Consider the following 72,089-nt stretch of genomic DNA (forward strand, 5'->3'; position numbering starts at 1 on the left):
CTCTATATTTAATTTATACTTTATCTTCATTAATTCAGACTTTGTTAGGGTTTGAATCTAATTTGGGGATTCTGTTGATTTTGGTTGGTGCTGGTGGTGGGATAAGGAGCACCATGTGCTAGGGCCAAATGTTACTATGGTTAGACCCAATCAATCACCCTGCTCCACCTCTCACCAGTCACCATTGTTGGCCACTGCAATTAGGCATGTCCCTCAGTTCCTCCATTTATTTCTTCTCTCTGTTTCTCTCGTCTCTCTTGTCCGCTTGAAAAGTGCAATCACCATTCAGCAATTCAGGAATGTCAAACATTTGATTTTGGGGTATCTCCTAGAGAATCTATTTAACGGAATGTAAATCTTAGAACTTTGCAATGTGCATGCCTATATCTTTATTGATTATCAGTAATTTTGCATCTATTAAGTTTTTCTAGTTTGTTTATTGTTTTTCATCTAAATTATGTGCTTAATTTGAATTTATTCTGTTTGGTTAACACAAGTGTTAACAGGATGTAGAAGATGTTCTAATGGCAATCTGCAAGCCTCTATCTTTATTGATTACACTCTTTAGACTTCTACAGAGTCTTTTGACTTCAAAGAACAAAATAAATGAGTGGATTAGGAGCATAAGAGCATTGGATATTGATGTAACCACCATGCAATTTGAAGGGAGTAGAAAGAGGGGCAGAATAGTCTTTTCAGATTATGCTTGGAGTAGTGGAGATCAAGTTGATGTTTAGGTGCAAGATAGGTAACCATTTAACTCAACTCATTATATTTTCATTCGTTAAAACTTATTAATCATCACAAACTCTATTTTTTTACTATTGTTTTTTGTAGATGGCATGAAGCAATTATTATGGACACAAATAAGATTGATTTAACTTCTTTAACTGTCCAGTTTCCTGGTAGGTATTGTTATCTGACTTTTCCCCATTTATTTGGTTCTTAATCTTTTATATAATATATATATATATATATATATATATATATATATATATATTCCTACAGGCTAAGTCCAAACCTCTCCAATCTACTAGAAAACCACCAATTCTAACGATTGTTAGAACTTTAGCTCAAAAGGACAAATAAAAACCCTCTCTTAGTGATAAAAATGTCATGGATTCTTCTGTTAGTGCTGATGAAAACATGCCAGGTCAGCAGCAAAAAGGATATGGGGTGTGGTTCTACTTTTACCCATTTATTTGGTTTCAACTTATGTTCACAAGTTTAATAAATTCTCTAGATTTAAAAAGAAGTATTGCTACTTACTGTGCCATTTAATTGACCTGTTACTGTTGTAGATTGAGGAAGTAAGACATTCAGTGATTCAAAATATGGAAAACATGTCTAAATTGCTTTACTTCTTTTTTTCAAGTTTCTTTTCTTCATATCATGTCATCTTTTCTATTTGTTTCAGTCTTTTACCTCTTTATATTCCTGCCATATTCAGTCTTTCAACATCCAATTATCATCTTTGAGTATTGGGTTTTCTTTCTCTTTTGCTGCTGTGTTACCCATGCGTTAGGCTTTGGACACGGGTTATTTATTTTTCTTGTATCAAGACAGTAGACCACATTTATATATAGAATTTATTTGAATTCTTTAATCTATCCCTAATCTTGTTATGTGTTTTTTTTAATAATTTGTATTGCCCTTCAAGACTTGTGCTTCTTTTAGTATTTGTATTTGTATAGTTCCAACGGAAGCTGGAGTACAGATATTGCAGTTATTGACCAATTTTTAGTCATAACATATGGAATTTTTCATTGTTGATTTGGATAAGATGTTTCTTCTTTGTTTTATTTTATTTTATTTTTCTAACTATTTTTGATACATGCAGCCCCTTACCAAAGTGTTCAAGGAAGTCAGGGAGATAGCTACCCAAACAACACAAATATGGGTATTATTGTCTTTTTTTGTAGCTATTCTATTTGAAGCTCTAAATGTTTAACAATTGACAATGATGAGTGCAGATATTTGTTGGTGGTTTGGATCCAAGTGTTTCTGATGAAACCTTATGGGGAGTGTTTGGTCAATTTGGTGAACAAGTTCATGTTAAGATTCCCGTAGGCAAGCGATGTGGATTTGTTTAGTTTGCCAACAGGTATTAACATAAAGCCCCTTTGGAAGTTTATTTTTTGTTTCCATATCTACCCTTGTTTGGTATGTTTCATAGGCTATGCAGAGCAAACTTTATCGATTAAATTAGGAGGCCAAAATATCTGGCTTTCTTGGGGGTCATAGTCCTTCAAGCAAACAGGGGCAATCGGAGCAGCCACATTGAACACCCTACTTTCTACTGGAACTATCCATAGTAGACATACGAGCTCCTTGTTCACTGCATGCATTCTCCAAAACCACATTGAACATCACCTGATAACATTCCCAAAATTTCAAATTACCATTTTGCCCTTTGCCCATTAATTACAAAAACATATCATAACTAGCCCACAATACATAGGCCACAACATTGTTTAATTTACATTGTGACCTTATAAAAAAATTTAGGGGTGTTTTAGAAAATTACTTTCGTTTCTTTCTGTTACAACATTGCATAAAAAACAAATAAATGTAAGAGTAAGAGGGAAGTTGCGCATGAAAACTGGAACTCTGCAAGATTCTGAAGAACTTCTGACTTTGTTTCACCACCTTCAATTTCATAAGCATCCAAACTACCTATCTTTCCTCCAGCCTCAGATTCTCTTTCAAGTTTCCACAGTCTTCAAACTAATAATACCCAAATAGAAACATTTAATCATACAAATTATCATTATTAATACAAGAATTCCAATAACATTATTTACCTCAGGAGACATGTTTTCCATATTTTGAATGAGATGCTAATAAAAAAAAATGGCTTAATGCAAGGAGTCTTTCGGTGAAGGTTCCAGTTGTTCATGTTTTTACTGCTATAGTTCCAACTATGATGATAGCAGCGTTGTACTTTTTTCATCATAGTTTAGCTGCACAAATAGCTCAACAAAAGGAATTCAATCTTCAAAATCCATCTGCTTAGCATTATGATGTCTTCTTGCTTCGAATCATGGTATATATAAATTGATTTTTTTATTATAAAGTTGTGCTAATTTCAATTTTATAAATTTATACTAATTTTGTATGGTTTATTACTTTAGTATTTTCTTCCCAAAATTTTTCCACCTGAGCATCTTCAAGAACTCGATGCATCTGAATATGAAGAATTCATTGGAAGGCCAGTTCAAAGGATGAGTCTTTTGCGGGTATGCCAATTAATTATTTTTTTTTCCTAATTACAATATTATAAGTATATTTATATCCAAATATCTATATCAACAGAAGGAAGGATCTAATGCGGAAATGATGGAAAATGATTTTTAAATCGATTCAGCTGAAATACTTGATGAAATGACAACCCGAAAAGGGGAACTGAAACTAAGGTAGATTACTGAGGAAAGTTGACTCAAAATGTATAAATGACTACTCACAATTCTTTTCATTGTATTTTGAAAATTTTGGTTTTAGCGATTTTATGTTAATATCACGTTTTAAGAGATTGACTATGTGAAGCCTTGTTTCAAATATAATATGATACATTTACCAAGTTTAATGAAACAAAGTATTCAAAAGAACTTTGCTTGTATTGGATTTTATTATGTACTTGTGCTTTGAGAGATATGTTTGTACAACACTTATGGTGCATAGGTCATGTTGAACTCACGAATATTATAATATGCTTATAAACACTAAAGCTTATAATGGTGTTACTTGTTTTTCCTCACAGCTACTAGAAATCTTCATAAGCTCTTTCGCATCAACCTTGCAGGAGGTAAGTAACACCCCCCCCCCCAAGCATACAAAGTAGTTTATATAGCTGCTAAACAAGATTGTTGAAATTCCATCAAATTGAGAAAATTTTTGTTAGCTATTTTGATTAAAATGGAATCCTTTTATTTATCTTGTTACTATTTTCATACTATGAATTTATTAATGATTTTTTAGGAGCTGCTGCTACTACTGAAACATGGAGATTTAGGAAGTCGGTTCATTCATGCATTGAACAAATTCTTTGCATGGATGGAAGCCGAATGCAAAAAGAGTTGGCAAATATGTGAGTTACTTAATCATTATCCTAAACAAATATGTGTGATAATATATAGAATATTTCTACTTCGTACTAAATCCATTTTATTTTGTTTTTCCTATGTGTAGAATGTTGAGAAGGTATCAAAATCATCCAACAATAACAAAACTTATATCCAAATGTTTCTACCGTGAGCATGTTTTTGATGATTCAACATCGGACATGAACCATAAGATATCATATTTTGGCATTCACATTTGAGGAAGTAATCCGTTCAAAGGCTTATAGTATAGGTGTAGATCGGTTAGGTATATAAAATGCTTACTCTTGATTATATCATTGCAATGCATATAAAAATATATGCTATAATATATGCCTCTCTCACCTTCTTAAACCACTTCTAAGACAAAAAACGAACTCATATAATGATTATTTGTCAACATGGAATGTCTAGGGCTTCAAATTACTTCTTTAGCAATACATAAAGCTCCTGCCATTTTTGTTTAACAACTTCTCTAACACTCTTAGGCGAAAAGACTACCCTTCTATCACCCGATACTGTTGTTGCATCTAGCATTCCATGTTGCAGGTGTGTTATTTCTTTGTTCAAAATCCATGCTTATATGAATTGTACTTCACATTATTGTGGTTGGATTTGGGACATGTTGTTGAGATTTGTTACATTCTACTGAAAATTTCTTCTGTTTCATGATTGCAGGTTAGTATAGAACCCTGGTGAATTTGTAATGACCTTTCCAAGGGCTTACCACATAGGATTCAACCATGGTGATGTTTTGCATATATATATATATATATATATATATATATATATATATATATATATATATATATATATTGTGGTTGGATATATTTATACTTTTATAGACTCTAATATCAAACCATTGTCTTTAAAGGTTTCAATTGTGGGGAAGCTGCTAATTTTGGAACCCCAAAGTCGCTTTCAGTAGCTAAAGAGGCTGCAGTGCTCAGAGCTGCCATGAATTTTCTTCCTATGCTTTTTCATCAATAGCTGCTTTACCTACTGACCATGTCATTTATTCCAAGGTCAGCTAGAAATCTTTCTAAGTCTTTTGACATATGAAGCTAGAAAGAGTTATTCCAAATATATCAGGAGGGGTAAATTGGTAATATTGTTTAAATGTATTTTAATGGCAGGGTGCCTAGGTCCTTGTTACCAGGGATAAGAAGCTCTCGTTTAAAAGATCGTCAGAAAGAAGAACATGAGCTTTTGGTGAAGAAGGAATTCAGTTCTTCACCATTCCGTTAAAGAGGTACTTCATACAAGTTTACATGATACTCTTCAATAAATATAGTTACTTTCTACTACTTTGTGACTTTTTTCCCCTGACACTTGAAATAACAGGACAAGGAGAGCATTCTAAACTTTTTGGAAACTTTAAAAGAAGAGGGATATGGGTACACATAACATTTTGGAAGTTTTAGTCATGTTTCTTGTAGATGACTTGGTCGTTCACTTTGCAACAAAGCCTCCATCACTTGGTATGTGTTGTTATCTTCTCTCTGGTCTTTACTTACACTGAGTTTACTCAAAGTGGCATATTTCTATCTGTGCTTGTGCTTGACATAGCAAGTGTTATTGGCTACTTGTTGTGCTTTTGAAGGGGTATGATTCTCATCACATAACTGAAGAACATCTAGGTGCCAAAATAATATCTTGTTCTGTTCTTCTTTGTGCCTTTGAAATTGCAAGAGATGTTGGAGCCCTTAGAGAACCTAAGGACAAAATGGAGAAGTGAGTTGAAGAGCTGACATGGAGATTAGACTTTAAAAAGCATTTGAGGGTATATTTTTTTATATTTCTTGTATCTAATTAGTTTGTAAATTTTTGTTACAACTATTGATTTGTTTTATCTTTCCATGGAACGATTATTTTGTATGACATTAAGTTTTATGCAATGGATTGTATTTTTTGTATATAATATTTTATTTTATATTATGTGACATTAAATACAAATTTAATTTGAAAATTAGTAAATCTATAAATAATATTTTTTTAAACATTTAAAATTATGATACACAAAAATGTGTGTCATCTTCATTTATGACATGACCTTTCTTGATAGGGGCTTTCTTGATACGCATTGCGTGTCATTAACACGCGCGTCGTAAGGTTACAACACGCGAATGCGTGTCGTCTTCCTTTATGACAGGGCCTTTCTTGATACGCATTGCATGTCGTAAATGTGTGTCGTAATTGCGCGTCTTAAATGAGCGTCGTAAATGCGCGTTGTCTCTCTTTATGACAAGGCCTTCCTTGACGCGCATTTGCGCGTCGTCTGAGCCTTTTACGACGCGCAATGAGCGTCGTAAAAGGTTGTTTTTCTAGTAGTGTAATGTAGATAAACTATACTTAACATAGTTTATCCAAATGTTTGTATGTAATGGATGTACTTTGATTATAACAATTTGTTATCTTCTATGTTCTACATATCAAAATCCATTTGTTAACTGATGCATGTCTATATACTAAGACAAAATGTCATATATTGCAATAACATATAGTCACATAAAGATATACACCTTGCTCAACATGTTACAAGGTGAAATGAAATTGATAACATTTTTCTGTTGTTAACATTTTCTATTACTGCTATTAGAAAATTTGTAGAAAAATCATCAAAGGTCCAAATCAAAATCCGTAAATGCTGAGAGTTTTGAAATTTAGTCTAGTTTGTTTGTAAATTTTCTCATGATTTTTAGTGATCTCCAACATGTGTGAAAAAGTCCATAATCACAGACCGATCCGGATTAGTTCTTAAAATGATAGAAAGTTTTGTAAAAATCACCATAAATCGTAGAGAAATCGTATGGAGATGTGCAAGTAGTCATTTTAAAGCTAAGAACTAGAACTACTTGCACGTAGTACAGTTTTGAAAACTAAAATGTTTAAGTTGACCAAAACAGTCCGTGAATGGAGTCCAACTTTTCTGATGAAAGCTGTTAGAAGAATTTAGTTGTGTTCTTGGTGTTTTAACTTGTATCCCCCCCTAAAACTTAAGAAAGCATGAAAATATAGGGGTATGAACTCACTTTGTGAGATTTCAACGGACGGATGTTGAGGAAACGGAGTGTTCAACTCAAGAACACTTAGAAGATTGTCTTGAAGATTCGAGAATCTAACACCAATGTGATGGAATTTGTGTAAGCAATCTATGATTGGAGTAGAATGAGGTGTAATAATCATAATAAATATGATGATACTTACCAAATGAAGGAGGAAAGCCTTGGAGTATGCCTTGAAGTTCTCGAAATTGAGAGAGAAAGATGAGAGAATTTGGAGTGTGATTCTTGGTGGAAAATGAGAGAATGAATGAAGTATGAGGAGAGAGGATGGATGTTCCAGCTCTAAGAACGTGGAAAATTGTTGGAAATGATGATAAAGGACATTGAAATGACTAGGGATGGTGGGGAGGGGTGTGGGTTGGTCATGGAGTGGGTATGGGTGGTTGCTTGTGTCATAAACTAAAGAAAAGTCAACACTCCACCTCTTGTACTTCACCCCCTCTTCTTGGATAAGATTTATCCCCACAAACGTGATTAATTAATAAATATGGGCCCTTATATGTTAAAATAAAGTTTTGTGTGAAAATCCCGTGTTAAAATGATGAAAAACGGGCTTAAAATGAAGTCGTAGTCGAAATCCAGGAAGTTGAGGCGAAGCTTCTCGCATGAAGGATCGAAGGTGCGAGAGTCTGAGGAGCGAAGGCTTCGAATTCTGGTCCTAAGGCTTCGGGTTTGGTTCCTGAGGCTTCGGATTCGGTCATGAGGCTTCGGGTTCGGGTCCTAAGGCTTTGGGTTCGGTTCATGAGGCTTCGGGTTCGGTCATGAGGCTTCGGGTTCGGTTCCTGAGGCTTCGGGTTCGGGCCTAGGGCTTCGGTTCTCAGCAGTCTTGGTCCTCAAAGAGGACCTTTGTCCCTAAGAAGGTTTGCCCCTTTAGAGGGTTTTTGGGTCCTTAAGCCTATTCTACTCGTTTTTAGCCCGTTTCGAGCCATTTTTGACCCGTTTAAGGGTCGGGATGACCTGAATGATTACCAAAAGTTAAGGAATCTTTTGAGAGAGATTTGAGAGAGATTTGGGATAGATTTGGGAGAGATTTCAAATAGAGAGAGATAGAGTGAAAGAGATTAAGAAAGGTTCCGTTTGTGACCCTTTTGAGTATCCGGCTTCGCAACGCAAGGTCCGTAAATCCCGTTAAGCCATGTTTTAGTGTCCTACACACTCCCGATGAGTGTGAAATAGTGTTTTATCGCTTTGTTTCATTGTTTAGCACTATCAAGGCTAAGGAAAATTAAACAAACGAATTTTACAAATGATGTTTTCTCATTAAAATAGTGAGTTGTACAATAATTACCTAATATAAACCCTAATATACAAGGGTTAATTGAGTTGACCAGTTTGACTTTGACTTGACCTGAAATTGGCGATTGTCACATCATCCCCCCGTTAGAGGGAAATCGTCCCGAAATTTTCATTCTGACTGGGACTTCAAGAGTTCGGGAAAAGATGCGAGTATTTTTGTTTCATTTGATCTTCGCGTTCCCAGGTGAACTTCGGTCCTCGTTTAGCACTCCAACGGACCTTCACGATGGGAATACAACTTTGTTTTGTTCTTTTGTTCTCTCGATCCATGATTTCGACTGGTTCCTCCACGAAGTGGAGGTTTTTGTTATCTTTGATTTCGTCGAGTGGTATTACGAGTGTCTCATCAGACAGACACTTCCTTAAGTTTGATACGTGAAATATGGGATGTACTTTATCGAGTCTCAAGGTAATCGAAGTTTGTATGCTACTGGCCCAATCATGCCAAGGATTTCGAATGGCCCAATGTACTTAGGATTCAGTTTCCCTTGCTTGCCGAATCGTATCATTCCTTTCAAAGGGGAAACTTTCAGTAGTACACGATCACCCACTTGGAATTCCAAGGGTTTGCGTCATTTGTCTGCATAACTTTTTTGTCTGTCTCGAGACGCTTTTAGTCTTTCTCGAATTTGGACTATCTTTTCCGTGGTCTCCCTTATGATTTCAGGACCAGTGAGGGTGCTATTAGAGACTTGCCCTCTAGCTAGCTGTGTATCCCCCACTTCAGCCCAACACAAGGGTGATCTGCACTTGCGACCGTAGAGAGCTTCAAATGGAGCGACTTTAATGCTAGTGTGATAGTTGTTATTGTAGGAGAACTCGATAAGCGGTAAATGGGTATCCCATGCTTTACCAAAGTCTATCACACAGGCTCTCATCATGTCCTCCAATGTTTTTATGGTTCGCTCGCTCTGCCCATCGGTTTGTGGATGGTAAGCTGTACTCATGTCAAGTCTAGTTCCCAGAGACTTCTGTAAGGACTGCCAAAATCGTGAGGTAAATCTACTATCTCGGTCAAAGATAATGGATATTGGCACACCATGGAGTTGTACAATCTCTTTGATGTACGTTCTAGTCAACTTCTCCATTTTGTTGGTTTCCTTTATCGGTAGGAAGTGCGCCGATTTGGTTAATCTGTCTACAATTACCCAAATGGTATCAAGCCCGCCCGATGTCTTAGGCAGCTTGGTTATGAAGTCCATGGTTATCTGTTCCCACTTCCACTTGGGTATATTTGGCTGCTGTAGTAGCCCTGATGGTTTTTGGTATTCTACCTTGACCTTGGCGCAAGTCAGGCACTTGCCCATATAGGTAGCAATTTCAGCTTTCATGTCCGGCCACCAGTATATCTTTTTGAGGTTTAGATACATCTTATCTGACCCGGGATGGATGGAGTATTGAGTCTTGTGTGCTTCATTCATGATGATGTCTCGGAAACCACCGAACTTCAGTGTCCAGATTCGGTTCATGAGATAACGAGCTCCATCATCCTTGACTTCTAAGTTCTTATCCATTCCCCTTAATGCCTCACCTACCACATTTTCTGGTTTCAAGGCTTCTAGTTGAGCTTCCTTGATCTGTGCGGTCAGATGTGAATGGATTGTCATGGTTAAGGATTTTACTCGGCGACCCGAATATTCTTTTCTGCTTAGAGCATCGTCTACGACGTTGGCCTTGCCCGGGTGATAGTGGATTTCGCACTCGTAGTCGTTCAGCAGCTCTACCCATCTTCTGTGTTGCATGTTGAGCTCTTTTTGATTGAGGATATGCTGAAGACTTTTGTGATCGGTGAAGATAGTGCATTTTGTGCCGTAGAGGTAATGTCTCCAGATCTTTAAAGCGAACACTACTGCTCCCAGTTCAAAGTCGTGGGTAGTATAATTAACCTCGTGCGTCTTAAGCTGTCTTGACGCATAAGCGATGACCTTCCCCCTCTGCATGAGCACACATATGAGACCTTGATTTGAAGCATCGCAATATACCATGAATTCATCGGTGCCTTCTGGAATAGACATGACCGGCGCGCTGCATAGGGCTTGTTTTAACGTCTGGAATGCAGCTTCTTGTTTATCTTCCCACTTGAATATCACACCCTTTTGATTCAAGGTGGTGAGTGGTTTAGCGATATTGGAGAAGTTTTGGATGAATCTTCGGTAGTATCCAGCGAGCCCTAAAAATTGTTGGATTTCTGTCGGCGTTGTAGGTGCTGACCATTTTTCGATTGCTTTAATTTTCGAGGGATCCACGTGTATCCCTTTCTCGCTAACTACGTGGCCAAGGAATCCCACTTCTTGGAGCCAAAATTCGCACTTCAAAAATTTAGCATAAAGCTTCTCAGTTCTTAGAGTCTCCGATACTAGTCGCAGATGTTGGCTGTGCTCTTCTTTGCTTCGCGAATAGACCAGGATATCGTCGATGAATACGATCACAAATTTTTCTAAAAAGGGTCAACACACTCAGTTCATCAAATCCATGAACACCGCAGGTGCGTTTGTTAGACCAAAGGGCATCACCATAAATTCGTAATGGCCCTAGCACGTTCTGAAAGTTATCTTGGGAATAGCATCCTCTTGAACTCGCAGTTGATGGTAACCTGACCTCAAATCGATTTTTGAAAAGTAACTAGCTCCTTGTAGTTAGTCGAAGAGGTCTTCGATTCGGGGTAGAGGATATCGATTCTTGATGGTGATTTTGTTTAATTCCTGATAGTCGATGCACATGCGAAAGGATCCATCCTTCTTCTTCACAAACAAGACTGGTGCTCCCCAAGGTGAAAAGCTCGGTCTGGTGAATCCTTTGCTCAGTAGCTCGTTCAGTTGACTCGACAGTTCTTGCATTTCTGCAGGTGCTAGGCGATATGGAGCCTTGGCTACGGGGGTAGCTCCGGGAACCAAGTCGATTCGAAATTCGACTTGTCGAGCCAGAGGTACGCCAGGAAGGTCTTTTGGGAACACGTCGGGAAAGTTATAGACCTCCGGAATGTCCTTGATGTCCTTCGCTTCTTGCTTGTTATCGATTACGTGGGCTAAGAAGGCGTGGTATTCCCTTCGGAGATACTTTTGGGCTTTGACACAAGAGATGATTTGTAAATTTGCACTGGGTTTATCACCATAGATGAGAAGGGTTTCGCCATTTGGCAGATTAAGGCGAACGACCCTTTCGTAACATAGAATTTCGGCACGATGAGAACTTGACCAATCCATACCGATGACTATGTCGAAACTTTTTATTGTGACCGGCATCAGGTCTATTTTAAATGAATGGTTGTCTAGAGTGAGGGTACACCCTGAGTATATATCATTAGTGCGCTCTACTTTTCCATTTGCCATTTCTACTATGTATGTATCTTCTAGTGGTTGTGGGTTTTGTTCAAGTAATTGTTTGTATTGATGGCTCACAAAACTCCTCTCCGCTCCACTATCAAATAGTATGTATGCATATGAGTTATTGAGGAGAAACATACAGGTAACCATTGTAGGATCCTTGACTGCTTCCCCATGTCCTATCGCCAGGACTCTCCCTACACCACCAACATTAGGGGCTTGTGCTTTGGGGCAGTTTCTCCTAAAGTGTCCTGCTTCACCACATCAATAGTAGGTTTGGCTTGCCCCTGAATTGGCAACTTGGTTAATCGGTCGTGCTGGAGCTTTACAAAAATGAGCGGTATGCCCCTTCCTGTCGCAGTTTTTGCAGTGCATTTCCCGACAAGCACCAGTGTGGTGGAAGTTGCACTTGTTGCACTTATGGAGATTTCTAGCATAATGTTTTGGTGGTGCTGGAGTGGTAGCATGAATGGCAACAGTCTGTTGCTTCTTGGTGGGGTTCTGTGCTGGTTGGCTCCTCTTGTTGTTCCAAAACTTCCTTTTGTTGTTTCCCCCTCTTGTCTGATCATGGGTGGTGGTTATAGAGTTATGATTGGCTCGGTGGTCGATGAGTTGTTGTGCCAGTTCCTTGGCACTGTCAAAAGTAGTTGGCCTTGAAGCCAGAACACTACTTTGGACTTGGGGAGACAGTCCCCAAAGGTATCGCTCCACCTTTTTCTCCTCCGGAGTGACCATTGCCGGGCAAAGGAGCGCGGGGTCATTAAATCGGGTGGTATAGGTTTCAAGGTCAGAGCCTGTCATCTTGAGATTCTAGAGTTCTTGTTCCAGCTTTTGAACCTCGCCCCTCGGGCAATACTCCTTCATCATCAAAGCTTTCAGGTCTTCCCAGCTTAAGTGTCTTAACTCGGCCGTTCCACTAAGTGAGGGCCCTACCAGTGAAAGTGAAAGCTCCATACTTGACTTTGATTGCTTCAGGACAAGCACACACTTCGAAGACCGCTTCGGTCCTTTCGAACCATTGCATCAGTGTGATGACGCCCCCGCTCCCATTAAAGTTATCGGGTTTGCCATTGGTGAAATCCTTGTAAGTGCATTCCTTTGTACGCCTCGATCTGTCGCCCTGGTTAGAGGGTGTAGCACCATATCCAGACCCCCAGCACCGTTTGTACCTATCTGCGGCAATGTGACTGCCACAGCTGCTGTTACTGCAGCCTGGAACATCGCGGAATCAAACTACGAAGGTGGTGGTGCTGCGCTGCCGGATGGTCTTGGTCTTTTCCTTGGCGGCATGGCTCTGTCATAATTTTTTAAAGATGACAAGTCGGTAAGACTTCAATAGTGATAACGAGTCGATTGCTACTTTATCTAACTCATTTGTATTATGTCCTGACTTTATTGTAATTCCAAGTAATTCATAATAAAGGTTTATACAAGCAAACTTATGAATTGGATAGTGGTGACTAAATCGGAGTCCTGTGTTCTGTTTCATGTCTGATCCACTCCTAAGATTCACTCGACATGCCCCGTTTATGTGTAATTAATTTTTTTAATAAACTGTTGAACCTAATGAGTCCATCCTAAGTCCACAACCAAACAAGGAACAGGTCCTAAGGTGGACTCACCATTTCTAGGTCGATTACTTCTTTAATTACACATAACAACGAGGTACACTTAAAAATATTAGAGTTATCAGTTGTAAATTGTTTGTAATATCAAGTAGTGAGTTCCCATGCCACACATCCAATGAAATAAAATGCATGCCAATTTCATTGATAACGTTCAATACATATTGTTTTGAGAAAATTTGACCTCACAAGGGTCTACATTACATCAATGTAAAAGATACTTTTGACAACACAAAAGCCCCTTGAATAGTTTAATTACTTAATCGCAGGGTCAACCTACATACAAAAGAGTAGCACCAACGCATGTTCATAAACCTATACTACGAAGATGTGTGAGTAGTAATGAGTCCTACTCACGACGGTCCTTCCCTGATGGAGCTTGGGATGATGTCGATGTGCCTTGCAGTTCTGTTAACCTCCGTTCAGTTATGATCATCCTTTCTTCGAGAGCCAAATACCTTTCCTGATACTCCCTTGCTTCTGCTCGAGCAGCGAGAAGGTCCTGAATGAGTTGATCTCTGTAGTGGGAGTCCCGCTCTAGGTCTCTGGTGCGAGCAGTGGTAGACTCTATGACGACACTCAGCTCCTGGACTTGATCGGTCGTCATCCTACTGCGATCATCCGTGATCGCTATTTGTTGAGTCATTAATGGGAGAGCTCTATCGGCTGGTCCTCCGTGGCTGAGGTCATAGAAACCTCATTGACCTCCGTATGGTGATCGTTGTTGTTGACGACTCCATCCTTCAATCGTGGTCGCCCATGGAGGTACGGGTCCAAAGTATTCGTATCGGTTGGCAAGAACTCTGGCTAGATAGGGAGGATTGATGACCTCTGGTTCCTCTTCACTTTCGTATTCATCCATGTCTACCTCAATGTCTTCCTCTTCTTCTTCTTCTTCCTCTTCTTCTTCTTCCTCTGGGTCTTCCTCAGGGTCCTCTTCTGGTTCTTCTTCGGGATCCTCTTTCGGAATCTTCTTTGATCAGTGCCTCGGGCTCTTCTTCAATCCTGCCGACATTTCCCTGATTGGGAAAGTATGAGTCTCCTGGTAAGTGGAATCCTGCCATGTCGTCTGTGCGAGAATATGGGTGTAAGAAGCATGTAACAGTTAATAATAATAATATTACGCTATAGCAACATACAAATACTCATATACTATTTTAAGTGTTTAGACTTGGTTCTTAGAGCATTCTTTGTAGAGTGAAGTTAGGTTATTAGATTTGTTGCCCATTACGACTATCCCCCAGTATGTGTAAGTCACTTCTTGGACGGATATAGTTGATCAGGCTATATCCTTCCCAAAACTGATTACACATACCAAGGCATACTCGTAGTGTTCAACTCCTCTTCCTTTACTTTATGTTCTCCCTAGTTATGACACTATGTGAGCATGTATGTATACCTTAAACAAGAAAACTATTTATTTTCTAAAAGTATATCCAATTGAAAAATGCTTCAAATTAGAGACTTTTGGTCCCAAATGTGTTTATAGTTTGTATATCTTATGTGGTTTGATATACTTAATTCACTATAAACGGTGCTCTGATACCAAGCTGTCACACCCCCAAACCAAGGATGGCGGAAACGTCCAGGGGTGGAGGACTTCTTGTATAGTATCATAACAACAATTGCAATAGTGATTAAAGTAAACACAACCAACATATATATAATTGAAAGAGTTACATCATTGTATGAATTACATGTTTCCAAATCAATTACAATATGTTGACAAAATGTGAAATGTTTGACGCCTTAACATCCCATCCTCAAAAGCACTTGGTTACCTATTTAGTGATTTCCTGAGAATACAAGTTGTTTGAAAAAGTGTCAACACAAAGGTTGGTGAGTTCATAAGCTTTTATTTTGAACTGATAAAAGCCTTTTTCTTTGTAAAAGTATTGTTTGTTCCAGAAAATCCAATATTTTCCTTAAAATTTGAAATGTAGTCTTATATCCAAAGACCAAAATGTATAAGTAACTTTCCTTACTTATAGTAAATAATGCAAGCTTAAATCGACATAAACTCGGTTGATTTCAATGAAATCCCCGTAAATCCCATGTTTGTTAATACTTAATGTGAGTTAGTATAACCATGCTATGACCTAGTTGGCCTGAAACGACGTTCTTCAGGCGTCGGAAATGTTATGACATTTATCACCTCAGACCTGTCAGTCTAGCTGTTGCATGCAGCTAAGGTGTGGGTTTTTCAAACCCAATATAGATTTATATACAACGATCATGCTCTCCCTCCAGGAGACTCTGGTTACAATACAGGAGTTATTGGTAATGTGAAGCGAATGTCTCACAAAATTCATTAACGAATTTACGTGTAATGTAATGAAAATCCCTTTTTTTATAAATGTACCCTTTTTGTAATGAGTATGTTATGTAATGTATCATAAACTATACCTATTATAGTTTATCAAAACAAGGGTAGTAGTACTAATGTACATAAACTATACTTAACATAGTTTATCCAAATGTTTATATGTAATGGATGTACTTTGATTATAACAATTTCTTATCTTCTATGTTCTACATATCAAAATCCATTTGTTAACTGATGCATGTCTATATAATAAGACAAAATGTCATATATTGCAATAACATATATTCACATAAAGATATACACCTTGCTCAACATGTTACAAGGTGAAATGAAATTGATAACATTTTTCTGTTGTTAACATTTTCTATTACTGCTATTAGAAAATTTGTATAAAATCATCAAAGGTCCAAATCAAAATCCGTAAATGCTGAGAGTTTTGAAATTTAGTCTAGTTTGTTTGTAAATTTTCTCATGATTTTTAGTGATCTCCAACATGTGTGAAAAAGTCCATAATCACAGACCGGTCCGGATTGGTTCTTGAAATGATAGAAAGTTTTGTAAAAATCACCATAAATCGTAGAGAAATCGTATGTGGATGCGCAAGTAGTCATTTTAAAGATAAGAACTAGAACTACTTGCACGTAGTACAGTTTTGAAAACTAAAATGTTTAAGTTGACCAAAACAGTCCGTGAATGGAGTCCAAATTTTCTGATGAAAGCTGTTAGAAGAATTTAGTTGTGTTCTTGGTGTTTTAACTTGTACCCCCCCTAAAACTTAAGAAAGCATGAAAATATAGGGGTATGAAATCACTTTGTGAGATTTCAACGGACGGATGTTGAGGCAACGGAGTGTTCAACTCAAGAACACTTAGAAGATTGTCTTGAAGATTCGAGAATCTAACACCAATGTGATGGAATTTGTGTAAGCAATCTATGATTGGAGTAGAATGAGGTGTAATAATCATAATAAATATGATGATACTTACCAAATGAAGGAGGAAAGCCTTGGAGTATGCCTTGAAGTTCTCGAAATTGAGAGAGAAAGATGAGAGAATTTGGAGTGTGATTCTTGGTGGAAAATGAGAGAATGAATGAAGTATGAGGAGAGAATGAATGAAGTATGAGGAGAGAGGATGGATGTTCCAGCTCTAAGAACGTGGAAAATTGTTGGAAATGATGATAAAGGACATTGAAATGACTAGGGATGGTGGGGAGGGGTGTGGGTTGGTCATGGAGTGGGTATGAGTGGTTGCTTGTGTCATAAACTAAAGAAAAGTCAACACTCCACCTCTTGTACTTCACCCCTTCTTCTTGGATAAGATTTATCCCCACAAACGTGATTAATTAATAAATATGGGCCCTTATATGTTAAAATAAAGTTTTGGGTGAAAATCCCGTGTTAAAATGATGAAAAACGGGTTTAAAATGAAGTCGTAGTCGAAATCCGGGAAGTTAAGGCGAAGCTGCTCGCATGAAGGATCGAAGGTGCGAGAGTTTGAGGAGCAAAGGCTTCGAATTCGGGTCCTAAGGCTTCGGGTTTGGTTCCTGAGGCTTCAAATTCGGTCATGAGGCTTCGGGTTTGGGTCCTAAGGCTTCGGGTTCGGGTCCTGAGGCTTCGGGTTCGGTCCTGAGGCTTCGGGTTCGGTTCCTGAGGCTTCGGGTTTGGGCCTGGGGCTTCGGTTCTCAGCAGTCTTGGTCCCCAAGAGGACCTTCGTCCCTAAGAAGGTTTGCCCCTTTAAGAGGGGTTTCGGGTCCTTAAGCCTATTCTACTCGTTTTTAGCCCGTTTCAAGCCATTTTTGACCCGTTTAAGGGTCGGGATGACCTGAATGATTACCAAAAGTTAAGGAATCTTTTGAGAGAGATTTGAGAGAGATTTGGGATAGATTTGGGAGAGATTTCAAATAGAGAGAGATAGAGTGAAAGAGATTCAGAGAGGTTCTGTTTGTGACCCTTTTGAGTATCTGGCTTCGCAACGCAAGGTCTGTAAACCCCGTTAAGCCATGTTTTAGTGTCCTACACACTCCTTATGAGTGTGCAATAGTGTTTTATTGCTTTGGTTCATTGTTTAGCACTATCAAGGCTAAGGAAAATTAAACACACAAATTTTCCAAATGATGTTTTCTCATTAAAATAGCGAGTTGTACAGTAATTACCTAATGTAAACCCTAATATACAACGGTTAATTGAGTCGACCAGTTTGACTCGTTGAATTTGTTTGACTTTGACTTGACTTGAAATTGGCAATTGTCACAGTTAGATTGTGACGATACGAGACCCTAGTGGGGGAGTACTCACTGTCTATGGTGAGGGAACTAGATCGGGATCAACTTTCTACTCTGCCATCAGGGCAAGGCAGAGTCTACAACAAGGGTGCATGGGTTTTTTCAGCGTATGTAGTGGATACGCGGGTTGATGCTAAGATGCCAATTTGCGTTTCCGATGTTCCAGTAGTATGTGATTTCCCAGATGTTTTCCCAGAGGAATTGACGGGTGTGTCTCCTGAGAGACAGGTGGAGTTCCGGATCAATCTGATCCCAGGTGTGGCGCCTATTGCCAAGGCACCGTATCGCCTTGTGACGCCCGAGATGTAGGAGTTATCCTTGCAGCTCCAGAAGCTGTTGGGGAAGGGTTTCATTAGACCGATTAGTTCGCTGTGGGGAGCGCTGATCCTTTTTGTCAAGAAAAAGGATGGTTCACACCGGATGTGCATCGACTACCAAGAGTTGAACAAGTTGACAGTCAAGGACCGTTACCCACTACCGAGGATCGACGCTTTGTTCGATCAGTTATAATGAGCATCTTGGTTTTCCAAGATTGATTTGAGATCCGGGTATCATCAGATGAGGGTTTGCGAGGAGGATATCCAGAAGACGACCTTTTAGACTCGTTATGGGCATTATGAGTTTGTGGTGATGCCTTTCGGGCTCACCAATGCACTGGCAATGTTCATGGACCTCATGAACCAGGTGTGTAGGCCCATGTTGGATCGGTCGGTAGTCATATTTATCGACGATATCTTGGTGTATTCGAGGTCTAGGGAACAACACAAGGAGCATCTTCGAGAGATTCTTGGGGTGTTGAGGATGGAGAAGCTTTATGCCAAATTCTCCAAGTGTGATTTTTAGTTACGAGAGGTCCAATTTTTGGGACACCTCGTTAACCAAAATGAGATTTTGGTTGACCCGGCCAAAATTACAACACAAGGAGCATCTTCGAGAGATTCTTGGGGTGTTGAGGATGGAGAGGCTTTATGACAAACTCTCAAAATGTGATTTCTGATTACGAGAGGTCCAGTTTTTGGAACACCTCGTTAAACAGAATGAGATTTTGGTCGACCCGGCCAATATTGAGGCAGTTATGCAGTGGGAGGTGTCGAGGTCCCCATCCGAGATAAGGTGTTTTTCTGGGCCTGGCAGGATATTATTGGAGGTTTATCAGAGATTTCTCCAAGATTGTTGTTCCTCTCACCAAAGTGACCAGGAAGGGTGTTAATTTTGGTTGGGGCCTGAGCAGTAGACATCATTCGAGACTCTTCGCTAGAGATTATGCAAAGCTCCAGTGTTAGCCCTTCCGGAGGGAGTAGAGGACTTCGTAGTCTACTGTGATGCATCCATATCAGGAATGGGTGCCATGTTAATGCAGCGAGGTCACGTGATAGCATATGCATCGAGGCAGCTGAAGCCTCACGAGACGAGATATCCTACCCACGATTTGGAACTGGGGGCGGTGGTATTCGCCCTCAAGATTTGGCGTCACTATCTCTATGGTGTCCGATGTACCATATACATGGACCATAAGAGCTTGAAGTACCTTATGGATCAGCCCAACCTGAATATGAGACATAGGAGGTGGTTGTTTGTGGTAAAAGACTACAACTGTGAGATTTTGTATCATCCTGGCAAGACTAATGTGGTAGCCGATGCTCTGAGTCGTAGAGTAGCGAGTGCTTCGATCCGAGACGTGTGTAGGATGACGGTGATGACTCCATTCTTAGATACCATCCAAGAGGCTCAAGTGGCGGCCATGAGACCAGAAAACTGCAAGAGGGAGTGGGTAATCGGGCAAATTTCTGAGTTTAAGACGAATAGTCGGGGGCTTACGACTTTTCATGGGCGAGTATGGGTGCCATATACGGGGGGAGCCTGATGGATTTTGATGGAGGAGGCCCCCATAGGTCGAGATTCTCGATCCATCCTGGGGCCACTAAGATGTATTTGGACTTAAGAAATGATTATTGGTGGCCCTGCATGAAGAGAGATGTGGCATGGGTAGTCGAGAGATGTTTGATCTATCGTCAGGTCATGGTAGAGCACCAACGCCCCATGGCCAATTACATCCTTTGGAGATTCCCCTATGGAAGTGGGAGCAGATTTCTATGGATTTTATCACCAAATTACCGAGGACTGCTAGGGGTGTTGATATGATTTGGGTGATTGCAGATCGGTTGACGAAGAGTGCTCACTTCCTGGCTATAAGTGAGAGCTCTTCTGTGGAGAAATTGGCCGAGGTCTACGTTCGAGAGGTGGTGGCACGACATGGGGTGCCAACATCGATAATGTAAGATCGTGATGTGCGTTTTACTTCTAGGTTTTGGAAGAAATTTCATGAGGAGTTGGGTACCCGGGTACATTTCAGCACCGCATACCACTCGCAGACAGACGGGCGGAGTGAGCGGATGATTCAGACGCTCAAGGACATGCTACGCGCATGTGTTATGGACTTCGGTGGGAGTTAGGATTCCTACCTGCCCCTGGCTGAGTTTTTATACAACAACAACCATCACTCCAGTATTGGGATGCCTCCCTTTGAGCTTTTATACAGGAGGAGGTGTCAGACTCCTATCTGTTAGGGGGGAGGTCGGACAGAGAGTGATGGGGAGCACTAAGATAGTGCTCAAGACGACAGAGCAAATTCAACAGGTTAGACAGAGGTTGCTGACAACCCAGAGTCGTCAGAAGAGTTACGCAGATCGGAGACGTTCCGAGCTAGAGTTTCAGGTCGGCGATTTTGTCCTCCTAAAGGTACCCCCATGGAAAAGGGTGATCTGATTCAGGAAGCGGGGCAAGTTGGGCCCTAGATACATTGGTCCTGTAACACCCCAAATTCCAGAGGTGCTGTTGAAGGGCTTAAATTGTAAATTAAGGAAGGGACTCGACGAGTAGGCATGCTTACTCGCCGAGTTGGAGCGGGATTTGTTGCGGGTTTAAGTGGCCAACTCGCCGAGTCAGCAGCTTGTACTCGACGAGTTGCATATGAAGGGAGAAAACCCTAATCCCAGGGGTTGTGCCCTATATAAAGCACATTATAACCCACCCTCAGCCTCTTCGCTACCCTTTTGAGATCCAGAAGCCCTAACTTCGTTTGTGAAGAGACTTGGAAGCAAATTGGTGTGATTTGTGAAGGGATCTTGAAGACCAAGAAGCTTGGATCAAGGAGACTTGAAGAAATCCGGATTATACTTCAGTGGGAGGTCATTTTGGAGGTAAGGAATCATTATCCTTGGCCTTCTCCCTTCTATTTCAACTTTCATGGAGTTTTAGGGTTTGGTTGGAGAAATATTGATGAGATCTTGAAACATGAGTTAGATCTGGAGTTGAAACTCCAGATCTGAGACCTATATGGATCATTGATGCAGAAATCCTTTCTAGTTGATATGCAAAAGCCTTTCCCCAAGAGTTAAGTCCCTTTCTAGCTTGGTTTTTGGTATTATGGGGCAAGAAGCACGTAAAGGTAGCAACTTTATGTCGCTAATGGACCTTAGAGACCAAGATCTATTGTTTGGAGCAACGGAGTAGCTCTGTGACTCGAAATTATGGGAATGCACATATGGACTCGGCGAGTCTGGGAGATTACTCGACGAGTCGAGCTACAGATCAGACATTGAGTCGCGTAGTAACTCGGCGAGTCACATGGGTGGACTCGGAGAGTTGTATGAAGATGGGCAGGAACTCGACGAGTTGGAAGAACAACTCGACGAGTCTTTTGAAGATTTCCTTGGACTCGGCGAGTTTGGTCGCAGGACCTCAACCTTCTTTTGGTTAAGCCTCAGATCTGAGAGTCGGTAGGCGACTCAGTGGGTTGGTCGAGTCGGATTTCATAGATCGTTCAACTTGACGAGTCCCGGGGCAACTCGGTGAGTTGAGTCGTGTTATGGGAGTTTTTGAGTACCAGAACTCGATGAGTCGACGGGTTAACTCGACGAGTAGAGTCAATCAGGAAGGTTCGCTTTGACCAAAGTTGACTTAGTTGACCTCGGGAGGGCAGTTTAGTCTACGTATTGTTATTGGTATGGGTTGATCACGGGGCTAGAGGAGCAGCATTTCGGAGAGCTGTCGGTTAGCAGCCAGAGGACTATCAGCAGAGTTCAGCAGAACATGTGAGTTTCCTTCCAGTAGGAACGGGTCTACGGCCACAATGCCGACCCGTCTAGTTAGTAGTAGTTTTCGGACTTCGGTCTGATGTAGTAGTTCGGTGTGCTTGATGTCTTTGTGATTCAAGCATGTTTTTGTGTTATGTGTTCCGGACTTCGGTCCGATCCAGTATGCAGTATATGTGTTCATGCTAGTTGATATGTTTATGCTATGTGATGTTCAGTCAGTTCCGGACTTTGGTACGATGCAGGGGCAAGGCCCTAGTTAGTCCGGGATTCGGCTCGATGTAGTAAGCCAGAATTTGGTCCGATGCAGGGGGCAAGGCCCCAGTTAGTCCGGGCTTCGGCCCGATGCAGTTTCCGGATTTCGGTCCGATGCAGGGGGCAAGGCCCCAGTTAGTCCAGACTTCGGTTCGATGCAGTGGGCAAGGCCCGGTATGTGCTCTATATGTTATTGTATGGTATGTGGTAGTTTGGGGGAGTTCACTAAGCTTCGTGCTTACAGTTTTTAGTTTTGGTTTCAGGTACTCCGTTTTCAAAAGGGAAGAGCTCAGGATGATCGCATGGCACGCACCACAGTCTGGGATGTTTCACCCTGATAACAAGAATATGTTTTGAATTAATACTCTAAATTTATGTTATGACTTATGATATGGTTTTTATAAATACGGTTTAGTAATGTTTTAAAGGAAATTTTTCGTCGTGATTTTTGGGTCGTTACAGGTCCTTTCAGAGTGATTGCTCGTATAGGTAAGGTAGCTTATCGATTAGAGCTTCCTGAGGAGTTGAGCCAAATTCATGACACCTTCCATGTATCCCAACTGAGGAAGTGTGTAGCTAACGAGAGGGAAGTGGTCCGTTTAGAGGATATTCAGGTTGATGATCGCCTGAACTACCTTGAGAGGCCGGTAGCAATATTTGACAAGAAGGTGAAGATCTTGAGAAATAAGGAGGTGCCCTTGGTTAAAGTTCAGTGGCAGCAATGGAGGGGATTTGAGTGGACTTGGGAGACAGAATCGGAGATGCGCGAGTAGTACCTAGGGCTATTTCCAAAAAATGAATTCGAGGGTGAAGTCTGATTCTAATGGGGGAGAATTGTAACATTCCGACTCCCAGGTATAAATTTAAATTATTTTATATTCATTTTGATAGGGCAACTCGACAAGTTAGAGGCCCCAACTCGTCGAGTAGGGATAGAGATGGCCGCGTGAACTTTAGAACCAACTCGACGAGTTGGAGGACTCAACTCGACGAGTTGGAGCTGAGTGTGAAAACCTTAATTTTTAGGGTTTGCCCCATATTTAAAGGACCTTAAGTCCTCTACCCAGCCTCCCTCATCACATAACCACCCAGAGACAAACCCTAATCGAGATACCTTCCATTTTGAGAGTGGGTAAGGCTAATAGTGTGTGTGCTTTGGTGCATTCCTTGGAGAAAATCGAAGATTCAAGAGCTTGAAACGAGAAGGAGTCCACAGATCCGACATTCATTCAGTTGTAGCAACCTTTTGAAGGTAAAAGGTCACTACCTTGATCACTTGTTTGTTAGATCTCTCCATTAGAGAATTTATGGCCATTTCTAGCCTCTTCTTAAGTCATTCTTGGTTTTGAGCATGCTTTGAAGCTGAGACTTCAGATCTGGACACTAATAGGCCCCTTAGGCCTAAAGACTCAAGCTTTATCAAGCTTTGTCCAACTTCCATGTCTTAAACCCTTTTTTGAGCCTTGTTATGGCAAGATTAGCCCTAGATGCCATGCATGGACGTAAAGCTTGCAGCTTTACGTGGTATCTTAGCCCTAAAAGACTAGATCTATATTTTGGAGCCTTGGGTCCGCTTAAAAGCGTCTGAATGAGAAAACAGATGAAGGAACACGACGAGTTGGTTAGTGAACTCGACGAGTTGGCTAGGGTTTTACCTGATATTCTAGACACTGTTCAAGCTCAACGAGTTGGCGAGACAACTCGGCGAGTTGACTCGAACTTTCCCGGTTTTCGAAGAAACAGAAGGAATTCGACGAGTCGAGTCAACATGGACTGTTAACTTGAGTGTTGACTTCCGTTGATTCTTAGGGTTTGGTCTAATTGTGGACTTGGAGACTATGAAGGGGTAAAATGGTATTTTACCTTTCTGAGATCTACAAGAGGAAATAGCCTAACATCTTTGGGGATTGTTAATATCAATTATTAATTAGAGATGATTACAATATATGATAGGCGGAGTCTAGACCGACAGTCCGAGTGCGAGACATACTTTTCTTTACTTATGAGGTGAGTCTTCTTACTATACTTACCTGAGTGGTAATTACTATGCGACCGGAGGGTCTTATTTGTATTACTGACCGGAGGGTCTTATGTGCTTATACTGAGAAATGTGATATTATGTATTCTGTCCTTGTGATTTATGCTGTATATTATTCAGTGCATTTATTGAGATAGGGCTAGAGGGTCCACACCGGGTCGTGAGACCGGAGGGTCTTCACTGAGATATAGGACAAGAGAGTCCAACCCGAGCCGTGAGACCGAATGGTCTTCACTGAGACACATGACCAGAGGGTTTTTATCGTGATATATCCATGAGAGGATAACTATTTGTGTGTGGTATTTTGGGGAACTCACTAAGCTTCATGCTTACAGTGTTGTGTGATATGTGTTTCAGATACATCTCAGGATCACGGGAGGGTGTCGACATGATTGTACACACCAGCTGTTTGATTTGTGTTTGAGGATTCTGGGATATTTTACAAACGATTTTCATGTCTTGTGTTTGAAACATTTATAAATTAAGTACGAGTATTGTTAAACTGTGTTTTTGAGTGGAATTAAAAATGAAAATTTTATTTGAAATTTAGAGTGTTACATCGCATCGCCGAACCTAACAATAAATACAATTTTAATCAATAATCGACTTGATAACCCAAAATCCGAAAGCCCAAAATCTCATTAATTACCCAAAGCCCAAATATGGCCCAATTATCCAAAGGGATAATGACTTGAAAGGGTAACGAACTTTCGACTTTGTTCACATTTAGTCACTTAACTTTTTTTTCGTTATCTATTTGCCATTGAACTATTGAAACTATTCACATTTTACCCTTATGACCGACTATTACCGGTCATAAGGGTAAAATATGAACAGTTTCAATAGTTTAGTGGCAAATAGATAACGAAAAAAAGTTTAGCGACTAAATGTGAACAAAATCGAAAGTTCGTTTCCCTCTAAAAAGTTCAATGACTAAATGTGAACAAACTTTCTATTGTATTATGTTTTAGCAAATTATTTATTTTTGTTTAATTGTAGCAACATTTGTTGATAAAGAAATCTATGAAATAAAAAAAATGTAACATCCGGATTTCCAGGTATCATAATTTAAGTATTTTTCTTTTGAGTTAAGAAGAGAGACTCGACGAGTTGACTTCTCAACTCGTTGATTAAGGTCGCGACTGATGACTCGGATTAATGAATGGACTCGACGAGTCGGTGAGGTGACTCGACGAGTCCGTGCTGTTGGCAGAAACCCTAAATATTTGGGCCAGAGCCATATTCAAAGGCACTTATGGCCTTCAATTGCAACTACCTTTCCCATAAGTGAGAACCCTAGCGAGCTTGAGTGTGTAGAGTGAGAGAAAGAGCTATCTTGAGCTTTTTGGTGTGATTTTGCAAGAAAGGAGAAGAGTTACAGCAAGAGGGACCAAGGAAGGTTATTTTTCTGAGTTATTCAAGCAAGGAGCTTCATTCTGAGGTACAAAAATGAACCCCTTTCCTTCCCTATTGTGTAGATTCCATTTTGGGGTTAGGGCTTGAATCACTTCATCTTTGGGGTTTTGAATGCCTCAAACTCCTCTTGCAAGTTTGTGTTATAGATCTGGACCCTTCTAGGTCCATAGAGCCGAGAATATGAAGCTTTAGTAGAGTCAACCTTGGGGTTTGAAGTTAGGAATCTGGACCCTTCTAGGTCCAGAGAGCCGAGAATATGAAGCTTTAGTAGAGTAAACCTTGGGGTTTGAAGTTAGGAAGCATTTATGGGATTTTTATGGTATATATAGTTACTTTCATCTTACACAGAAATATGAAGTATTTTATATAAATTACGTGCTATGTGTGCATATTATTTGAATACTTATTGTCTATGCTGGATGAACGATTTTATACATGTTTTAAAAGAATTAAACGGTATATTTATTTTATATCTACAAATATGTTGCGGATGAAACATGGGTATATGAAATAGTTGGTGTGTGATGAAATAAAATGATGATAGATGATAGCTTCATTTTATTTACTTCTTTTTATAGTTTATTTTAGTACATTTCATTCACATTTTAGTTAACTTCCATGCATATTTTCCCTTTTGTTATTTTTATAACCATTTCGGGGTACTTTCTAGTTTCTTGAGCATTATTGCAGATTTTCTTGGAAACTAGCGAAGCGGCACTCTAGGGAGGCGATTGGGCTTGAAATGAATTGGGGATTTCGTGCTTGATGGCTATGAAGGTGACTCATGGGGTGGACCTGTCAATTACTTGAAGACTTGGAAGAATTGAGCTTTAAATTTGAAAAACGTGGGAGAATTCTTGAGTGTGCAAGATCAATATTTGGGAGTTTGCAGAAGTTTAGAGTGATGTGGATAGACAAATTGGGCTTTAATTGAAGATATATTGAAGAAAAATGGGCTAGGAGTTGATTGGATTCGAACTGGGCCAATGGATTAGCTGTGGGGGCCCAAAACTTGAAGAAGCCCAAAATTACCCGTCAGAGCCCGCGGCCCGTGTAAGATTCCCCGCGGCCCGCGTGGGTTCCTGACTAGGGCAATTTCGGGATTTTGCTAAGAGCTCTATTTTGGGAAGTTTGGTGTGCCTCTTTAGCCTTATCTTGAAGGTCCGAGTTTGACTTGTTCTCTATGGAGTTTGGAGTACTTTTGAAGGCCAAGAACACCTCAAGAACACTTGAAGAATATCTTCTTTTCATCTCTTGAATCATGTCAAATGTTTGGTACAATCTTATCTAACTTTGTTCATTTGAGTTTAGCCATGCTTGGCTAAACAAATTTTGGTTGACTTTTTGTTGAATCTTTTGAACTTTTGTTGGATGTTGAAGAATCCATGAACTTGTTCTTAAATCTTTGTGGAATTTTTTTGTGTTTTATCATATTATCACTACTAGTATGTTTTTATTCATGAGTTTAAATATGTTTGTGGTGATTAGTTGGCTAATTTCTTGATTAAGTAAATGATCCTCAAATTAGCAAGCAACAAATGATTTTTGTGTTGTTTTTGCTTCACACAATCATAAAAACATTTCCTCCAACATGGCGGTGAAAGCATTTGACCCCTCTTGGATTTGGTGACTTTTTGGTTCTTAATGCTAGTTGACTTTCGCTAATTACATGCTATTTGGAATTAGTGACTTTGACTAAGGAAATTGTTATGAGCTTCTCTAGCCATTTCAATAATTAAGAAAAGTCCAGGTAATCTCAAGCTCCTTGGATTCCTATAGCCAAATTAAGGATTTAAATCAAAGTATTGCACCATTGGATTCTAATGATATGTTCATCAAAAGTCAAAGTGAGGAAACTTTAAGTCAACCATCTCTCCCTTATTGATTTTGCATCAAACTCTTATTTTTGTTGCCTTTGTCTATTTAAATCATAGTTAATTCTAGTTTGTTTCAAGTATTTCAAAACACCAAAACCCCCCATTTTATTTTTATCGTCATTTTACAAGTATTTTTACAAAGAGATTTTTCATAGAGTTATAAATTGAACCAATCTCCGTGGATTCGATCCCTTTACCACTATACACTATTTTAGTGTGTAATATTTAGGGTTATTATTTGTGTTGGCCTCGACAACCACCAATAGAAAGGTGATGATAATTAGGTAAATAGATGATGATGAATAGGCGATGTAAGATGAAAGGAGATACCATAACCTTAACTAGAAATGTGGCGATGTAGTCATCTACCAGAATATAGATGGCGGCCACTGACTATTCTAGACAACCCAGTGGAAACACCAGCAGGCCCATAACTTGTAGGTGATGAATTACGAGTTTAGGCAATGTTGTAACTACGTATTCATGCGATGATACTCTAACCCCTTACTATGAATTACGAGTTCAAATGATGTTGTAATTACGTATTCATGGGATGTCACAAATTCTGCATGCCAAACCAATGGTCATAATTCACATCAGTGAGAATGATTCATTTTTTTGTAAAACCAAAACTAGATTGGAAATTTTGATTTTTTTTTTTTGGAAAATGTCAAACCATTGGTTTTTTATTTTGGTTTCGGTTTTTTTTTTTTAATATATTTTCAAAGTTTATATATATATATATATATATATATATATATATATATATATATATATATATATATATATATATATATATATATATATATTTTATAGATTTTTTCATCAACAAATGTTGTTACAATTTAACAAAAATAAATAATTTGCTAAAACATAATACAAGAGGAAGTTTGTTCACATTTAGTCGTTGAACTTTTTAGAGGGAAACGAACTTTTGATTTTGTTCATATTTAGTCCCTAAACATTTTTTCGTTATCTATTTACCACTAAACTATTGAAACTGTTCACATTTTACCCTTATGACCGGTAACAGCCGGTCATAAGGGTAAAATGTGAACAGTTTCAATAGTTCAATGGCAACTAGATAACGAAAAAAAGTTTAGTGACTAAATATGAAAACAATCGAAAGTTAATTACCCTTTCAAGTCATTATCCCTTATCCAAATTGGGCCCAAACCCAACATGGACCTAGACTGAGAAAGCCCAATATCCTAAAAGGCCCAAAATATCTAAAAGTTAACCCTAGTCAAACTTCTGGTCAAAGGTCCATAGCCAACAAGTCAACAAAATAAGAAAAGTCAAATAGGCCGAGTACGCCCCTAGTACTCAGCTGGTACGCCCAACGTACACCCTTTGAGGCCGGTACGCGCATCGTACCAGATGGGTATGCCCAATGTACTCCCCTGAACCCCATTCTTCTCCATTAAGAACTTAACCACGTAAGTCCTTGCCCTAAACTCTCAAATCTGATTCCTATGGATGACTTATCATGTAAAGTTGGCAACTTTACTTGCATGCATGACTTAATAGGGCTCTAGAGCTCAAAAGAGCTTAATGAAGGGTCTTAGCATATGCATGAGTCCAAATAAAACATAAAGGTCACATTTTTATGCCTTTGGGACACCTAAAACGTCCAGATCTATAAGATTAAGCCTCTGAAACAACCTTAGCTCACGAGGACCAACCAAAAGAGGCTAAAGTGACCATAAACAAACCCTAAAAGAAGATCTATAAAATGAGTAGACAAGATAGGGACTTTATACCTCCCAAGTCATGAAATGAAGATACTAACATTGGATCTCTAAGCTACTCTCCAAGAAATGCGTCTTCAACCTTCTTCTTCTCTTACACAAACCACCATAAACACTCTTCCAAGCTCCACAACTCACTCAAGGCATTTTAGGGTTTCAATATATGCTAAAGGGGATGGAGGTTGACCTAGAATGTCAAGATGATGGATAAAATGTTGCTTATATAGGGGTAAAACCCCAAAATTAGGGTTTGATGCTAGTACGCCCCCGTACCCCTTCGTACGCTCAACGTACTCAAAGATCACCCGCGACCAACTCAAAGAGATGAAAAGTATACAATAATAATAATATATGTGTAAATTATGTGTTTATATTGTGGTAATGGAATGTATGCGTTAGATGTTGATGAGTTATCATGAAGACAACATAAAAAGTTTAATTGACCGAATATGTTAACCACACAATATGAAAGGACTAATTATGTAAATTTGACTTTTTGAGATACAAAATAAAAACTCTAATTAAGGATATTTGCTATGTAGATGATATGGTCTAACTATGGTGGACTTATTAAAACATGATACGCTATTAGGGGGGTTGTGTCATGTGATGTCATGCATGTTTTGTTGATGTAGTAGTCACTTCACGCCTGAACACCGCCCTATCTAGGAGCTTTGTTGATGTAGTCGTCGCTTCACACCTGAACACCGCCCTATCTAGGAGCAGTGGAGAGGAGAAGTTTGGTGCTGATGTGATTTGGTGAGTTGTTAGGTGCATATCTAACAACCTTGTGTTTTCTCTAACAAATTAGATTTTCATCATGTTAACACAAATAAAGTACAATTGTGGAGAAGAATAATAATCCCAATTACCCTCTAAGTTGCAACGAAATTATGTAGGTTTTGTATTTTCTTATTCTTTCAAGCAATTTTCGAAATAAATAATATATTCCCATTTTGGTTTCGTAAAATTAATTATATTTTTAATATACTATTATTATGATAATAATCGAATTTTTTAATAAGATAATCCAATACATCATATAAACTTTAAATGATGTCCCACCAACTTTTACCCCTTTCCTTTTAGCTAATTTGTTTCAATTCACCCTCTAGAAATACAACTTATCCCAATTGTAAGTCAAATTTTTCACATGAAAATATCCATATCACGGATGCCATACAAATATACCTATGCATATTCATATACATATACATGTATATATGTGTGTATATACATACATGTATATGAAGAAAAAATCATAAAAATTCCTGAAAATTCACCCATTAAATGTATATGAAAAAACATAAAAATTCCTGAAAATCACAAAGTGTCCAGAGCAAGGAAGGTGATGATCAGGCTTGAAACTAAGACATCTCTTATTGAGTATCACATCCTTACCACCAGGCCACTTATGCTAGGACAACACGACCCATTAACAGGTTTGTGCTTCATACATATGCCAATATCTAGTAAAGAGAAAAAGGCCAGTTAAACCTTTGAATGCTCTTAGAATAATAAACATATGCAAACAGTAGTCGTTATGAAATGATTTACCTTTTTCTTTTCTTAATTTGAGATATGTCTCATAAGGTACTGCCACCACAAAAACCCATGGATTAACTTCAGTTTCAGTTTGTCTCCTTCACTTTTCATTTAATCTCTTGCCCAGGGGCCTAAATCCCTTCACAATTGTTATGCTTCAGTACAATGATGCTAGAACTCTAGAATTACAGATGAATTCCTTTCTATATCTATATCTAACCAAAGAACAAAACCGAATGATATTCAGATTGCAAGTAACAAAGGTGGATTACAAAGAAGAAAGAATATGAAAATTGAAAGTCTGGAAGAGAAACAACAAACACAGAAACATATAAATAGGTAAAAGATGAAACTTTTCAAGTTAAATTGGTAAAACGTGAATTGTATATTATCTTAGAATGTCACGATTACATAAGTATTAATAATAGATATATTTACACTATGATCCCTCTAGAAAATAAACATGTAATTAATGCCTAATATATATAACATTTGTCTAATATTCCCCTGCAAGCTAAGGTCGGGGAGCGACTCTTAGCTTGGACCGCAAGAACTGAAAACGTTGAGAAGGTAGCGGTTTGGTGAACACATCTGCAATATGGTCATCTGTATTGATGAACTGAACCAGAAGTTGTTTTTGAGCAACCTTTTCTCTAACAAAATGAAAGTCAACTTCAACATGTTTGGTACGAGCATGAAAGACAGGATTAGCAGATAAGGTATGTAGCACCAAGATTATCACACCATAGAAATGGAACAGTACGAGTAGAAAATCGTAGTTCCTGTAGAAGAGTTTGAAGCCATGTGAGTTCAACAACTGTATCAGCTAAGGCTTTGTACTCGGATTCTGTTGATGATCACGAGACAGTCTTTTGTTTCCTAGCAGACCATGAGACAAGATTACAACCGAGATATATAACATATCCCCCGGTGGATCGACGGTCATCCGGACAACCAGCCCAAAATCAGAGAAAGCATTCAAGGCATTAAAAGTGGAATCTGTGTAAGCATGAAGAACACTATCGGAATTGCGTTGAAACAAAAGTCCACTTGTGACTGTGCCAAGTAAGTAACGCAAAATGCGTTTAACCGCAGACGAGTCGGAGAGTGCATAAATTGACACACTTTGTTTACCGCAAACGAAATATCCAGCCGTGAAAGAGTCACATATTGAAGTGCACCAACCGTTTCACGATATTTAACGGGGTCTTCAAATGGTGGACTGTCGCCAAGGGCAAGATTGGCGGTGGTAGTAATCGGAGATGTCACAGATTTGGCATTAGACAAATTCGCACGTTCAAGTAGCTCAAGTATGTATTTTCTTTGAGACAAAACAATGTCGGACCCCTGTTTAATAATTTCAACCCCCAAAAAATAAGATAACGACCCCAAATCTTGTAGAGCAAAAATGCGACTAAGATGTTAAACAACCCGGTCGATATCAGCGGTACTGTTTCCTGTGAGAATAATGTCATCAACATAAACAAGCATATACAAAAGAACACCGTTAGAGGAGTATATAAAAAGCGACAGATCCGTTTTAGATCCACGAAACCAAGAGCATGAAGTGCAGTTGACAACTGATGAAACCATGCTCGGGGAGCTTGCTTAAGTCCATAGAGAGACTTGTGGAGAAGACAAACATGATCAGGTTTGTCCGGATCAACAAAAACCGGTGGTTGTTGCAAGTAGACTGTCTCTATGAGATCGCCATATAAGAAGGCATTTTGAACATCAAGTTGTCGTAAGGGCCAACTATGTGAGACTGCCAAGGATAGAACCACCCGAATTGTAGTCGCTTTGACAACGGGACTAAAAGTCTCATGATAATCAAGACCATGTTGCTGAGGATAACCTTTTGCATCAAGACGCACTTTGTAACGTGTAATTACCCCAGTTGGATCCCGTTTGAGCTTATAGACCCATTTACAACCAACAACATTAGCATTCGATGGAGGAGGCACTAAGGACCAGGTGTTGTTGCGCTAAAGAGCAGAATACTCGTCGGCCATGGCCTGACGCCATTGAGGCAATTTGTTAGCAGCGTTAAAGGTGGCTGGTTCGGTAGGAACAATAGTAGTATGACAGGAGGTCGTATTATATGGTTGAGAGGTTTTAGGATTAGGACGCAAATTAAAGGGACGAGGACGAGGTAGAGAGGAGGAAGTGTAGGGTTGGGAGGTAGAATTTGCTTGTTGAGATGTGGTGTTCTCTGGTTGAGAGGTGGTGGTAGTTTTAGGGCGTCGTGCAAAGGTATAAAGGAGAGGCGGAAGAGGAGGTTCATGTGGAGATGTAGGGGAAGAAGATGATGCAGAAGATGGTGTAGGTGATGTAGGAGGTGTAGGGGATGTATTGGAAGGAGATGGTGTAGGTGATGTAGGAGGTGTAGGGGATATATTGGAAGTGGTGGATATGTCAGGTCCAGGATTAGGATAAGAGGATGTATAAGGATCAAAAGAAGATATGGGTGGAGATGAGGGGCTGATTTGGTAAGGGAATAATTGTTCATGAAAACGAACATGACGAGCGATATAAAGGCGTTCGGAAAGAGGGTCAAAGCACCAATAACCAAGGTGGGAGGTGCTATATCCAAGAAAAACGCACGAAAGAGATCTGAAATCCATTTTATGCTTGTTATACGGACGGAGATGTGGATAACATTGACAACCAAACACACGAAGAAAGGAAAAATCAGGTTTGTGTTTGAAAACATGTTCAAAATGTGAGATATTGGAGTTGGTTCTAGAAGGCATACGATTTATGAGATAGACTGCTGTGTCAAAAGCATAATGCCAAAACCTTTGTGGAACACCGGATTCAGCAAGAAGAGTGAGGCCGGTTTCGACCACATGACGGTGACGACGCTCAACAACGCCATTCTGTTCGCTGGTGTGAGGACAAGACAAGCGATGAGTAATGCCGAGAGATGAGAAAAACTTAGAGAGGTTTCGAAATTCACCTCCCCAATCAGTTTGAACATATTTTAGTTTGGTTTGAAATTGCTGTTCTACTATAAAAAGAAATTGTTGGAAAGTACTAAAGACATCAGATTTGGATTTTAAGGGAAAAATCCACATAAAACTAGAAAAATGATCAACGCATAGTAAGAAATATCGATGGTCTTCAAAAGACGTAACAAGGGCTGGTCCTAGACATCACAAAAGAGTAAATCTAAAATATGAGAACTTTTATAATTAGAAGATGATAGATGAAGTTTTGAAGATTTTCCACTAGAACAAGAATCACAATGTGAATTGAAAAAATTATTTGATAAAGGTAAGCTATATCTAGAAATCATTGACTTCAACAGCTGCGGATGGGGATGTCCAAGTCGTTGATGCCAAGTGACGGAAGAAGCACGGGTAGCGGAGAAAGCAACTTTAGACGAGGTAGACTGCAACTGCGGAAGGTGGAAGGAGTAAAGGCCGCCACTACTTGGACTCATGAGGAGGGTAGTATGAGTATTCTCGTCCTTCACAGCAAAAAAGGAAGTGTGAAATTCAAAATAAACATTATTATCATCGCAAAATTTTTGAACAGAAAGAAGGTTTTGTTTGATTTCTGGAACATGAAGAATTTGTGAGAGATGAAAAGTTTTATTAGGAGAATAGAGTTTAGAGGAGCCAATATGGAGAATGGGTAAACCTTTACCGTTGCCAACATGTAAGTTGTCATGGCCATGGTATGCCTCGGAGTGATTAAAGCTCGAGAGATCGGATGCAACATGATGACTAGACCTAGTATCAGTGACCCAGGTAGAGGAGGCCCGAGATCGATAACAGGGCTGGCTCAACGAGTTTGGGGGCTCTAATCAAACCAAAATTTTGGGGCCCTTTGACATTTATTATACTTAATGTTATAACCCCCCCCCCCCCTTTATCCGGGCTTGGGACCGGCAATAATAAACTAAAAAGTTTACAAATGGCGGAGTTAAATTTTTTATTTTTTTTTATGTATATGTTTTTTGTGAATATATTTTATGACGTAAAGTTAATTTTGCTAGTTTTTTAGATGCAAATTCTTTAATGAAAATTTCATAATCAATTTCTTTTACTAACTGTTTTTCAATTGATAAAATTGCTAATCCATTTAATCTTTCTTGTGACATTGTAGATCTTAAATAATTTTTTAATAGTTTTAATTTAGAAAAACTTCTTTCGGCAGAGGTAACGGTTACAGGAATAGTTAACATAATCCTATAGGCAGCATATGCATTAGGAAAAGAACTAAACTTTTTAATGTAATTAAGTATATTAATAATTGTATCACGTTCTAAATGTACAATATGTCTTAATAGTTTTAGTTCATGAAATAAATCTAAACCATTAATATCTAAGCTATCATCATGCTTTAAAGTTTTTTCAAGATTTAAACAATGTTTTTTTAAAGTATTTTCATCAAATGATTTTAATTTTTCTATACTAAATAGAAAACCAAAAATATTTTTGAACTCATTAAATTGCTCAAATCTACTTTTAAGTGAAGTAATGACTTTATCTACTATATATATAAAAAGTAATCAGTTTTAAATAAGTGAATAGGAGTTTTAATAGTTTCATTAGCAACATTTTCATCATATCGTCTATTTCTTTGAATGATACGCTTTTCACGAAATTCTGGTTTTACATTCATTTCTAAAGCCAATTCTTTTGCATAATCTAAAGCCTTTTCAAATCCGTTTTCTCTATATTCTTCAAAGAAACACAAAAGTCCATTTAGTTGATTTATAGCATCATCGATACACATATCATTTGATTGCAAGCTTTTACTAACAGTGTTAATAGCAAACAAAACATCATACCAAATAATCATTCCTAATAAAAATTCATAGTTTTCAAGTTCATATGTAGCTAAACATTTAGCCTCACTTTTAATTTTTGGATCTCCACAATTTTTAGATAATTGTAAAAGTGCTTTTCTTAATTCTGGTGCTTGAAATCTAATTGTTTTTACACTTTCTACCCTACTTTTCCAACGAGTTTGTGATAATGATTTAAGTGTTAGGTTTGATATGTTATCTTGTAATATTTTCCACCTTTGAGTTGATGAAGCAAATATCGTATATATACGTTGTATAACTCCAAAAAATTCACTAGCTTTTTCACACGAATTAGCCATATCACAAATTACTAAATTTAAACTATGACAACCACAAGGAGTGTAGAATGCTCTAGGGTTAATATCTAACAATCGTTTCTGTACTCCTTGATGTTTTCCTTTCATATTTGAACCATTATCGTAACCTTGACCCCTAACATCATTTATATCTAGTCCTATATTTTTAATTTCATCAATTATAGCATCATATAAGCCTTTACCGGTTGTATTATCTACAACTAAAAATCCTAGAAAGTACTCCTTAACTTCTATTGGAGTGGTTGAAAGATCTAAACATCGTAAGATAATTGACATTTGTTCCTTATGACTTGTATCAGGTGTACAATCAAGTATTATTGAAAAGTATTTAGCATCTTTTATTTTTTTAATAATTTTAGTTTTAACTTCTTCTCCTAATAAACTAATAAGTTCGTTTTGCATATTATGTCCAAGATAATGATAATGAATTTCATTTTCATTAATTCTCCTAATATGTTCTTGCATAATAAGATCAAATTCTGCAATCATTTCAATTATAGTTAAAAAATTACCATTATTTTCTTCATAAATCTTTTCATTTGTTCCACGAAATGCTAAATTATTTTTCCTAAAGTTTTTACTACAACAATGATTCTTATTAACACGTTTTTCCAATGTTCTTTTTCTCTATTTATTTGTTCTTGGATTTGCTTGTCAATTGTTTTATTATTTGCTAATCTAGTTTCTAAGTCAATCCATGACCTCATATTAAGAATGTGTCTATTACTTGCTTCATGTCTTTTTAATATACTAGAAATATTGTTCCAATCATTATTACCTTTATGTGCTAACGAACATGTAGATGTATTCACATTAAATAATTTACAACAAAAACAAAAAACTCTATCTACATCTATGGAATAAACCAACCATGTTCGTTCGTATTTTTCTCCATTTGGTATTTTTTGCATATAAAGAGATGTACTAAAGCTTCTTGAATTTTGACCTTTTGGAAATTTAAAATCATAAATCTTAATAGGACCATTTTCTACGATTAAATCTCTTAAGTTAGTACTAATATTATTCCATCTACTTGGATCATATATGTTTAAAGGTGTGTTATCATCTTCACTATTAGTTTGTTCGTTATCAATTTCAATATTACTTTGTTCGTTATCATTTTCACTATTAGTTTGTTCGTTAAAAAATTCAATATTAGTTTGTTCGTTATTATTTTGACTATTAGTTGGTTCATTATCATTTTCAATATTAGTTGGTTCATGATCATTATTATTAACATTAGCTTGTTCTTGTTCATTATCAACATTAGTTTGTTGTTGTTCATTATCAATATTTTTGTTTGTAGTTAAATATTTTAAAAACGACCCTTTTTGTTTATCTATAAAAGCTTCTTCTTGCATTTTTCATTTCCTTTTTGAAGCACCGGATTCGTATTTTCTCTTTGACATGATTATTAATTATTTGATTAATAATAACTATAAGTTTATAAGATATGGATTAGGATTATACCGCCCCTGAGATAATGGAAAGCTAAAAAACGATGGAATCTGTTAATCTGGAATCAGTGAACGATGGAATCAGCCAATCTGAAATCTGTGAACAATGGAATCTTCCAATCTGGAATAAAAAATCAGAAATTGAAAAGATTAACAACTTTGATCATTCATGCCATTTGGATAAAACCAAAAACAATTAAAATACAAATCTAATTGAAAACTTTTTCTATTTTGTATGCTATATTTATAATGACATCAATTATATACAAATGTAATTGAAATCTTACATGCAATTCCACATGATTCTGTCAATAATTAGGAACCATACATTGTCCAATACTATCACATATTATGAAAAAAAAAAATCATTCATTAGATTGCAAATAAGGTTGATCTATTATGAAAAAAAAAACCTTCTTATGTAACCCCAATTAGATAATTAATTGGTTATTATTCTATTAACCCCAATTAGATTCTACCCTACAGAAGAAGAGTTGATAACCTTTTATTTAAAGCATAAGATACAAGGCACCACCAGATTACTGCAACATATCGATAGAGTCATACCTCGGCTTCATGTCTACGATTTCTACCCATGGGACCTCCCTTGTTAGTACTTCAATTCATCCCCTTATGTCTCTTTTAATTCCTCCAAACATATATATTTTTGAATAAATATACTAAAAACGGAAAACTTAGGAAACTAATTATGTGTTTATAATGGTGTTTAAAGCATTTCAAGAACACAATTGTTTAGATTAATGAAGACAGGAATGGTTCAAATTCGTTTATATATATCTTGAGCAAAAAAACTATTTCATCATGAGCTGTGTATTCCTTCACCTTGAAGGCTGAAGCAACCTGATGGAATATATTGTTTAGCACAATAGCACATATATATTACATAAAAGTATACAAACGTTACTGCATTCATAAGAAAAAAGTAAAATAAGAAACAAGCATGTTTTCAGGGGCTAAATGCAGCATAATTGCATATTAGTGTATTACCGTGAGTCAATTAACGATTGGAGAAGTGAGACCGTGAGAATTAAGAAGCAAGAAGCCAAGAATAACTGAAGACAGCAGCGATAACTTGATTGAAGCCCTTGAATCGATAACCCTGCTTCAATCGATTGGAGAATTAAGAAGCAAGAAGCAGGCCCTGGATTGAAGACTTGAATCGATTGGAAAAGGAAGAAAAAGAAGAATTTTAATCGTCGTGTGCGGTGTGCTGTATACCGATCGTGATTTCTGCGATACAAGTTTTTTTTTTTTTTTTTTTTTTTTTTTTTTTTTTGGAAAATCGGACATTGGATTGAAATTAAAGGGGCCCCTATCAATTGGGGGCCCTAAGCCCTATCCTAACACATAATACACTAAGGTCGGCCCTGATCGATAATCTGCAAAATTAACAGATGGTTGTTGTTGTCTCACACGTATGGTGGAGGGATCTCGATTAGGGCATTGAGACAGAACATGCCCAATACTGCACCTGTTAAATGTACCATACACAATATTTTGATTAGATGCCCAACTAAATTTGTTTCTATTACCTCCTCCTTGTGGACGATTGTTGTAGCTGCCACGCCCACGGTTGTTTGTTGATCGGCTGTTGCGATTGTTTCCTGAACGATTTGTGTAAAAAGCTTGGGCTGATGTTGAATTAGTTGGCTGGAGCTGTAACCCCAGCTGTTGTGCAAGCTTTTGAACAGCTTGGATTGCTTCATCTTGTGATAGAGACGAACCAGCAGCCATGGAACTGGGCTGTCTAGTGGTGGTTGTGAATGCTTGGGCTGGTGGCACCACTGTGGAGGTCTTTGTAATCATGTAGTCATGGTCGGACTGTAGACCATGAAGTTCAGCAAAGGCTGTTGGAGACTATCTTGCTAAAAGGGTAGATTTCAAGCCATTGTATTCTTCTCTTAAGCCAGAGATAACCAACATGACAAGGTCCTTTTCTTTAACTGGTTCGCCAATATTAGCAAGAGCATTAGAATACTCTTGTGCACGGGTTAAGTAAGCAGATGAGGACTCATCTTCTTTCATTGTGATTTTCAGAAGTTGGGTTTTAAGAGTATATTCACGAGAAGAAGTATGAGGAACATAAGCACTTTCTAAAGACAGCTAAAAATCACGTGATGTATTACCTTGAACATGCTGAAAAGACGTCTCAGAGATGGTGGACAGAATAAGCATTTGAACATGCGCATCATTAGAGACCCATGTATTGTAACAAGGGTTAGTACTAGATGTGGATGTGGTCACGGTCGCCTTCTTTTCCTGTAGGGGTGGTGGACACGATGGTGGCTGGTGGGCACTGTATGGTGCCATCAACATACCCGAACAGATTGTTTGTAACCAGAAAGGGCTGTAACATAGTTTTCCAGTAGCCATAGTTGTTTGGGGACAAAGTAAAGGCAAACTTATGAGAGTTGTGGGCTTTTTTCTCGGCAGTAGTGAATGCTGTGAGAGGCGCCATTGTATTGGCTGATGTCAATGTGTACTGATCGACAAGAGAAAAGAGGAAGAAAGAGTAGAAACAGGTGCAGGTTGATGTGGATGATTGGAGCTGTGTCGATGATCTTGAGGGCTGCTGTGGCGCCAACAAAAGTCTTGGTAAACGTGAAGTATTAATAATAGATATATTTACACTATGATCCCTCTAGAATATAAACATGTAATTAATGCCTAATATATATATATATATATATATATATATATATATATATATATATATATATATATATATATATAACATTTGTCTAATATTTCATAGAAACTAGGATGGCAATTAGGGGGTCAAGTGTTTGAGGTAGAACAAAACATCAACAGAAAAGTGGCGGATGCAATGCAGGGTACTTCAAGTTAAAATACCACCACCTGTGGATTTTATGAATTCCCACGAGATTCAATTTCATTATAATCTAATCTGACAACTTCATTTTGTATAAGTACAGAATCCAACAAAATTTCAAAAAGGAAACGTTTAAACAACACCTATATTACAAATGCCATACATATATAAAATCCAAATAGTAGCATAAATAAGCACAATAGGTGTATTAAGAAGTAAAACAATCATAACTAATATACACTTGAGAAATATTGTCAATGGTTTCCTCCACAAACGTGAAAAGCTTCTGTCTCCACTGCTTCATGAACAACAAAAGTCCAATAACACCCCAAAACCCTGTTGCAAAGCCACATGTTACGTCTACGTAATACCATGTCTTCAACCATGCTTTGGTAGGCGCATCAGTTTGTTTGTATTTCTTCTTGGGGATTGTTGTTGTTGTTGTTGTTGTTGGGTTTTCATGATCTGAGCAATTGTTTGGCAATGGAGGTCCACAAAGATCTCTGTTCCCACCATATATTGATGGATCATCAATAAGGGTCTGCAACTGACTTCCTGTTGGAATTCGTCCCGACAAGTTGTTGTGTGACAGATTCAGATGGCTCAAAAAAGTCAAAGCTGCCATGCTTGGAGGGATCATCCCGGTCAACTTGTTTCCAGATAAATCGAGAGATTCCAACCTCGTCATGTTTCCAATGTTTTCTGGAATTCTCCCACTGAAATGATTATTTGACAAATTGAGACCCAACAACATAGAAAGTGCAGTTAGCTCCAATGGTATTTCTCCAACAAGTTTATTGCTTGAAAGGTCCATGTTATAGACTATATCCCAAGTTGTTGTATATTCAAGATCAACACCTTTCATCACTTGCATCACCTTTTCATAAACATGTGCACTCTCAGATAACTCGCTTCTAACCATGGCATCCAAGTCTCCTAGACAAGCAGGGATGGTTCCCGTTAAGTTGTTGTATGCAACATCCAAAATATGAAGCTTTGAACATTTACATAATGATAGAGGAATTTTTCCGGTGAAGTAATTTTTGTGTAACCTTAAGACCATCAAAGATAGAAGGTTTTCGCCAATCCAATCTGGTATATTTCCAGAAAAATTATTATCACCCAAATCTAGAACACTTAAATTGCGTAACTTCCCCAATTCTCGAGGGACTTCACCAACAAAGTTATTGTCATTCAATTGTAACCAAACTAACGATGAAGAATTAAATGCTATAAAACTTGGAATGAAACCTGAGAGTTGATTTGAGCTAAATATCATCGCAAACAACTTTTGCAGATTCTGAAGACACTTGGGAATTTTCCCTGTTAACCTATTTCTAGAAAGATCAAGTATTTCCAAGTCTGTCCTTCTACACAATGACCTTGGTATCGACTCGTTGAAAAGGTTATTTTCTAGAGACAATACCCGGTCAACTCGATATCCGGACACATAAAAGTTTCCACCATTAGGAAGGTTTGTTAAAGATCCGCTGAGTTTGTTGTGAGAGAGATCTAAGAAAGGAATGACAGGCATCTCACGCAACCATGTGGGCAAAGGTCCTGAAATTGTAGCATTTGACAACACTAATGTCTCAAGTGTCCTTTGATTTTGAAGCCATTGTGGGAATTCACTTCCGATATTGCAAGAAATGATTTTAAAAGACACCAATTGGAATGGAGGTATCCACTCACGTGAAACTTTGAATGTCAGTTTAGTGTTATAAGAAGTATCCAAATGCTTCAACATTGAAAGATTAGCAAAATGGGCTTCAGAAACTACTCCTTCCAAAGAATTGTAAGAAATATCTAGAGAATGGAGTTTGGAAAGTTGCCCAACTGAAACCGGAATAGCTCCCCTTAACTGATTGGATCCTAGATTCAGATCAGTTAAATCTGTTAATTTTCCAAAGAAGTCTGGAATTGAACCATTCAATTGATTGAAAGAAAGGTCAAGTTTGGAGATTTTCCCAAGGAATGTTGGAATAGGACCTGTGAACTCGTTATATGATAGATCTAATACTTCTAAGAATCTTAATCTTCTTAGAGATTCGGGAATTGGACCTGTCAATCTGTTGTCCGAGGGTTCAAGCTCTAAAAGGCTAGGCATAGTAGAAACTGATGAACTCAACATGTTTCCCGAAAGATTAAGGAATCTTAGTGAAGTCATGTTTGTTACAACGGATGGAAATATGCCTCCAATTGAATTATCGCTAAGATCCAGGTGTTGGATGTTAGAAATAGTACTGAAATTCAAATGAAGGGTAGACAGAAATGTCTTGTCTAGCCCACAATGTGACATGTGCAGCTCTGATAAAGAAGGGATCACTTTTAGAAAGTCTGCAAAGTTCCATGCCATATCATCTGCCATGAGCTCATAGTTTGAACTGAGATCAAGAACCTTTAAATGAGAAAGATTTCCAATGTGAGGAGGAATAATACCTCGAAACCCAGCATTAGAGAGATTGAGGAATGTCAACTGTTTGAAGGATCCAATAAACTCAGGGATGCGGCTTCCTCTAAAATCATTCTCACTCAAGTCCAAGTGATTTAGATGCCTCAATTCTACCAAAGAAGAGTTCACCTCATTACCAACTAAGAAATGGAGATTCAGGCTTTCAACTCTTCCAGTGAGACTGTCACACTGGATTCCTTCCCACAGGCAACAGTCATTGCCAACCCATGATGACAACATTCCAGATAAATCTTTCACACTCCCTTTGAACTTGAGAAGAGCAAGGCGCTCTTGCTCAAAGCAAATGATGCTAGTATTTTCAACAACACCCAAACAAGTATATGTGGTTGCAAGAAAGAAAAAACTTGTGAAAATGAGATGGAGCCCCAAGCCATTCCGAGTCCCCATTATTAAACCCAACTTGGTTTAATTTGCAAGAAAGTTGATGTGGAAAGATGGCTTGTTATGATGAACTGATGGATTGTTATGATGAAGAAACCAATTCAATTAATATAAAGCCGTATATCAAGAACTTATTGATAGGAAAGACTTGGAAGTCAATGCACAAGACTTGAAAGACTTGGAACTTAATGGACATTTTTATCCACACGTTGGTATCCTTTTGTTTTAGACCTATTTTGTTTTTCAAAATCAAACTTAAAGTGGTTTATGAAACGTTGGTTGTGGGCATGGAATTTTTAATACAATATAGTATAACGTGTGTGTATCTAATAATATCTTCAACTCTTAAACTGAATCAAACAAAGGCTGTGACTGGCAATAACATTTTTTAGATTCACTGAAAGATGGATGGCAGACTTCAAGCTGAAATGAATACACAAAGTCAATTTAAAATAGTCTCATCATTTTTATCTAATAATATCTTCAATATAAGTAGCTTTATAATTAAACAAATTGTATCAAGAAAAATAATATTTTCTTTAATGTGATACACCAATATTGTTAAAATTTCTTTTTATTTTAGCAAATTTGTGTGGTTAAATTAGAATGATTTTGGTATAGTCTATGCCCCCTAGCACATGTGAATCTATTTTATCCACAAGTCTTCACCCCCTAATAACACTCACATATAGAAATAGTGCCATGATTGATTGACCAAGCATCTTTCTTGGGGAAATTTCCATGCAACTTCCCCTAACAAATATCTTCCTCTTTCTTATTATTGAAAGAGTTAATTTCTTAACGTTTCGTGCACATTATTAACTATGGATGACATAATAAGTGCATTTAACTGTGAAGAGCGCCTCCTTTTGATTAAAAGGAGTGACTTGAAAACTATAATCAGAATCGTTAATCAGGGAATTAGAGCTAATTGTAGTTATACAAATTTACATTTGTATCATGTACCTACTATTTATTATGCTCTTAAAAAACTCATTAATTTGACTTTATATACTAATGAAATTGATACGTCCAGGCGTTTTGAGTTGAATTAGTATTTTTACTTTGAATTAGTAGTTATCCGTTTATTTTGGTGCGTCTTACCTAGGGTTTTGACTGAACTCTATTTTGGACGTTGCTTTTATTTTCCGAATTACGCAGAATAAAAATTGAGTCTTTGATTCTTGGAGATCTTCCCTATTTCTTGAATTATAGGGGTTATCGGCACATGGATCTTGGTTGACCAAGTACCAATAGCAAACAAGAAAACTGAGAGCCTGGAAGCCAACTTCGTGAGATTTAACGAAGATACTGAAGAAAAACACAAAGCGAACATGGGACAGTTTCGTGATAGCTGCAACGCAATGAACTTAGGTGTTTGGTCCAATTTGACTTTTTTTTTTTTTTTTTTTTTTTTTTTTTTTTTTTTCACTATAGGCCATCTAACTATCTAACTTATATGGTACGTATTAATTAAGTCACTTCCGTTAGTTTTTAAAGATCCTATGTTAACCAATTATTCTAAATTAGCGGGTAGCGGGTATCAGGGTAGCCTTTTGTTAAACACTACGTGCGATAATTTTTATATTTGAAGCGTTTTGTTTAAACTAAATGTTAAAAGTTTGTAGTGTCAAACGATATTTTTTATTTAAATGGAACGTTTTGTCAAACACCGGAAGCTACAAGTTTCCAAACGCTCTCAAATACTTCGTGTCAAACACGCCCATAGTGTTGCCAACAGTAGGGTGTTGGGTGCAACCTCCTAAAGCTTATACCTGACATAACATGACATGGTTGGAGAGTTAAAAGCCATAGGATTTTGTTATTTTATTAAAGTGAAATGGCAAGTGGCTAAGTTTACATTATAAAGCAAGTATTTTGAGTTGTATGAGTGAGAGAAAAACCAAAACAAAAATCAATGATACAAATTTTGGTTTTTTATAAACTGAATTTGTCGATTAGTTTCTTTCATTGTAGAAAACCACACATAGAAAAACCAAAAACTATCTTATATTAAGTAACTATAAATTAGGCTTTTAATGTTGGTGACATTGTTCAAAAAAAAATTCTAGATCCACCATTGCACGTGTCATTATGGAAAAAGGATAAACTACGGTGTCTCTAAGTGTAGGTAGCAAAACCAAAGTATGTTGCTATTTCCCGCAATATTCCCTTTATGATATATGCTATGAAGAGGTTCTTTGTCATATTGTCAAATGTTACATTTGATGCTAGGATTTAATGTTGATTTCTTGAAAGAAATTTAAATGAAAATGAAGAAAAACATGTTTGGTGATATGTAGTTCCAATTTAGAGAAGCATGTTTCATCAATGGAAGCAACAAATCTATGATCACCCAATGAAAGTAACACCTGTTATATCAAGGGATTTCATACCTAGGGAAGCATGTTTCATCAATGGAGGCAACAAATCTATGATCACCCAATGAAAGTAACACCTGTTATATCAAGGGATTTCATACCTAGGGAAGCATGTTTCATCAATGGAAGCAACAATTCTAGATCACCCAATATTGTAGTCTGACAATAAACGTTGCATCAGTTCCAATTTCATGATGTTGCATATATATATATATATATATATATATATATATATATATATATATATATATATATATATATATATATATATTAAGCTTCTTTCAAGCCAACTCAGATAATTTACAGAAAAATCCTTCAACTAATGCTCAAATTTGTTTAGATCGGTTTGTTATCGTGTGGACAATAATTTGGTGATTTTGGTCTGAAAGTTACAAGACCAACATAAATTAATCTCAATGAAATAAATTGGTACAATTTAGGTTTCAGCTACCAAAATATCACACAAGTACAACTTCTGTTTCTTGTAATTAGAGTTGTAGAGATCTATTGATAGCATTAAGTAGAGCGTTACTTGACTTCTGATGTAGCCTTTAAATGGTCATTTGATAATTTAAGATGCTGAAATGCAAATTAGGGTGTACTCCTAGAAAGATTCTTTGTGCAAAGGGTGATATTTTTTATAGTCAAATAACAATATTTTTCTTGCTTTGCAGGAATAAACACATGGATAAAATTTGAGTATGTGGAGAGAAACATGTAAAAAGCAAAAAGATGAGATTTTCCACTCAGATTAACATAGTCCCCACGATTAGGGGATCAAGTATTTGAAGCAGTACCAAATCATTAACCAAGACCTAACTCTATTCCAATCTAAGAACAAGATCTTTTATAACAATAACTCGTTCTTCGCTTAAAAAAACTAGAAAATGCACGAATGAAGAACTAAATAATAAGTAGATTACCTGATAATTTAATCTCTATATAAATACCAAATCTAGTAAAAAAAATGTCATGCAAATACAAAATCCAAATAGTAGTATAAATAAGCACAATAGCAGTACTAAAAATTCAAAACAATCATTGCTACATATATTTACTAAATCTCATCCAGAGTTTCCTCAAAAAACGTGAAAAACTTCCGTCTCCACTGCTTCTTGAACACTAAAACTCCAATAACACCCCAAAACCCTGTTGCAAAACCACATGCTACGTCCACATAATACCATATCTTCAACCATACATTTGTTGGTTCATAAGCTGCTTCGTATTTGTTCTCGGGGGTTGTTGTTGGGTCTTGATGATTTGAGCAATTATTCAGCAACGGAGCTCCACACAGATCTTTGTTCCCGGCATATATTGATGGATCAGTAAGTGTCTGCAATTGATTTCCCCTTGGAATTCGTCCCCACAAGTTGTTGTGTGACAAATTCAAATGACTCAAAAAAGTCAAAGCTACCATGCTTGGAGGGATCATCCCGGTCAACTCGTTTCCAGATAAATCGAGAGAAAATAATGACGTCATGTTTCCGATGTTGTCTGGAATTCCCCCACTGAGATAATTGTTTGACAAATTGAGACCCACCAACATAGAAAGTGCAGTTATCTCTACTGGTATTTCTCCTACAAGTTTATTGCTTGAAAGGTCCATGTTATAAACCATATCCCAAGTTGTTGAATATTCAAGATCAACACCTTTCATCACTTGAATCACGTTTTGATCATAATCAACCAGGTGAACATGCCAAATTCCTCTGCTAACCCTAACCATGGCATTTAAACCTCCTAGACATTGAGGGATTGTTCCAGTTAAGTTGTTGTATGCAACATCCAATATTTGCAGATTTGAAGATTTGCACAAAGATCGAGGAATTCTTCCGGTGAAGTTATTTTTGTGCAACCTCAAAACAACCAAATATGCGAGCTTTTCTCCAATCCATTCAGGTATGTTTCCCGAGAACTTATTATCACCCAAATCTAAGACCATTAAATTTTGTAAACTCCCCAATTCTCGAGGAACTTCACCAATTAAGTCATTGTCGTTCAATTTTAACCACTCTAATGACGAAGAATTACGAAATATGGAATTTGGAATCACACCACACAGCCGATTTGAGCTAAATATCATGACAAACAGCTTTTGCAGATTCTCAAGACAATTTGGAATTTTTCCGGTTAACCTATTTCTGGAAAGGTCAAGATATTCCAAATCTGTCCTTCTACACAATGAACTTGGAATCGACTCATTGAATAGATTACTTTCCAGAAATAAAGCCCGGAGAGCTCCATATTCAGACACATACCCATCAGGAAGGTTTGTCAATGGTCCGCTGAGTTTGTTGTGGGAAAGATCTAGAAAAGGAATATTGGGCATCTTTTGCAACCATGTGGGCAGAGTTCCTGAAATTGAAGCATTCGACAACACTAACCTCTCAAGTTTCCTTTGATCTCGAATCCACCGTGGAAATCCATTTGCAATATTGCAAGAACTAAGATCAAGATCCACCAATTGGAATGGAGGAATCCACTCACATGAAACATTGAATGCCAACTTGGTGTTAGAAGAAGCATCCAAGTAACTCAACATCGAAAGGTTAGCAAAATGGGCTTCAGAAACTACTCCTAAAGAATTGTTTGAGATATCTAAATATTCAAGTTTGACAAGTTGCCCAAACGAAACTGGAATAGTTCCATTTAACAGGTTTGAAGACACCGAAATTGCTTGTAGTGAAACAAGTCTTCCTAGAGATGCTGGTATGGGGCCCATTAACCTATTGGATCCTAGATACAAATTTGTTAAAGCTGATAACTTTCCAAGGAATGTGGGAATGTAACCGGTTAGCTGGTTATTAGAGAGATCCAATACTTCTAAAAAACTTAACCTTTTTAGAGATATGGAGATTGGACCTGTCAATCCACTGCTAGATAGATCCAAGACTCTTAAATTGGCCAATCTTCCAAGTGATTTTGGAATTGTACCGTTTACACTCCCATGTATATCCAACATCTCCAAAGCATACTGGGAGCAATAGCATACATTTTTTGGTGAGTCGATCATTTCTATCTCAAAATGATTGTATGAGGCACTCAGTTGTTTGAGGTGACACTGTTTCCAGATTCCAAGGTGTTGAATCTGCTTCAACTGGTTTCTAGAAACATCAAGTTCAAGAAGGTTATGCATAATAGGAACCGAAGAACTCAGCATGTTTCCTGAAAGGTCAAGGACTTTTAGGGAACTCATATTTGTTAAAATAGATGGAAACATGCCTTCAATTGAATTGACACTAAGATCCAGGTGTTGGATGTTTGAAAGTGTACTGAAATTGAGAAAAGGGGAAGAAAGAAACGTGTTCTCAAGCCCACAACATGACAGATGCAGCTCAGATAAAGAAGGGATCATGTTTAGCAACTTTGCAAAGTTCCAATTCAAACTTAGATCAAAGTATGAAAGATCGAGGAATGCTAGGGATGTCATGTTCTGAAGAAAGCCAGGCAGTGGACCTTTGAAAGAATTGAAGCTAAGATCTAGGTATTTGATATTGGAAATTATTCTACTCGAATTAAGAAAATCAGCATTGGAAAGTCCACATTCAGACAAACTTAACTCTTTTAATGAAGGTATCATGTAAGGAACTATGTCCAAGTTTTGTGCTCCACTAAGTTTCATCCGACTGAGGTCGAGATGCTCGAGTGACGAAAGGCCAAAAACCCATGCCATATCATCTGCCATGAGCTCATGGTTTGAACTGAGATCAAGAACCTTTAAATTAGAAAGGTTTCCAATGTGAGGAGGAATAATACCTTGAAAACCAGCATAAGAGAGATTCAGGTACATCAGCTGTTTGAAGGATCCAATGAACTCAGGGATCCGGCTTCAACCAAAATCATTCCAACTCAAATCTAAGTATTTGAGATTCCTTAGCTCTGCCAAAGAAGAGTTCACCTCATTACCAATTAAGTCATTGAGATGAAGGCTTTCAACAGTTCCAGTGAGACTGTCACACTGGATTCCTTCCCACATGCAACAGTCATTGCCAGCCCATGATGACAACATTCCAGAAAAATCTTTCACACTCCCTTTGAACTTGAGAAGAGCGAGTCTCTCTTTCTGAGAACAAACAACATTTACATTTCCAGCACCGAAACAAGTATTTGTAGTTGCAAACAAAAAAACACATACGAAAACAAGATGGAGCCCCAAATCCCTGTGATTCCCCATTATCAACCCCAACTCAGTTTAATTTTGGAAGAAATGAAGTGGAAATATAGGTTGTTATGATGAACTGATGGGTTGTTATGATCGAGAATAGTTCATTTATAAATCCATATAATGAAGAGCACCATATTGTCATGGAGGACTTTGAAGTCATGTGAACCAGAATTGGAAGTCAATTGGCAACCTAATTTGTATCCACAAACAAGTACACATGGAACTTCTAACACACGCACACGCATATACATACATCACACATCATACATCATACAATACATACATACATACATATAAATATAATTTCTTTTAACCTAGAACAAATTACCAACATTTTTTAATCTGCAATATTTTAATAATTAAACCAGTTATATCAGAATTTCAATAATTTTTCTCTTTAATTTGATAGCAATATTGTTATGAAATTTTTTGGATTATAGCGAATTAGACAATTATTGTTATTGAATTTGGAGTTCTGGGTACAAACTATGCCCCATGGAAAACGTAAATGTACTTGGCCACAAATCTTCTTCACACAAAGACTTTGAAGTCAACAAAGTAAACCCCCTGATTGCAAGTTGGGACTACAATAGTGACATGTTTGATGCACAAATCATCTTTTGTATGGAAATTTCCATGTAACTTCTCCCTAATAAACATATCCCTCTTCGTTATTATTCTGATACAAATCTTGATATAGTAATTCAAAATTGCAAATGAACCAAAACTGCTACAGCTCTATTCTAGGAGTAAAAGGGTAAATCAGGAAAATAGCTAAAATCTCCCCTCCCCTCCCCCTATCGACAATGCATCCAGCACATGAAGTCATAAACACATACAAAGATTGAACTAGAAAGCATAGAGACATGAAGAGATTGTGCATTTCGTGTTATATAGTACATGAAGTTTCTGCAACATTAGCATGTACTTCAGAAGGGCTCTGAGGCAATGAAACAAAGTTCCAAGATTATTAGGAAAACCACATTTAGAGAAAATAATGGCAAGCATTTAATGCTTAAAAGAATTGCAACTTCACTAGGGAAGGACAAAAAAGAGCAGAAATGGTTGATATTATATCTACCATTAGGAGAGCAAGTGTACAGCATATTCAGAATTTTGTAAAACACAAACAGACAAAAGCTAGTGAAATCAATTAAAATTAGGTCAAACAGAAAAAAAAAAATGAGAAACCTTACTGAGTGAACCGAGAAATTAAGGAGAGAGATGAGTGGCAATGGAGGCTTAGCCTTTTCGCTGTCCTCACCACCTTCGCTGCTAGTGACTTTGAAGACGGTAGAGTTTGGGAAAGCTATTAGTCCGTCGTCAAACCAACCCGCTCTAACAATCTACACTAATCGAACCGAATTTTTAGTAAATAAAAGAGTAAATTACACGAATGGTGCTATGGTTTGGGGTAATTTGCGTGTTTGATCCTTAACGTATTTTATTAACTCAAAAAGTTTCTACTGTTTGTTTTTGTTACGCGCTTGGTCACTATTTTACCTAAAAACACTATACTGTCATTGATTTTTTAATTTATTTAAATAAACACATCACAACCCTAACCCCACCTCGCCTTACCTACCCCACCATTTTTTCCCATTCCCATTTCATGTCTGTAACTACCCATCCTCCCTAGAAAGCTATCTACCGTATTCTTCACCACCACTATCCACCCATCATGAGAGTTAAAACCATTGCATGTCTGCATCTAAAATCAAATTTATCAAATATTGAAGCATAAATCAGTTATGAAATCTGAGATTAAAATTGAAATATAAATTGAAAAACAAATCATACATGAAGCACGAATTGAAACTTGAAATTCAATTTATGTAGATACACTTGACATCAGACTCAAAAACTTGAAATTAAACACTCATGGACACATATTAATGCAACAATACTTGGAATCAGACAAAGAAATTTATATAAAGCAACTGAACTCAGCTGAGACCACAGGCGGTTAGATTGACAATGGAGGTCAGCGACGGTCATTTGGCGATGGAGGCAGGTGACGATTGCTTGTGATGGAGACCAGCGGCGGTATACAACATTGATGACATGTGATACGGTTAGATAAAATATGGAAACGAAGGTATGTCATGTGTCATGTCTGGCTGATAGAGAGAGACATCGAAGACGATGGGGCAAGTGGCGATTGGATGGTTGGCATCATGAGTAATAATGTTGTAGTGATATCTAGGCCACAAAAGGGTAATTTTGAAGTCAGGGTTTATCAGTGATGAAGAGGTAGGTGGTAAGGAATGGATGAAGGAGATACTCGACGTTGAAGATAGAGGAGGGAGCAGTTTCAAGTCTATAGAGAAGACGACGGAGGGTTGAGGACAGGGGAGGTCGGTGATGATGATGAAGAAGGATAAATCGACCAAGAGTATTGAGAAAGGCAGTAAAGGAGTGAGACCCACATGCCTTTTTTCTTATTTACAATAATAAATTAAAATAATATAAATAATAAAATTAATTAAAAAAAGGAAATTAATAAGGGCATGATAGTCCTTTTAGGTAAGACAATGACTAAACGCGTTACAAAAATAAATAATAAAGACCTTTCGAATTAAAATAATAATAATAATAATAAGTTATGGACCAAACATACAAATTACCTCAAACCATAGGGACCATTCATGTAATTTACTCTTAATAAAACCGACGAATTTTAAACAAATTTGCAAAAATGGTCATGTGTTGTCAAAATTATATTGTTTTATCGAAAACAAAAAAATTGTGATCAATTTTAGATTTTTTTTTTGTTGATTTAGGTTCCATATGTTTAAAATTGTTTTTATGTCCTTATAATTTATTGAAAAACTGCAAAATATTCCATGTGGTTTGAATTTTTTTTTTCAAAAAACGCATCCAAACAATAAAAAAAATGATTCATAGTCTTTTTTAGCAAGTTTGTTTGTGGTTTTGGTGTCTTTCCAAACTAAAAAGACTATTATACTATTAATATTTTTATTTTCCAATTTTTTTTACTTTTTAAATTTATTAATATTATTAAATATAAAAATCAGCCTATACATCTCTCTCTCTCTCTCTCTCTCTCTATATATATATATATATATATATATATATATATATATATATATATATATATATATATATATATATATATATATCAAGGTTGTAAAAAATGTTCGACGTTAGTTAGTCGGTGGACTAGGCTTAAGAGATTAATCGGCTAGGCGGAGATTAATCAAGGACTATGAATTGTTAATTTTTTGAATTTAAAAAAATTAAATAGGACTAATATCATCTGTAACATCCATAAAACTCATGAAAAATTAAAACTTTTTCAACATCTAAAAACACTATTTAATTACAAATTGTTTTCATAATTGTATCATATCAGAGTATCCTAGAAATCAAAATCATAAAATGCGAGGAGGTGCACGATCAAACTTTCGTCTTCCCGCGATCATCCGAAGAACCTGAAACAAAATCCAAAACTATAAGCCCGAAGCTTAGTGAGTTCCCCCAAAATACTAACGTCATACAGACCATAACCATATCATAACAAACAACATGCATATAGAGTCTACAGTATGATTAGACCACCCTCACCGGGCCTTCAATCTATCTGGCCCACTCTCAGAACTTTCAACATGTCTAGTCCGCCCTCCGGAGCCTTTAGCCTGTCTGGACCGTTCTCCGAGCCTTCGGCCTGACTGATATGCCCCTATGGGTCTGCAGTCTATCCGGACCGCCCTAGGTCTGTTGGCCTTCAACACAAAGCAAGACCACCTAAACCCAACCATACATATACAATAAACATATAAATATCATACGCTAGCTAGCATGCACAAAAAATCAAACTGATCTAACAGATCACTAATCATAGCATCATCCTATATACCAGGATACCGACCAAACATGTCACTAACATAGCATCATCCTATATACCAGGATACCGACCTAACAGGTCACCAACATAACATCATCCTATATATCAGGATACCGACCTAATAGGTCAATAACATAGCATATCATCATGCGATAACCAATATAACAATCCAAAAAGGGCCGGAGGATGTTAGTATAGTGAGGGCAACTCACCTCACAAGTAGTGTTGAATAGATAAAGTTGATTCCCAATACACAACTCCAAGCTCAACTGCCAGTAACCACCATATAACTGATTCCATTAAAATCCCAAATTGCCAAAATACCCCCAGAAGTCAAAGTCGGTGAAAGTCAAAGTCAACGGTCAAAGTCAACAGTCCATGTTGACCAAACTCGTCGAGTTCATCTACTGACTCGTCAAGTTTCTTCAGAACTCAGAAACTGAAAACTCGAGTCAACTTGTCGAGACACCTGAGTAACTCCTTGAGTTATTCAGTGTCCAAAAGACCGGGAAAACCCTAATCAACTCGTCGAGTCATCTCACCCACTCACCAAGTTCTCTCAGAATCCAGAAGGCGGGTAAACCCTATCCAACTCATCAAGTTGGCTATGCAAATCGTCGAGTTTCTTCAACCCTTTTCTCCTTCAGATGCTTTTAAGCGAAACCAAGGCTCCAAACTGTAGATCTAGCTTCCTAAGGTGAAGTTACCATGTAAAGTTTCCAACTTTACGTGCATGTAAGGCCTCACAGGGATTAAAACACTAGAACGAATCTTAATAAGAGGTTTAGGGCATGGAGAAGGGCCAATACTTGTTAAAGTCGAGAACTTTATGTCCATAAGGGCCTAGAGGAGTCCAGATCTGAGCTCCCCACTTCAAAACGTACTAAATACTAGAAATGCCTCAAGAATAAGCTAGAAATGACCTTAAACTCTTGAGTGGAGCAAAAAGAAAATGATCAAGGTAATGACTTTTTACCTTCAAATGAATTCCAAAACAAAGTAGATGCTGGATCTACAAGCTCCTTCTCGTTCCAAGCTTCTCAATCTTCAAGTCTCTTCAAGAAATGCACCAAACACACACTCTTTAGCCTCATACACACTCAAAATAGGAGGCTAGCTCGATTAGGGTTTGTTTCTGGATGTGAAGGTGGTAAGGGAAGCTGGAGAGAGGACTTAAGGTCCTTTACATAAGGTTCAAACCCTAAAAATTTGTAACATCCTGGAGTATCAGAAGTAGAGTTGAAGGGCTAAAAGTGTAAGTGTGAAGGGGCAACTCGGCGAGTCCATGAGTGGAATCGGCGAGTAGGGTCGCGACTCTGGTCGCGTGTTAAGTGACCAACTCAGCGAGTAGCATGGGTGGACTCGGCGAGTTGGTGCTGAGTGGAAAAAACCCTAATTCCGGGGGTTGAGCACTATATAAAGAACATAACACTTCTTCCCCAGCCTCTTTATCTTCCCTTTGAGTTCCAGAAACCCTAAATTCGTGTGAGCTTTCCTTAGTGAGAGATTAGAGCCTTAGAGGAGGTAATCTTGGAAGGGAATTGAAGAGCAAGAAGATTGGAGCAAGGGGCTTTGCAGAGAATTGGTTCATTCTTCAGTGGGAGCCTTCATTTGAGGTAATAATCTTCTGTTTGAGGTTTTGTGCATCTAGATCTATCATTTGTGGGGGGTTTTGGGGCATAAATAAGGTCCATCTCAAGTTTGGTGTAAGATCTGAGGTTGTTACCTCAGATCTAGGTTGCTAATGATCCAGAAAGCCATAAAGTCTATGCTCAAGAGTTGTTGGTGAAGTTCTTTTGTCCCAAACCCAAACCCTAGAGTGTAACATGCTTAGATCTACTTGGATTCACGTAAAGTTTGCCACTTTACGTGATGGATGGCTTGTAGAAGGGTAGATCTATGGTTTAGAGCTTCTGCATTGCTTGGAAAGCCTCTGTATGGTTTCAGATCTAAGGGTACTCGGCGAGTCACAAGGGTGTACTCGGCGAGTTGCTTGAAGATAGGCTGGAACTCGACGAGTTGGAAGAACAACTCGGTGAGTTGGACGAAGATAGGCAGGGACTCGACGAGTTGGAAGAACAACTCGGCGAGCCTGTTGAAGATAGCCTTGGACTCGGCGAGTCTGGCCGTGAGGCCCTAACCTTTCTTCTGGTTGAGCTGTTAATCGGTGAGTCAAGGAATGACTCGGTGAGTCGAGTGTGAAAGGACTCAAGGTTGTCGAACTCGGTGAGTTTTGGGGTGACTCGGCGAGTTGAGTTGCGGATTGGGGAAGTTCTGTGCATGGGGACTCAGCGAGTCATCGAGTTGACTCGGCGAGTAGAGTCAGTCAGGGGTTGACTTTGACTTTGACTTTGACCAAGGGTTGACCAGTTGACTTCCAGGGGCATTTTGGTAATGGTTGGCTTTTGTTTTGAGTTCAGTGTTTTGGTGTTGACCAGTGATGGTGATCGCATTAGTGGTCGGAGCAGCTTGGGTTTATCTGTTCAGTCGGCAGTTGCGAGGTGAGTTATCCTCATTATATCAACAGGGTCTAAGGCACCAAGGCTGGCCCTTTATCGGATTGTGATCCGGTTATCGTTGTTATGTTATTGCTTTGATATGTTTGCATCCTGGTAGTTAGGATGGTTTATGTTAGAGACCTGGTTAAAGTCGGTATCCTGGTATATAGGATGATGTTATGCTAGTGACCGGTTAGGTCGGTATCCTGATTAGGATGATGTTATGTTATGTGATCTGTTAGATCGGCTTGATTGAATGTCAATTGTTATATGTTTGAATGTTTATGTGCACATGGTTGTTGGACTGGGGTTGGGTTGAGGCGGGTCCTGCTTTGTGTTGTAAGCCAACATACCCAAGGCGGACTGGTTATCCCGAAGGCCCAACGAGCGGTCCGGATAGGCTGTAGGCCCCAAGAGGGCAGACCAGACGTGCCGAGGCTCGGAGAGTGGACCAGGCCGACGGAAGGCCCAGTGCGGGCGGACCAGTCATACTGTAGACTCAGAGGGTGGACCAGGTAGATTGAAGGCCCGGTGCGGGCGGACCAATCACACTGTAGACTCGATGTACATGCTAGACTCGGAGGGTGGACCAGGTGGATTGTTGGCCGGTGCGGCGGACCAGTCACACAGTAGACCCGAAGTGCATGGCTGTTTTGTGTTCTGTTATGATATGGCATGTTGTGCGTGTATGGTATATGTGGTTGGTATTTTGGGGGTATCTCACTCAGCTTTCGGGCTTACAGTTATGGTTTAACGTTTTTCAGGTTCTTCGGGAGACCGTGGCAAGGCAAAGGCGTGATCGTACTGCTCCTCACGATTATGCTTTATGATGTGGTTCTGGGGAAACTCTGATAATAATTGTATTGAAAACCTTTTTGTAATAACACTATGAAAATGGGTTGTTTTTGAAAAGTTAAAATTGGTTGAAATTTTATGGTCGTTACAAGTTGGCATCAGAGCCTTGGTTTGAGTGAATTGGAGGAACATTTGTGTGAATCCAGTCTCAAATCAGGGAGAGTTTTTAAAAAAGAATTTAAAATGGTTTTCAAAATGAGTAAAGGGGGGGACGCGGAGGTACGATCAGCCGGAGCCAGTAAGTAACCCCAAAATACCATGCATGATATTTGTTTTTGAGCTTTGATAGAACAGCATGCTAGTATTAGGCTAGAGATCTTCAGGATTTCATGATAATGTTGCCTGATTTATGATGCCTGCTAGCCTAGGGTTCCTATGTGGGAGATTTTCGGTGTTCCTCTAGGAGTGAGGGTTGAGCGCTTGTTTTGTATGTTTTCACTAGAGTGTTGTGGTAGTACTTAATACAAATATGGGTAGGTGTGGAAGGTAGTATGGGCCCGTACTACTGAAAGCACAGGACCCATACGCGTATCAGGGAAACCATGACCTCTAGGGTTGGGTTGGGAGTTGGTTCCCGGGATAGTGGGAAGTATCCGAGATCTTGTGGTGTTTTTCAGTATGGTGGTCACGAGGCATGCTGGGAGCGGATCCGGGTAAGGATTAGGAGCCGGAGAGGGTGGTCAGGGTGGGTCAGTACCGCCTGAGGTTATTGGTCAGATGAGCACAGGAGAGTTGGACGCTAGGATTCGTGAAATCCTACATGATGAGGTTGCTGCATTGTTCCGGGCCGAGTTGTCGGAACTCTTTGGGTCGATCAAGACCGCCATGATTGAGTATTTTGATGAGCGCTATGCAGCTCTCACAGAGACGGCTGCCGCGGCGGCTACAGTGGTTGTAGCAGCTGCAGGGGAGGAGCCGGTCGAGGTTTTCAGTATCGGGACTTCGATAATACGAAGCCTCCTACCTTTGATGGAGTTCAGGACCCGATTGTTGCTATGAGATGGTTGTCGGAAGTGGAGGGGTGTTTCTTCATGTGGTCGTGCCCTGGTGATCAGAGGGTGAGGTGTGCTCTGAACCTGTTGAGGTTCGGGGCGAAGGATTGGTGGAGATTGACCACGGGGTCATTTTCGGATGCGCAAAGGGCTGCGGTTTCATGGGATCAGTTCCTAGAGATGTTCAGCACTCGTTATGTTCCGTGGGTTGAGAGGGAGAGATTGGATCAGGAGTTCCTTGAGCTGAAGCAGGATTCGGAATCGGTGACGGAGATCACCAGGATGTTCACTGAGAGGGCGATGTTTTGCCCTGAGTTCGCTTCGGAGCAGGCTCAAATGTCCCGATATCTGAGTATGCTCAAGAGGGATATCAGAAAGTTTGTGTCTATGCAGAGGTGCGAGACCTTGTTAGAGTTGCAGGAGGCCGCCAGGCGGCGTGAGTTGGAGATTGAGTTGCAGTTGCAAGAGTTGAGGCAGGCTCCGGTGCAGTCGCAGCCGGCGCCGAAACGGTCCAAAGTCGTTGATTCTAGGGTGGGAGATCAGAGCAGCCACACGTGTGGGGAGTGTGGGAAGGGTCACACCAGAGTTTGTAGGTCTGGTGGTGTATGTCGCAAGTGCGGAAGGGAGGGGCACTATGCGAGGGATTGTCGGCAGTCAGCCCCGGTTCGGGATTTAAGGATTTGTCATCATTGCCATCAGGTTGGACACTTGAGGGTCAACTGTCCACAGCTTACTGCAGGACTGGTGCAGGCTCCAGTACCGGCCACATTGAGGATCACGGGTGGAGGTTAGGGTGGAGTGGAGCCCCCAAGGGCTCAGGGTCGTGCTTTTCAGCTGACAGCGGAGGAGGTCAGGGCAGTGCCGGATGCAGCTGCGGGTATGTTTCTTTCTTGATGTCTTGTTATTTGGTGATTTTTGTGGTGTAGTGTTTATCTGCTAGTCTCGCTGTGTGATTTTGGTATTGTATTCGTTGTTCCTTGAGGATGTGGTATGGTTATGGGTTTAGTGTTGGGAGTTTCGTTGGTTATCATTCATGAGGATTTTTAGCGGGAATCTGGTTTTTCGTCTGAATGTTGGGTAGCATCTGCAGTCTGAGGAATGGTTAGCTGAAGGTCGGGTTTCTTTTAAGGCGAGATGATCCGTTCTGATATGTGATTTTGTGAAGGTTGCTCGTTCTAGTGGGAACCAGTTCGCGTGCAAGGGATTGTGTTGTGTAGGGTGATAAGGGAGGTCAGTGATGGCGACCGGTGGTTGATAGTCAGTGCTCTAAGTGGGGGAGAATTGGAAAATTCTTTGGAAGATCGATGAGCATGGGAGGTTGTTTACCTGCTTGGGATTCAACAGTGTTTCTGTCAGCCAAGAGCGTAGGCTGGTATGAGTAAGTGGCAGGCATGCAGGGCGGGATACAGACCAAGAGTAATTGATTGTGGAGGGCCTAGGATCAGGCCGGGTTTGAGTATGTAGGATGGAGATATAGTTCGGAACCCCTAGAGGGCTAGAACAGTATGTATGGGAGAGTTTCCCAGAGGGATGACTCGGAATGATGAATGCTAGTTGAGTGGACCGGATAGACTGAAGGCCGGTAGGCGTACCAGTCAGGCCGAAGGCTCGGAGAACGGTCCATCCAGACTGAAGGCCCTGGAGGGCGGTCCAGATCTGCTGAAGGTTATGAGAGTGGTCCAGATTGGCTGAAGGCCTGGTAAGGCGGTCCAGTCATGCTGAAGACTCTTCATGTGTTGATAGATCTGTTGAGGATATGGAATGAGTATGTCGCGATGTGATGGCATCACAAGGTCGGGCCCCGAATATTTATCATAAGTAGTGGAGGTAGTGCATGGACTCGAGAGTCCCTGCGAGCGGATTCAGAGTATGTGTGGTGCATGGGATAGCGGTTAAGCTATAAGGAAATGGTGTAGTATTAGGTGAGCACCGTGGCACTTGTGGTAGTGTCAAGGCAGCCAAGTGGTTTTCCTTGGTAAGGAAAGGGAAGAATGTAGCTCCGAGAGGGAGTGTAAGTTCCCAGAAGTGAAAGCAGCAGTGCAGAGTTATGATTGGAGTGATCCAATTATGGTCATTGAGCAGCGTGTTTGCGGCAGTGGTATGGGATCACATCCGGATTGGATGTCTGCTGAGGTCACGGAAGGAATTCCGAGGGTGTAGAGCCAAGAGGCTCGGAAGGGATGCAGGGATGGAGTCTTGGATTCCCAGTTTGATTTTGATCAATGAATTGTGTATGTAGTGGTAATTCATCCTGGGGGATGTTTGGAGGTGTCGTCAGTGTGACGGGTTTTCCCAACTCGAAGATGCTAGAGCCAGTTCAGCATGGGTATGAGATTGCGGTGGAGAACTCATGGGAGTTACTCTGAGGTTAAAGGATGTGTCATCCTGTCAGCATGGAGTGGATAAAGTTGCTAGTGATTGTTGTGTTTTGGAGCGAGTGAAGTATCATGGAGTGGTACTCAGTTGATAAGTGTGGAGGAGGCCGGTGGCCAGCTTGAAGCGGTGGTCAGGACACCGCGGAAAGAAAATTTGGGTTTTAGGTTTCGGTGGTTGTGCGTTGAGGAACCTGGTTTGGTTAATACCAGGTGGTGCATTGCGAGAGTAATTCTGGAGTTGTGTTGCCGCAGGCTTCGAGGACGAAGCCTAATTTAAGTGGGGGAGAATTGTAACATCAAGGAGTATCAGAAGTAGAGTTGAAGGGCTAAAAGTGTAAGTGTGAAGGGGCAACTCGGTGAGTCCATGAGTGGACTCGGCGAATAGGGTCGCGACTCTGGTCGCATGTTAAGTGACCAACTCGGCGAGTTGGTGCTGAGTGGAGAAAACCCTAATTCCGGGGGTTGAGCACTATATAAAGAACATAAGACTTCTTCCCCAGCCTCTTTATCTTCCCTTTGAGTTCCAGAAACCCTAAATTCGTGTGAGCTTTCCTTGGTGAGAGATTAGAGCCTTGGAGGAGGTAATCTTGGAAGGGAATTGAAGAGCAAGAAGATTAGAGCAAAGGGCTCTGCAGAGAATTGGTTCATTCTTCAGTGGGAGCCTTCATTTGAGGTAATAATCTTCTGTTTGAGCTTTTGTGCATCTAGATCTATCATTTGTGGGGGTTTTGGGGCATAAATGAGGTCCATCTCAAGTTTGGTGTAAGATCTGAGGTTGCTACCTCAGATATAGGTTGCTAATGATCCAGAAAGCCATAAAGTCTATGCTCAAGAGTTGTTGGTGAAGTTATTTTGTCCCAAACCCAAACCCTAGAGTGTAACATGCTCAGATCTACTTGGATTCACGTAAAGTTTTCCACTATACGTGATGGATGGCTTGTAGAAGGGTAGATCTATGGTTTAGAGCTTCTGCATTGCTTAGAAAGCCTCTGTATGGTTTCAGATCTAAGGGTACTCGGCGAGTCACAAGGGTGTACTCGGCGAGTTGCTTGAAGATAGGCTGGAACTCGACGAGTTGGAAGAACAACTCGGCGAGTTGGACGAAGATAGGCAGGGACTCGACGAGTTGGAAGAACAACTCGGCGAGCCTGTTGAAGATAGCCTTGGACTTGGCGAGTCTGGTCTTGAGGCCCTAACCTTTCTTCTGGTTGAGCTGTTAATCGGTGAGTCAAGGAATGACTCGGTGAGTCGAGTGTGAAAGGACTCAGGGTTGTGGAACTCGACGAGTGTCGGGGTGACTCGACGAGTTGAGTTGCGGATTGGGGAAGTTCTGTGCATGGGGACTCGATGAGTCATCGGGTTGACTCGGCGAGTAGAGTCAGTCAGGGGTTGACTTTGACCAAGGGTTGACCAGTTGACTTCCAGGGGCATTTTGGTAATGGTTGGCTTTTGTTTTGAGTTCAGTGTTTTGGTGTTGACCAGTGGTGGTGATCGCATCAGTGGTCGGAGTAGCTTGGGTTTATCTGTTCAGTCGGCAGTTGCGAGGTGAGTTATCCTCACTATATCAATAGGTATTAAGGCACCAAGGCCGACCCTTTATCGGATTGTAATCCGGGTATCGTTGTTATGTTATTTCTTTGATATGTTTGCATCCTGGTAGTTAGGATGGTTTATGTTAGAGACCTGGTTAAGGTCAGTATCCTAGTATATAGGATGATTCTATGCTAGTGACCGGTTAGGTCGGTATCTTGGTTAGGATGATGTTATGTTATGTGATCTGTTAGATCAGCTTGATTGAATGTGAATTGTTATATGTTTGAATGTTTATGTGCACATGGTTGTTGGACTGGGGTTGGGTTGAGGCGGGTCCTACTTTGTGCTGTAGGCCAACATACCTAAGGCGGGCCGGTTATCCCAAAGGCCCAGCGAGCGGTCCGGATAGGCTGTAGGCCCCAAGAGGGCGGACCAGACGTGCCGAGGCTCGGAGAGTGGACCAGGCCGACTGAAGGCCCAGTGCGGGCGGACCAGTCATACTGTAGACTTAGAGGGTGGACCAGGTGGATTGAAGGCCATGTGCGGGTGGACCAATCACACTGTAGACTCGATGTACATGGCTAGACTCGGAGGGTGGACCAGGTGGACTGTTGGCCGGTGCGGCGGACCAGTCACACAGTAGACCCGAAGTGTATGGCTGTTCTGTGTTCTGTTATGATATGGCATGTTGTGCGTGTATGGTATATGTGGTTGGTATTTTGGGAGTATCTCACTCAGCTTTTGGGTTTACAGTTGTGGTTTAATGTTTTTCAGGTTCTTCGGGAGACCGTGGCAAGGCAAAGGCATGATCGTACCGCTCCTCACGATTATGTTTTATGATGTGGTTCTGGGGAGACTCTGATAATAATTGTATTGAAAACCTTTTTGTAATAACACTATGAAAATGGGTTGTTTTTGAAAAGTTAAAATTGGTTGAAACTTTATGGTCGTTACAAAATTAGGGTTTTCATGCTCAGCCTCAATTCGTCGAGTTGGGGTCCTCCAACTCGTCGAGTAGGTTCCATAAACCACATGGCCTGATCAGTTTCTACACGATGAGTTGGGGCCTCAAACTCATCGAGTAGGTCTTAAATGATGTAAAAAAAATCTTGAAATTCATAATTGGGAGTCGGGATGTTACATCATATCAAAGTTCGTAAATACCACTAATATTATAACAAAATAGGTTAATATGATTAATACAATGCTAATCATACCTCATATAGTTTCTATTGAGATATAGTCGATAGGATTTAGGTAAACAAACAAAAATAAAACCTTTAAGTTTGCATGTAACCTAAATAGGATCTATGTTTTCTCTATTGAACCTATAACTAAGAACATCAAATAGAAACCTGCAAACCCCAGGCAACTTTAGAAATCGAAATTATGATGAAAGGGTTTTAGGATTACATACATTTTAGTTGTTATAGCAAACAACTAGAATTCCTCTTTGTTGATATCTTGGAAGCAAGCACCACAAGTGTCGTGCTTCTAATGGAATCACACCCAAACTAGCAAGAGGATAATATAAAAGAGAGGAGAGGGGAGGTAAGATTTTGTCCAAGCCTTGTGAAGAGAAGGAGTCATGAAATCAAGGGGCTAGGAGACTCCTTGTATAGTTGAGGAAACTTGGTGCCAAAGATAGGGTTTAGGGGATATGTCTTATATCCTTTGCTTGATGACCAAGCAGCCCAATCCCATTGTCCAAGGGCCCTTGGATGAAATATCCTAGGGTTTCCCTAATGATTTTCATCAACCTCTTCCAAGGGATTCTAGAACCTTCCTTTCTCAACTATTAATAAGTAACAAAACAGTCCATGTACTTTTAATTATTCCAATTAATTTCTGATTAATTATTAATTAAATAATATGATTTCTAGTTAATATATTATTTTCATAACAGATTAATAAATCATTTATTTAATTTATTATTCACATAATAAATTAATCTATATCTCTAAAATCATCATGCCCAATTGCTAGGTTTGAGGGAAACTCAAAAGAACAGTGCTACCATCAATTCAAATATATACCAATTTTAGTTATGGGCTTATACACCTAATCCAACAGTCTCCCACTTGGATAAGTCTATAAGTATAATTGCCAGTATAGCTTTTGAATCGGTCAGGAAATTGTAGCTTCTAAAAGCTACTGCCGAACTTTGACCTAGTTAGTTGTGTGTCCTAAGAGAAGTGATCATATAATCCTCCATTCTGCAAGATATAATTTAGACATGATACATGGAATAAAATCAATCTCATTGTCTAAGACTTTGTTTTTCTATTTCTGATTTGTGATGAGATAGGACTTCTAATTGAACACATCAATTTAGTCCTGGTTGGGCCCAACACAATAAGTCAACACCAAATCACTGAGAGGCCCAAAGATATCTCTTTTCCCGTTAGGGCAAAAGGAACAAATAAACTTTGACTCATATGCTTGCATCTTTTACTTAACAAATCATTCATGACAATTTAACATTTTATAAAATCAAGTTACTAATGCGTTTACTCATTACCAATGTACAACCAACTTGTAAATTACAACTCATATATCTCCGTTTCAAGATCATAAGATTTTATTGTCTCATAATACTCGTGATAAATTCCATGAAGTACATTTCTGAGTGTGGATTTATCCGGTACTTAAATCTCCATTTCTAAGTGCTCATGAACATTGTAGCAATTATATTGCTATGTCTAACTCCCTTAGAGAATCTACAATCCATTTCATGACAGTCTTCATTCACTACTTACTTCGTAAAGTATGAGCGAATGTGGAGCTTCGAATAATCGAATTATTCATGAAGTAAAACATGTAAAGGGAAACATAATAATAAACTAATTAACTATCATCTCAAAACTATTAAATATAAATAAAACTCTTATTATTTAATCACCATAATAATTATGACTTTACTCATTGTATAATGTTTTGAGTAATCAACTAACCACTTGAATTAAATAGCATCAGCCATGCATAATATGTCTCTCTATTGTCCTAAGTTTCCTGTCCAGGGTCAATTGGATAGCCAGTTATGTTTGTGGTTTGAGCCAAGAATTATGCAAGGGTTAATGTCATTGGTTAGTTTTAATCAATGAAGCAAGGTTTGAAGATTTAGAGTTATCTCGTTGAGGACACGAAGTAATGATTGTGACACATCAGCAGTGGTGCAGGGGGGATATATGACTAGGTTCAAATTGAGGGTTGTGTTAGGGCGTCTCTGCATGTTCTTGTCTTATTATGGCCTTAGGGTTCGAAGCATGACCCGAACACCTGATTGAATTATAATCGGATAAGGGTTCGACTCATAATTGATTATGGTATGGTAAATGGATGGAAAAGCCATGGGTTAGGTTCATAGGTTGTTGTGGAAGTGTTTTAAGACTACAAGATAGTCATAGCATTCACTAGGTTGATAGGATGTTATGGAAGTGTTCTAAGACTACATGATAGTCGTAGCGTTCACTGGGTTGATAGAGTATTGTGGAATTGCTGTAAGATTATGGGGTAGCCATAGCATTCACTAGGTTGAATTCTATACAAAATGGATGGTCAAGAATTCTGCTTTCTAGTTGTCAGCAAGATAATTCAGGGTCAGAAAGTGTGACAACCCAAACTTATTGTCGTTACATAATCCCGTTTTCACTAACGGAATTCGTCGTTATGTATTAATTTCCGAAATATTTGAAGTCGTCAATAAATAAATATTTGTTTACATATATTTTCTTGGCAGTATCATTTTAGTATAAGTAAATATAACTTGTAAGTGTTAACCCCGTTTAACCAAATAAAGTTATATTACCTTTCAACCACTTCACCCGGGTAAAAAGTTTTAACCCCGTTAAACTTTAGCATCGGGTAGCCGTGTACCGGGTGCAATACCCAAGGCATACTTAAGGAAATTGAATGCCACTCTACACCCTTTTACCACCCCAAACATACAATTTCTCACTACTTTCTCTCTCTAGACCCGATTCCGACTCCAAAACCGCGAATTCCGGCTTCCGAACGTAAGAGTTTCTTCCCTAACTTATTCTAAACATGCATCAATGTGTTTATAGCTCAAAAATCGTGTGAACGAGTCATGATCAAGGAGTTTACGGCCTAAGAAGCTCCTTAGGCCGTAAACACCCTAAAGATGGCCAAAAGTCCCCATTTTTCTTCTTTTAAGCTTGGATACTAGTTAGGGGTTGTACCTAGGAGCCTTTGATCATCAAAACCATAAGTTTTAGAGCACTAAAAAGGGTTTACGGCCCAAGCACATGCTTAGGCCGTAAACACCCTTTTTCCATGTTAAAAGTCTCATTTTCCTTCCCTTAGGCTTGTATACTAATTAAGGAAATAGCCTAGATGAGTTTGGACATGAAAACACAAGCTTTTAAGGTCTAAAAGAGGGTTTACGACCCAAGCTTGTGCTTAGGCCGTAAACACCCAATTTCAATGTTAAATGGCCCCAAAAAAAACTCATCTAAGGCATGTTGGAATTTAGACATGATCTTAGGAAATGCTTAAGGCCATTAAGCAACACATTTTAGAGCCTAAAAGGGGAGTTTACGGCCAAGACTATGCTTGGGCCGTAAACACCCAATTCCTATGCCAAAATGTCCCAAAAACTCACCTAAGACCTTCTAGAATTTAGTTATGATTTAAGGGAGTGCTTAGGACCATTTAACAATCCATTTTGAGGGACAAAATGGAGTTTACGGCCCAAGCACAATCTAGGACCGTAAACTCCCTCAAACAACACCAAATGAAGGTTTTAACCCCCAAAATTGGTCCTAGACATTCACTAGAATTTTAGGGATTGATTTAAGGCCTTAACTTGCATTTTGAGAGGAGGACAAGAGTTTAGGGCGAAGCCTAGGGGCTTACGGCCGTAAACTCCCAAGGAGTGGCCTTTGGGCCGTAAACTCCAAGGGAGTAAACTCTTAGACTCCCCCGTAACCCCTATTTGGCCTTATACGATCCCCGGGAACCCCTTCTAAGCCCTAAGACCCCGAATCAATGCTAGAATATCTAAATATCTTAAAGAAAAGCACAAAATGATTAATTTCTTGTAAAATACATATTTCATATGATATTAGGGTCTTAAAAGGTGCGCAAGTCCTCAATTGGTACAAAACGCTCAACCGACACGTTCACCCGATTTACTCGGTTTCAGGTGAGTTCATACCCCTTTAATGAACCTTTCAAATGTTTTATATGTTTTAGGGGGGATACAAGTCAATTATACATGTTTATGGAAATTTATACAAGTCAATTATTCATGTTACGGAAATTAATCACATGTGATTCACTATCCGTAGTGCAAATCACATGTGATTTACCACTATGTTTTATAAAAAGGATTTTTGTTTTCAAAACTATTTTGGATAAATAAACAATTTTCTAAATGTTCCCTTTTGACAAGATTTTTATTAAATAAATTCCTTATAAAATGTAACCATACCAATATATTTATATAAGTAAGACTTGAAGGACTTATGACCGATAGCTCGCCTTATTTCCTGTTCTTGTTTGATTGTGGGCTTAGGGTAGTTGTTTATCCGTACGACTGTCGTTGATTTCTTAGTTATATACCATATATATTCGTGTTGGATACGAGTATTTTCATTTCATTCGATGTTTAAACCACTAAACTGACAAGAATCATACACACTATGTTAACTATAATAGGTATAGTTAAGGCCACTATTACTCGCTATAGCTACTACTCTACACACTATAATACACTCTATTACGATACTATGCACTAACAAGAGAACGCACTACGAGTTATACAAAAGACTACTGCACTATAATACAAGAGAAAGCACTAATCAAGAGATAACACACTAACCCACTACGAGATACTCTATTCGCTACGCACTACGCCCATAGTCTTCTGACAGGAAGATGACGCTATATGTATAGATCTATATGGGGCAGACGCTATTACATCCCGACTGTTAACTTCAGTCCGAGCCGCACAGGTCTAGGGATGCCACTACTTCACTACACTGTGCATGACCGGGAAGGTCATGGGGTCCTCTATTACTCACACTATCGGTAACATACAGAAATGCACTATAACACACTAAAATACTAAACTAAAAGTAAGTTAATATCCCGAAGTAATCAAGTATCTAACACTAAAAGAAGTTTGCACCACTATTATTGACTTCAGGCATAACCTATCATATTGCATTACTTATTGGAGATTTAATATTATACTTTTACAATAAATGGTTTTCAAAGATGAAAATTTCATGTTTCTTAAAGGTTTCCACTCACAATGTATTTCTGGAAAATATAGGATTTTCTAGGTTTTTCTACTACTTAAGAATGTAAATTGCAGCTTTTCATACTACCGGTTCTAATGCTTTTTATACAAAATCTCACACTAAACTCTTATGAACTCACCAGCTTTATGCTGATATTCGTTTTCAAAATAACTTGTATCCTCATGTCAAAGATAGACAGGTACAGGGCAGCTTTTTGGAGAAGGTGGAGCATACAAGATCCATCTCCTATTTTTGATTTACTTTTGGTGTTTGTTGAACATTACAAAACACATTTGTAATTAAACTCACTATGTAATGCAATGGTTATATGTTTCTTGTTTTTACTATTATGCAATTGTGATGATACTGTACATGACGTCCTCCACCCCGAAACGTTATCCGCCGTTATCGGTTTTGGGGTGTGACAGAAAGGTTTCGTTCGGGTTGCAAAGTGGGGTAATATTGGTTGTGTTTTAGAATGGATTTGTCTATCGGCAAGTCAAACAAGGTTTTGGGTTTCCAGATTTAAGGAAGAGTATATGTGGTTATCCTTTAATTGGTTAAAGTTAGTGGGTCAAGGATTCATTATTCATCAGGGTATGGGAGTTCTGCTAATGTAACATCCCAAAAATCATGACCGAAAATTTTGTTTTTAATTAAGTAACTTGTAAAATCATTTACTCAAAAACATCATTGATAACATATAAGTGAAGGGTTTTAAGCATTCTAACACTCCTAAGGTGTGTATGTAACCCTAAATACCTTGGATCTATGTTTTGCCTATTATACATGTAAACTTGAACTTTCCAAGGTATTACCTTAGCTAGCATACAAAACTTTGATACTTGGGTACTAAAATAAGTTAGATGACATACCTTTTGTTGTAGTTGGAAGCCTTGGACCTTTAAGAACTTAGTTCTCAAAGTGTTGCACCTCAAATGGAATCCCACAACACCACCAACAATGGAGAGCTTGAGAGGAAGTCACTTGCACTCATAAGATTGGTTAGCCCTCTTGTGTTTCCACTAGTCCCAATTTCATGAGCTGGAGGGGTTCTTATATAGTGTGGCAAATTAGGGTTACACCATGTAAACCCTAATGACTTTCCATATCCCTCATGCTCCATGGGTTAAAACCTCCATGGAGTATCCATGGGTTACCACATGGGTTTAGCCCAACATTAAGAACTATGGATCATAAATCCACTTTATAAGAATGAATAATTTACCAAATCAACCCCTTATATTTAATTAGGCCCTTTTGATCACAAAATTAATTTCTGATCAATACTAATTAAATAATATGATTTTATATTAATATATTAGAACTTATAATATATTAATAAACCATAAATAACCTCTTCTCAATTATCCATCCTTCAGATTGTTCCGGTGCCATGCAACCCAAATGGACCATGCTACTCTTGGATCGATCAAGTACATACCAATAATAGTTATGGGATTAGACACCTAACCCAAAAATAAGTTTGTAAAACCCATAATCAAAAGTTATAAAAACATGTCATGTAATAATAATAACATATCAGAGTATAATCCCAGAACATCATAGTGTGGAAATCATGTGTGTGATGTACTGCTACCGTGCCGGCTCCTTCCCCTTCGACGAAGAGGTACCTGAAAACAAAACTGAAAATTGTAAGCACAAAGGTTAGTGCGTTCCCCCATCATACCACATACCATACATAACACATAGTGCATAACATAACTGGGTACTAACTACCCCTTCGGTCCTGTCAACCGGTACCTTGCCTAGCATATCAGGGTGCTGGCCTCCCCTTCGGTCCTGTCGATCGGTATCTTGCCTAGCATATCAGGGTGCTGCCCTCCCCTTTGGTCCTTTCGACCGGTATCCGGGGACTATTTCACCCCTACCACCACCACATAATATCATAACACATATGTCATGAACTGTCTAACATAACTGGGCACTAACTACCCCTTCGGTCCTTTCGACCGGTAATGGGATCTAACCTACCCCTCCTATCACATGGCACATAACATCATAACATACTAGCACATAATCATAACAAGTAGCAACATACCAGATAATTATCACAAAGACAATTATCTATTTTATCACTCTTACTAGTGGGTCGGCCTTGGTGCCTTCGACCCACTTCTACTGAAAGGTAACTCACCTCGTAAAGTGTAGTGTCTGAACTGTCCTTGCTTCCAGGATCAACTACTCTCAAACCCTACACATAATCATCTTCCTTTGTTACCATTTCATGGTCAACTTTGGTCAAGCTCAAAGTCAAAGTCAACATGATGGTAAAAGTCACTTTTGGTCAACTCGTCGAGTTGGTCAACCAACTCGTCGAGTTCCATGATACAAAGTCAGGACCGTTTGCAATAGACTTGGGGAGTTCATCCTTTGAATCGTTGAGCCCATCTTCATGCTAGTTGGGACGTTTAGTCCTTGACTCTTTAAGTTCCTCATGAACTCGTCGAGCTTATCTTCATGCAAGGTGATGCTCTTAGTGTTGGAATTGCCGAGTTCTTCCTTGACTCGCCGAGTCCATCTTCATGTTCTTGGGACATAGCCTTGAACTCACCAATTTAGTTCATACACTCTTCGATTCCCATGATTTTCAGGTCCTCAATGAGTCCAACTAACTGCGTGTTCCTCTAACCCAACTCATGGTCCATTATGAGAAGGGTTTTGGTGGGAAACTCGACTCGACTCGCCGAGTCACATGAGTGACTCGCTGAGTCCCTCTATGTCCAAATATATACACTTGATTTCAGTAGGTCTTGATGCATTCAAAACATAGATCTGACCTCCTAGGATCCATAATACACGTAAAGTTCCAAACTAGACGTCCATGCATGGGGTATTTGGCTCAAATGGCCCTAAAATGGAGTCTACAAGATGCATGGGGTGCTTATGGCCATAAAGTTGGAACCTTTACACCATAAGAACCCTCTATTGTTCTATATCTAAAGGTATGCTCCTTTATAACCACAAAATCCCGAGTATGGCTCTATAAGAGCTTAGAAAAGGTGGAAATGAAGCCTAACTAGAGATCTAAGAGATAAATGGTCAAGGTTGAAGATTTTTACCTCCAATAAGCTGGAAATGGGACATAAACTCTACATCTACTAGCTTCCACTTGAACTCCCAAGCTCCTTCTTCCTTCTCAAGCTTCACAACCACCACAAACACACAAAATTGGCTCAAGAACACTCAAACAAGGTCAGGGTTTCGATTTAGGGCCTTTCTGGACTAAGAGGGACGATGGAGGCTGGGTTGGGTCAAGATAAGGCATTTAAATAGGGTGCAAACCCTAAATATTAGGGATTCATCCAGATAGGCCTACTCGTCGTGTCAGGGAATCCGACTCGGTGAGTAGGTTCTCCTTCCCGCATCCCATTTTAATCTCTACTCGACAAGTTGGGGCCTCCAACTTGTTGAGTCCCAAAACAAAAATGTAAATTTTTATAATTAAATCACGTACCAGGAACCGGGTGTTACAACTCTCCCCCACTTATCTCAGACTTCATCCTCGAAGTCTGCTGCTGCATCCGGGGAAAAGATCGGTGTAGTGCTCTCTCATCTCTTCCTACGACCCCCAAGTCTATTATGAGCCCTTGTGATGCTGCCATTGCACCATCACCAGCTCGACCCTCTTGTTCCTCAGATTCTTCGACTTCCTTTCGAGGATGGCTACTGGTCGCTCAATGTAGTTTAGGCTGTCATCCACCTGAATGTCCTCTAATGGTACTACCACTGAGTCGTCTACCAGACACTTCCGTAGCTAAGAGACGTGAAAGGTGTTGTGAATTTGGCTTAGTTTGGCTGGTAGATCTAGCCTATATGCCACCTTGCCCACCC

At 38.9% G+C, this 72,089-nt stretch overlaps 3 protein-coding genes across 4 annotated transcripts; all 3 read right to left on the bottom strand.

Moving 5' to 3' along the window:
- Positions 1–36,684: 36,684 nt before the first annotated feature.
- On the bottom strand, positions 36,685–37,491 carry LOC128127943 (uncharacterized). The gene has a single exon (XM_052766694.1). It carries the CDS (start codon positions 37,489–37,491, stop codon positions 36,685–36,687), a length of 807 nt encoding a protein of 268 aa, XP_052622654.1.
- Positions 37,492–40,649: 3,158 nt separating this feature from the next.
- Positions 40,650–43,301, bottom strand: LOC111885474 (receptor-like protein EIX2). Its single transcript, XM_023881728.1, has one exon. The coding sequence runs from the start codon at positions 43,299–43,301 to the stop codon at positions 40,650–40,652; it is 2,652 nt and encodes an 883-aa protein (XP_023737496.1).
- Positions 43,302–46,014: 2,713 nt separating this feature from the next.
- Positions 46,015–51,175, bottom strand: LOC111885483 (receptor-like protein EIX2). 2 transcript variants are annotated; one of them, XM_023881740.3, is made up of 2 exons: positions 51,041–51,175; positions 46,015–50,493 (listed from the first exon to the last, which is right to left on the bottom strand). In XM_023881740.3, the coding sequence occupies exon 2, from the start codon at positions 49,467–49,469 to the stop codon at positions 46,734–46,736; it is 2,736 nt and encodes a 911-aa protein (XP_023737508.1). In that variant the 5' UTR covers positions 49,470–50,493; positions 51,041–51,175; the 3' UTR covers positions 46,015–46,733. The 2 variants fall into 2 exon arrangements, with proteins under 2 accessions (XP_023737508.1, XP_023737507.1); XM_023881739.3 differs by having other exon boundaries at positions 46,015–50,784.
- Between the last annotated feature and the right edge of the window lie 20,914 nt (positions 51,176–72,089).

This window comes from Lactuca sativa, chromosome 8 (assembly GCF_002870075.4).
Source record: "Lactuca sativa cultivar Salinas chromosome 8, Lsat_Salinas_v11, whole genome shotgun sequence".
Classification (NCBI taxonomy): domain Eukaryota; kingdom Viridiplantae; phylum Streptophyta; class Magnoliopsida; order Asterales; family Asteraceae; genus Lactuca; species Lactuca sativa.

Coding starts and splice junctions, on each gene's coding strand:
- LOC128127943 (XM_052766694.1), bottom strand. CDS start 37,491: ATGCAAGAAGAAGCTTTTATAGATAAACAAAAAGGGTCGTTTTTAAAA.
- LOC111885474 (XM_023881728.1), bottom strand. CDS start 43,301: ATGGGGACTCGGAATGGCTTGGGGCTCCATCTCATTTTCACAAGTTTT.
- LOC111885483 (XM_023881740.3), bottom strand. CDS start 49,469: ATGTACCTGAATCTCTCTTATGCTGGTTTTCAAGGTATTATTCCTCCT.